Consider the following 72089-nt stretch of genomic DNA (forward strand, 5'->3'; position numbering starts at 1 on the left):
AATGGGTAGCAAAGTGGACTCGATCAATGCCTTTATATTTCAGCGTTTATGTTCTAGTAACTACAATTTCCTTTGCTTGTTTACCTGCCTCTTTTTGTTTTTTTCTTTTATTCTGCATCTTGTAGTGTGCCAGGATCGACTGGGCATAGTATGCCTCGGGAAAGTCCGGTTTCCAGGTTGCGGTAACTCTTTTGTGAAAGGTCAGTAACGATGAGTTCTGGCCGAGTTCTCCTCCTCACTAACAGATGCATCTATTGCAGCTTCAAATAAGCTGCCCAACGTTCACCCCTTAAGGCAAAAGTCGTATTATCAAATATTGCTGTCGGTCGAATTTTAAGCTTAAATTAAGACAGTCCCCGTGTGGTATTATCGGTCACCACACAAGTGAAGGGGAAACATAGGCCGCGAAAAAAAACCTTCTTGGGCCATATGTTACAACAATACGTTTATTTTGGTTTTTAAGACCACGAAATTAACACAAGGTGCTGTTAGTTCGCTGATCCAGAACTGAAAATCACTCTTGATTATGATTTTTCCCGTAAAAAAAGTTTGGTTGGGTTTTATTGTATCACATTGCGATTCTGAAATAGTCTGAAATAAGAGGCCAGTGTGCATAAAAAAAATCACACGAACCCCAAGTTATCGTAAGGTTATGCCACACAAAATTTCAGATTATGAGGGTGTTTGAGGTTTCATAGAGTAACCTACCTGTTCTAATATACTCAAGTCCACAAACAGATAAAACTACGCGAGGTTCTTGAACAGTTCTGGTTATTGGGAGTCAAGAATTCCTCATTTGAAAGCCCACTAGGAGAGATGAGAAAAATTAGAACTAATATTGATACGTCATAAGTAAGCGGCCAATCTGTTAGGCAATTTTTGATTTTATCGAATCTTCCGTACACTTAAAAACATTTTCCGTTTGATTTAGTTACACTTTGGTGTTTTAAAACTCCAAAGATGTCTTGATATCTAATTTACTTTTTCACCGCTGAAATCAAAATTTTTTTATTTTTAGAGCATAGTTTTCCTTTAATCGCGTGTCGAGTGTCACAGTTCTTTTAACTCCTTGAACCAAGCGATTTCATGTTGTTAAATATGCCCTGGAATCTGTTTTGTTGGGAGGAAACCTTTAGATCACTTACTATATCTGTAATATTAATACCAGTCCCATAACATTCTCTTGACTGGTCTCTTTTCTTCCTTCAGGAATGTGCCAAAAAAGCTGTGGACTTTGCAGCGGAGGTAAATATTGGTCTCATACCATTACGACTCCCTCGTGATATATGGAACAAAAATCCCCTTTTAATTTGTGGCTGTCACAGCAAATAAAACCAAGGGGACATTTCCGAAATGACAAACTTTTGTCGAAATTCATTCCTTCTTCTCCCTTCGATAAATAAATCTGGTTTGTGGAACTGTAAAACTTTCCCAGAGTATTAAATTATCGAGAGATCCTTTTTTGCACCAGTGTTACTTATGACTGAAATCAAAGCACCTCTTTGTCAAATCGACAGATTGGTGGGACAGTGTCAGAGAGAGATGGACATCATGTTCCATCCAACGGTTTGTAATCGCAAAATACACAAAGAACATTTCCTGTAAACTGTAATCCTAAAAAATGTCACCATTGCTTTGCAACCCTTTCTCTTCTGTGTACAAGAGCATGTGATTAATTCTTTTAAATCCCGCGTTCGACCTTTGCAAAAGCAAAGTTGGTTTTATGAAAAAAAATATTAAGCTAACCAAAATATGATTATCATCGGGCGGTATGCCAATTGCTTTCGCGACATTTATTTGCGGTAGCAAAAAAATTACAGATGTGTAAAAGTAGCAGTCATCCATCGAACATACAAGAAAATGGCTAATTCAGGAAGTATTCATTATCATTTTGGGCATTACTACTTTTTTAATTCAGTTTAATCTACTACTCTTTTATCTTAGGCGGTGGCGGTGGTGGCGGCGGTCATGGTGGCGGTGGCGGCTATGGAGGCGGTGGTCATGGTGGCGGTGGCGGCTATGGAGGCGGCGGTCATGGTGGCGGTGGTCACGGCGGCGGGCATGGAGGCGGCGGTTTTGGCTTCGGAGGCGGTCGTCCTGGCGGATTCGGAGGCGGTCGTCCTGGCGGATTCGGAGGCGGTCGTCCTGGCGGATACGGTGGCGGCCGCCGTCCTGGTGGATTCGGCTTTGGACGTTGATGAAAAAAAACTGACCGTGGACTATAGTGATTACATCGTAATGTATAATCCATATTACTTAAATAAAATAGTTCAGTATCGACCGTGTGCATTCGAGCCTAAAAAGCTGTATCTGATAAACAAAGTGAAGGTTTAACTTTTCCTTGGTTCAATGTAAGTTTTTCGGGAAAGAGAAAGAAACCTCCGACTTTTAAACCGCGCGACAAGAATTCCTGGTGGAAAAAGAATTGAAAGTTGAATAATTATTTATACAACTCATAAAACTCTCTTCCAAATTTAAACCCAATTTTCTGTCACGTACTCCAATTTTTTACTGCTTAGTGTTTTAATGAGATTCGTGAAGGTGTAGTTGAGAATTCCTCTGGGATAGAGCGCCAAGCTGCCGTCATCTTAAATTTTCCAACGGAATTTTGAGTTCAATGTTCAATGCGTTTGCGTTTCGGAAAGCTGTCTGGTGACTCACTCAGCCAAAGCGAAACCCCGCATTATTCTAGCCGCAAACGTTTTCTCACTCGCACAAATTTGGTAATTGCATATGTATCACAAAAATAAATCGAATTTGAATGTCGTCTGCACGTCTGCACGCTATTGTCGTGTGATCACGTTTGTGTCTAACAATTTTTTCGTGAGTGGGTGCAAGTAATTTGGCATACATCACTTACACGTCAACTTTTGATGTACACGTCAGAGGTTTTTCATGCCGACTGCAAAAGAGTCAGAATGTAAACCCCCTTAATTAGAGTTTATGATAAAATACCGACTTAGTACATGTTTCATGGTCGCAAAACTACTTTTTATGAGGCACTCAGATCATTTGTTTTCGACCTTGGCAGTTTGTTGACGATTCAGCCTTTCCTTTTTGTTAGTTACCAATAACTGATAATTCTCTTTTTCCATATTTGAATTTCAGATTTCAGGTTATCCGATCATGAAAATATCAGTCAACAAGAGGAATTCAATGGAAATGGGAAATATAATCTATAATCTATATTATAAAGTATATAGTAAATACTACATAGAGCTATATGAGCTAGTGATTGGGAGAAATAAATCTTGAAGTTGCAAGTGAAAAAGGCTCTGAAATTCACTTTTTTGCAGAGGTTTAAACGACTTATTACTGAGTTCGAAATGCATAGATTCGCTGGCTAAGTACAAAAAACAAAGGAACCGGCGGTCTTTGCTGAGGACGATCTTGTTTGTATAGGTAATCACGTGACTTCGAGTTCAATTTGGAATAACTAAGCACGAGTAAATTTTTTCAGACTAACAAAATTTGTGGTCTTTGAAAAAGTTAAAAGTGCTTATTTATTCCAAATTATACGAGAAAAATCATATGATTACGTATTAATAATATACATGACAAAAATACAAGATAGCTTATCATAATTATGCAGAGGCAAACGCGCGCACCAAGTGCAAAAATAATTTATTCAAATCCCGTAAGTGACATTGTGTGCTCGATCAAAATAACCGCGTACGATCAAAACAATAATATACAATGATATTTTCACATCTTTACGGCGCAAAAAAATTCAAAGTTCAGCTAAACAGTTAGAGGAATTTTTCAGTGTGGTTTGTTACTTCTTTGCATTGAATTAACTATCTTCTGCATTGAATTACCTGAAAACTGTATTTATCTTAAACAATCAGAAGCTTGTGATTCAATTCAAGTCCCTTTTCAGTCCATTTTTTTTTAATTCACCTTTTTTTAAGGTCTTGATGGACCGCCACGTTGTCCAAACGAAAGCAAATTGTTATCTGAGACATACCAAGGCTGGGGTATTCTTGAATTAGTATGGGCAGTTTTCTTCTTAATTTCAGATCTAGATACCGCACACAAAATAACAAAATGGAAATTGTCCAATGTTTCTTGAAGATTCGCTTTCCAAGATCCCGTATCTATTTGTACGTAGGCTTATTCTAACGGCTCTCAGTTTTACGTTTAGGGTTAAAACAATCAGCTGAAGGCAGTTTAAAAGAGGTTTTAAAGAAATCACTTTTTTGATCATCATTTAATTATTCAGGTCTTGGACATTCAGTTTTATGAAATTTTTTCCGTGCATGTTGATGTAAAAAAGACAATGGAGTTTTGATGTTATGGCACACTTTTCACTCGCTTTTCAGCAGTTGTGTCAAGTCTGCCGTCACCTTTTGTTATCTGGCATTGCTTATATAGTATTGTAGTCAAAATGTTAGGTTTTTATGTCCCAGAGTTGTTCAACGTTTCAACTCTTCCTTGTGATTCCAAGGTCATGAGAATAGATTGTTTTATCTGTTGTTAGCTGCTAACTTTACGTAACAAAAAATCCTCCTGTGTAATTTATAAGGAAATGCACAGCATTTGGAGGGGGGTGCTACCAATTGGATCCTGGGAGTTTAAAACTTACCTTCTTTTTAAGATAAAATTACGATTCTTTACTTAGAGGCGTTGAAATTGACGTAGTTACGAAATTCATAAGTTTCTACTCATAATCCTCAATATCGACGAAATATCTTTTGATCGAGACGAACGAGACACAGAGATTGTTCCTAGTTTCTAATCGCCTTATCGCCTACGCAAATGTTACAAGTTCAAACAATTACAAATAAGCGGCGTTTTCGCACAATATGGGAGGCCGACTTTTTAAATCAATATTTCAACAATGTGAAACAAAGAAATTCAACTACTGAGAATTTATCTCCAAGTGTTGCAAATTAGTTCTAGGAATCAATGTACCGTTAAAAAGATAAAAAGTTACTGAATATCTTTTTGTGGAATTTTACTTTCCACAATGTTGTTATTAGTTCTTACGGAAAAATAAATCATTTTGTCAGTCTGTCAACAATGAAGGGTGGAGTTTCTAGGTTTCTGCGCTACGTCGGGTTGCAGTTGTTTGGAATGTGGGAGTAATTTGTAGTTTTATTTCCATTTAAAAGTTGTATACACTTCTAAAGCCTTCATTATTTATCCGGCTGCGCTGGAAGAATCAGCAAGGTAAGATTTTATCGCTTCCTTCGAAGAAGTTATGTCCGATGTTGTACTTTGAGTAAATTTTATTTAGCAAGATTCAATGTACAAAGAGTGACTTTGTAATCGGGAGAAGCTTAAAGGGTGACATGTCAGATTAAGGTCTGGATGGTATTTTTCATTATGAAGCAAGAATATTGCCAAAGCAAGATATAAAAGAAAAATCATTGGATAAGCCAACACAATTTAAATAATATAATTTGACTTAAATTTCGTCGCTTATCGTCTAAAAACACTTGAGTCGCAGTTTTATATTAAAGTTTTACCCCTCAGGTTTTAAAAGAAATGCACTGATGTGGTCTACACAAAAGAGAAAAGCTCAAAAGTACAAAGTCTGAATACAAAGAAAAATTCCATGAAATGGAACTTAGCAGTATGAAAACCAAAACGAGTAAAATAATCTGTACCGTGAAATTTATAATTTAAAGATTCAGCAAAAGATCAATCGACAGATCACCGTCTTGTTTGGAATCAAACGAGTTACGTGGCATTGGTGACGTGTTGGCCAGTTCGAAGCCTGTCGAGATGGGGGGCAAGTAGACCGGAAAAATGCACATAATAGGAGGTTTCTTTTTTATCTAAGTTAAATTTAAGAATAGTGCATGAACATGCACGGGCCTTGTATTGGTATCTGATGAACTAAGCAGAATCCCTTCACTGCTCGTTCAGGAGTAGCAATTTGGTTTCATTCTTTCCCTTTGTGACTTTAAAAAAATAATATACTTTGTTTTACTCTCTAAGGATCAAGGATTGATAATACATGTATGTTACGTTTAAAAATGATATCAACAGAAAGCAGTTTTGTAGTACAGTGATTTGATGATTTCCTTTCATTTTCCAACAGATGCCAACCGCAGGCAAGGACATTATTGGCTTGTGGCTTATCGTGTTGGCTGCAATGAATCTTTCTCAAGGTAATAAGGTTATAATCCATTCCACTATGATAATAGGTTCCTCTCACCTTTGATGATAAAAAATACGTTATTATCTATAGTCAGAATTCTAAAAGTTCACATAAATTCCCAAAACTGGTTTCTTAGCTCAGTAATCAGAAGCGCTCAACTAACCGGCATATGTAGGCACTGGCTCTACACTCGTCGAAGCCTTCTTCTGCAATGACGTTCGATTCACTTCAGTTAACGATCTGTAAAGAACGATTTTTCACATCTTATATATTCTATGAGAGAGATACTAGGCTTCCATGTATTCCGGGTTTATAGCCCTGAATTGAAAGAAATCTTTGGTAAAGTATGCTCGGCAAAGAGATTGATTTCTTACAGGTCACTACTTCATTGAAAGGTTCACCAAAGATGAGTTTTTAATGCATTTTTCTCTTTACTTAGCCGCCTCATCCGATTGTGAGAATCCTCCATTAGATATATCTATCGTGATCGATCAAACAAAGAGCGTAGGAGCGGACAACTATGACGCCATGTTGGACTCGGTCATGGCACTCATTTCGCAGTATGATATCGGTGAAGACAAGACACACTTCTCCATCGTAACTTATGCAAAAGGCGCAAAAGTTCGTGTCAGCTTTGACAACCTAAAACATCAAAATCAAGCGGCCCTTCGTGCACTGATTGAAAAAATGAAGAAGAAGGACAAGTTGGGGAACCCGACGAGGACTGACAACGCCTTGAAAGTGGTCGGCGAGGACGTTTTCAACGAAAAGAATGGAGATCGACCGGAATCACCGAACGTCATGATCATCTTCACTGATGGAGGAACACATAAGAGTTCTAAGCCTTACAGTACCGTGCTACCAACTCTTGAGGTGAGACCGTAAAACTGACAGTCTAAATCTCGTCAGTTCGACTCACATACAAATGGTGACGAACGGCGTTGGAGAGCGGCCCATTGCATTTTCTTGTATACAATACCCCAAATCAACTGGAAAGAATTATAAATATTCATTTACTTTTTATTGTGTTACTTCCTCTAATGATTGTTCATCGCTTGCCTTTTGCAAGCGCCATGGCAAGGTCAAAACATCACGTCGTAGCTTCCCATCAGCTAAAAGGTAGTAATTAGTCGACTGTGGATTGTTTACATCTCTCCGATGAGATAGCTTGGGATTTTCTTTGTTAATGGTTTTTATCAACTTGTACAAATGATAAAGTGACTTGTAGATGAAGAAACAGTTGAAAATTTCTTCTTCACAGACTAACAGCAATTTACTCATGTAACTGGTCTGAAAAAGAAAAAATAAAACCTCAGCGAGTATTAAGGCCTCGCATTCCAAGTACTGAGTCGGTGCTTGGGTGCAAGGCAAATTTAGTTGGATTCTTGTTCCCCATGAAAAAGGAAACCTGGTCGCGTTATTGTAGACGCCGTTCGATGAACAGGCTTTAATAGCAGTTTATCATTTAAGATCAATTCATTGCTGGTCAGAATTTTTCACTTTGCAGATGCTATGGCAAGCTCTATCTATTTCTGTCCCACGTCAGTTCGTCACCTTATAATCACACATATAACGGCTAAAAAGCAACTGATAGAAAGAGGGACGAAAAATAAGGCTCATAAGAGCAATCTCTCCACGCAGGAAAAAGGAGTACATCGCGTGGCTGTGGGAATAGGTAAAAAAATTAAGCAGGCAGAGCTTATAACTATTGCTGGAGACGAGAATCGAGTGGTTAATGCCAAAAATGTTGAAGACTTGAACAACCAGTTGGACGATATTCGCAAGGCTACTTGTAGTAAGTATCATTTTAATTCAATTAAATAAAGATGAATGGACTTAAATTATTTTTTTTCCGTCTGCTCTTACTGCTACATCCTATAACATTGACTAAAAGACAAATTCTGATGTTGAGGATGTAGTTTTGGGAGACACCACGCCACCGAGAAAAAGACACTATTCCGGCTTCATCCTAACTTTCCACGGGAAAGTGGCGGCAACTAAATGGTATTTGCTAGATTATTTGCTAAAGGACTATCTTATGACAGCTTATTAAAAGTGAAGTTTGTCTTCAAGCCCGATGGCCCAGCATGGCCAGCCAGAGCTTATCACGGTTTCCTTAGCATGAAACCACTAAGAGTGACCAAATCCCTCCTAGGATGGGATTCTAGTTCAGCGTAAGGTTACCCCCAGCATTTCATCAGGCATCTCAGACAATTCGCTGGTAGTCATTTATACTCCTGGCTGGAGAGGGACACTGTCAGGGTAAAGAGTTTTACCGGCGAGGTCTCGAACCCAGACCTCTCGACCTCCGGCTGGGGTTCAGCGCACTAGTCACTGGGCCACCGCGTTTCCTGCAGCTCTTTATATAAAAAACAAAATGATTCCTTGAGCAGGAGATGACCGGGAAATTCGCAAATGATCTTAATATTTGACTGCTGCTGTATTTTTAGACATTGATGGAGGATATACCGAGTGGTCTGAGTGGAGTGAATGCACAGCAACTTGTGGTGGAGGAAGTCGTTCTCATTCAAGAACCTGCACCAACCCGTCACCGAAAAACAAAGGAAAAACTTGTATTGAACAGGATTTGGGTCCTGATATGGAATCCGAACAATGTAACACCCGAGACTGTCGTAAGCATGACGTATTAACTTTTATACACGCAGATACACCAAAATTTTTCTTGTTCTTAAATATTATATCCAAACTGTGCGCAGTGAGTATGCTATTAATATTTGCATTCAACACTTCGGTTACGTAACAGGAAAATTAAATTGTTACAAAAGAAGATTCTATTTTTATATTGGAAGTTGAAGTAGCATGAATGCGAGCTGCGTTTACGTTAGGTAATGTTTAACATCTGTGTAATGAACAGACACATGTCCGCTTTTAGATGGAAATCCAATGAAGGAAGGACCAACATGAATTTCTAGATAGAATTATTCCACCCACTTATGAGAGCTGTAGGTGCCTGATCAATAAGGTCTTGACTAGCATTACGCGTTTGAACAAATTACTTTTCTCAGCCATACCTGGTGGTTACACTGGTTGGTCCGAATGGGGAGAATGTAGCGTGACATGTGGTGGAGGAGTTCAGACACGAAAACGGACTTGTACCAATCCCCCGCCGTCTGGTGGTGGGCCAACATGTATTGAGCAAAATCTGGGACCAGCAGAGGAACAAAAGGAATGCAACTCACAAGATTGCGGTGAGTCAGTTTGAGACGTAGTAGAGTTATGGTTACACCCGCGGGGCTTTATTCCAAAAAGAATTCTCAAGCATAGCCTTTAACGATTTAAATTCCTTTGGTGTAAAACATTTTCGATAATCCTTCGAAAATCAAAAACGTGTTATGGCAAAGACTTTGACCCATCTAAGGAAACTTTAGAAAGAATGGATTCATAAGAAGTTCAAGATTGTGAACGAGTGAGGTATTCGAAGATGTACATTCCAGGACCTTTTCTTTACCATCAACAATTTCGTTTTATTCGATGGGTGTTGAACAAAAAATTTGGATCAACACTAATGACAAAGAAATGCGACACAGAGCGTTGTGATGTAAAAGGATTTGTGAATTTCTCAGTCATATCCTGCTTAAGGAATCATTTTAGTAATTACATATTCCATATAATTACATAATCCAGCTCTTTATATAAAAAACAAAATGATTCCTTGAGCAGGAGATGACCGGGAAATTCGCAAATGATCTTAATATTTGACTGCTGCTGTATTTTTAGACATTGATGGAGGATATACCGAGTGGTCTGAGTGGAGTGAATGTACAGCAACTTGTGGTGGGGGAAGTCGTTCTCATTCAAGAACCTGCACCAACCCGTCACCAAAAAATAAAGGAAAAACTTGCATTGAACAGGATCTGGGTCCTAATATGGAATCTGAAGAATGTAACACCCAAGACTGTCGTAAGTATAATGTATTCACTTCTCTACATTTACTTCTCTTGTTCTTAAATATCATAACCAAACTATGCACAGTGAATATGCTATTAATACTTGCATGCAACACTTTGGTAAAAGGAAAATTTAATTGTTACAAAAGAAGTTTCTCTATTTTTATATCGGAAGTTGAAGTAGCAATTATGCGAACTATGTTTACGTCAGGTAACGTTTAATGAACAGAAACATGTCCACTTTTAGATGGAAATCCAATAAAGGCGGGGCCAACATATATTTCTAGATAGAATTATTCCACCCACTTTTGAGAGCTGTAGGTGCCTGATCAATAAGGTCTTGACTAGCATTACGCGTTTGAACAAATTACTTTTCTCAGCCATACCTGGTGGTTACACTGATTGGTCCGAATGGGGAGAATGTAGCGTGACGTGTGGTGGAGGAGTTCAGACACGAAAACGGACTTGTACCAATCCCCCGCCGTCTGGTGGTGGGCCAACATGTATTGAGCAAAATCTGGGACCAGCAGAGGAACAAAAGGAATGCAACTCACAAGATTGCGGTGAGTCAGTTTGAGACGTAGTAGAGTTATGGTTACACCCGCGGGGCTTTATTCTAAAAAGAATTCTCAAGATAACCTTTAACGATTTAAATTCCTTTGGTGTAAAACATTTTCGATAATCCTTCGAAAATCAAAAACGTGTTATGACAAAGAAATGCGACACAGAGCGTTGTGATGTGAGTTGTTCGGTGGGAAGGGTGAGTAAAATTATTAGCTTTGTCATAACTTTCATTGTTTCACTGTGTGACAAATGAATATAAAAACAAAAGGGAAGGTAATACTCTATCTGAATGATTTTTCTGGTATATTATGAAAGACTCAGGAGAATAGGTTTTCCTTGGATGGGAGATTGTGGCACCCTCAACACCACCAGACTGTATGTTACGATACGTATTATTGTTATTATCATCTCCATCATCTTGGTTTGTGCACGCATAACCATTTAATGTCTAATTTTGTACAGGTGAAGATGGCAACTGGTCTCCCTGGGGTGCCCCTGGTCCTTGTGATAAGACCTGTGGGGGAGGTACTCGAGTGAGAAAAAGAACATGCACCGACCCACCTCCATCTGGGGACGGTAAAGATTGTGCAGGAAGCAGTACAAAAGATGAGCCGTGCAACACACAAGCATGTATGTTCTTGTTCAAAAGCATTTGTACATCTTCGTCATATCGAAGTGCAGATTAATGTTTATCGCAAGAAGAGCGAAAATTCAAATATAGGATAATTCTTAAAGGAATTGCTCTGTTAGGCCTCGAATGGCGCCACTGCAAGCGGTAACATGTCACTTCCCATGAATACGTCGTATGTCGACTACGAAATGTGTAACCCACGATAGCATTCACTCCGAATGCTTCGTTCTTCAGTCCGTCACTTTTGGGCGTGGACTTGAAACTTACTCAATCCTCCATAAAAACTAAACTCCATAAGATTTTGGTTCGAATCAAATCTAAAGAATATTTAAACCTTAATTAATCTTAGCAGTTCAGCGTCAACCCTACTGACAATGTCAATCTTGAAGTTAGGAGACACCCCGCAAGGAGATGCAAATGATCGGCTTCTTGATGCCCTGGACTTCGGATAGAGCCTTGTCCAGGTCATTATGCTGTGTAAAGAAAGACAATTTATTCCCACAAATCAACTCACCAGCTCGAAGGGTATCATTAAACTGCCGCATAAACATGAGGGGGAGGGGCGGCAGTGGGGAGCGTTACAATGGACTGAGATCCCTTCCTCTTTAAAACTGACACAGGGATAAACTCCTACGTGATGGCCCCCCTGGTTCCAAAGCTGTTTTTTTTTTTTCTTTTATCCTTATCTTAATGGCACGCCTGCTTCCAGAGCTGACGTTTTCTTCATCTTTAACATTTTATCATCAAGGCCCAACTTCACCTCCACCTCCACCTCCACCCAAACCTTGCAAGGAACATCTCGACGTTGGTGTCATAGTCGATTCCTCCAACAGCATCAGTTCTGTTGATTACAATAGAGCACGTGATTACTTAGTTCGACTGGCTCAAAGACTAGAGGTTTCCGAAGCCGGAACACATATGGCGATCCTTCTCTACAGTTGGGAAGCACATCTCTGGCACAGGTCTGTACATTCATGTCATACATAGGGAACGTCTGAGTTTGGAGATGAGGCTAAACTTTCCAATTTTTTTTGTGAGGGGAGGAAGGAAGGTGGGAGGGGGGTGAGGGGGGTGAGGTTAAATGGGACGTAAGCCTGTGAAATGTTCTTGACATTTAAAGTCGGTAGAGGTTAAAATTAAATCAATGCATTTTTAAATATAAACTAATAAATTATTTATAGCTTTCTATCCTAAAGATTTCAGTAATTTCGTAGTTACAGACAACAATTTGAGTTTTTTTTCATTGCATTATGAATATCTTATACTCTTACACTTGATCCCAAAGACTTGCACAACTCTCTTCCTTCAATTATTTTCTCCCATCAATGCTTTTCAGATTTACCAATCCGCAAAATATTAATGCACTTACAGCCAAAGCCAGAAGCTTGCCGCATATTCGAGGCGGAACAAGAACAGACAGAGCTCTAGAACTAGCTGCGGAGGAGTTTTTTGGTTGGGACAATAGTGGAGACAGACCCGATAAACCAAATGTGCTACTTGTGCTGACTGATGGTGACACAAACGAAGGGAGTAAGCCATTCAGTCAAGTTACTCCACCTCTAAATGTGAGTTGTCTTTCAAATAGCAGATCGAAACACTTAGATAGACCCGAGAAACTAGCCATGTAAGCTCTAAAAATTACTTAATCTCCGACTAAAAATTCTTCTTAGGTTGAGACTGATATAGCCAATTAATCTCTTTCTGTACAGAGAGTCCTCGGATTTCACACCCCAGCACTATCTTCCTATCTAATTTTGCAGGATGCAAGCGTAAGGAGAATTGCTGTCGGAATTGGAAGTGGAATAGATATCTCGGAGCTTCAACAAATTGCTAGCGCCAATCATGATGTAATACAGGTTAATGGGTACCAGCAGTTAATCCCCAGACTAGAGTCCATAATGACCAAGGCTTGTGAAGATCAGTATCCAGGTAGGTTGACATGAATATAGCATTAATAGAAACTGTCAATACTGGGTTAAAATTTGGCCCTTTGTGATACTCTACTACTGTGCAGTCTGTTCGATTCTAAAATGACTGTTCAACCCATCAAGAGTTCAGGCTTAAATCAGGTTCTTCCAGGTTGTTCTGTCATTTTCTCGCTGCTTCCAGTTACCTTCTGCACGTAGTGTTCTTCCGAGTCAGGTTTCTTTTCATTATGTCTTTCAATTATAGCCTTGCCTCTGTGATAACTTCTATAAAATAAAATTTTCTGAGCAAAAAATGCAATTTAGGTGTGTACGCTTATTTCAGGTGTGTACGACGACAATTAGTACAAGGCTTCTAGAACAATGACTACGATGATCTGATCGTAAATAATCGTTGTGTCATAGGTACATGCATGATGTATATAAGTAGGACACACGCGTTGAGTTTCCCATTAAATCAGCATTTCCATTATTTCTTTTAGACCCCTTTTTCATTTTACTTTTCCTTGATTGTCATTAGGTGATTGTGGTGAGTGGGGATCTTACGGAGGCTGCAGTAGGAATTGTGGTGGCGGAGCGCAGGTTCGTACCAGAAGTTGTCCTCCTAAAAGTCTACATTTAACGAAACAAAGGAAGCATTGCAACACAAACCTTTGTCCAGGACAAGGTAAATACTTATTATTAGTTTAATCGATCGTTATCATATTTGCTACTGTTCAACGAGGATCGTTATCTTGCACGATCAGCGGATGGTTAACGACAATTTACCGAAGTGGAGGTGGTTAGTGGTGAATATTTACCGAGCGGCGAAGCGGCGAAGCGGCGAAGCAGCGAGGTAAACATCCACTGCGAGCTACCCGAGGTGAATCGTGTGTATACTAAAACAGTGAGTTAATACAGCTCGAAAAGATTCTCTTGAATCATCTATTCTTGTAACGATTACAATATTTTCGGGTACAAATCCCACGCGCGTTGCTCGGAGGTGAATCACAAGAGATTTTCGTAGTTTTAGTAGCCAATCAGAACGCGCTTTCAACGCTATCCACTGTTTTAGTTTATAGTAACTAATGATAAGGGATTTATTTCACAATCAAATTTGCAGTTTTTAAAACTGACTACTTCAAATGGACGCTTCACTGAATAGAACACAGTACAAAAGTTCTGCCAAAAACTGTTGTTACATTTGTTCCGCTGAGGTCCAAACTCGGATTGATGTTAGCCTCTTTCAAACGACTTGGCTGTAGTATTGTGATAGTAGTGGTAATAATATTAGTAGTAATAGCGGAAGGTAAAACTTTAGTGACAATACTTTATTAATTCATTACTCTTTAGAGCCCTGTGAAGACCGTGCAGGCAATTGTGCAGTCAGAGCTGCTAAAGGAGACTGCTGGAGGACCGCTAATGTACCTGCCAGTCAACACTTGCTCTACGTTGGCAGGACGTTTCCTTTGTGGAAAACTTGTCCAAAAAGCTGCAGACGATGCAATGGTATAAGTACAAAGGCGAAGATTGGCCTTTCTCAGTCAACAGTTATTTTCTTTATAGTCTTCTTTTTTCATATTATAATTTTCATTCTTCATATTTATCCTTCTCTTTGTCTTCCTTCCCCTTGATATTTTATGAGTATTTTACTTTCCATCTTCTTCTTCCTTTTGTTTTTCTTGTTCGCCTCCTTGCCATTCTTTTGTTTTTATTCTTAAACTTCTTCCTTTTTTCTCTCTTTTTACGGATTGCCTTTCATGATATTCTACACGTATTTTACTTCCTTTTAGTTGATACCTCTTGTCAAGATGACGATCCCTATGTTTGTCCTTGGTGGTCAGTAGCTGATCGCAATAGCGGGAAATGCAGCTTTACATGGCGACAACGCTGGACTCTGTACTCTCTAGCAAGTGAGCAGTGAAGTCGTTGATATAGAAAATGCTCCCGGAAGATGTACATCTTCAGGAAGCTGAGAAATGTTCCGACTGCTTGAGATCAAGGCATTAATTTTCATTTTAAAATAGAAATATCGGAAGGGATTGGTTTGTTTTGCTTTACTTCGTTTTATGATTGGTCCATAAAACTCGCGCCACTCACATACGCTTGAAGTGGTTGAGTGTTTTTTACGTTTAGTTCTTTTAACCTTTTGACTGCTCATGATATTTCCGTTTCATCTGATTTGCCGTTTTTAACGCTGGTTATCGAAAAAAAACTTCGCAAATATAGATAAGCATTGAAAGAAAGGACTTTTTTTCAATTCTTGAGAAACAACGACGTGGCGAAGTGAATACGTGCAGTGAAGACAACATCTTTCCAAGTCATTAGGTGCTCACCAGAAACTTGAACAACTGATATAGTAATAATGATTAATGACGAGTTCACATTCTGGCGAACCCGATTTCAAATTCTAGTCAATAATGATCGGGTTTATTATCTATTATCTAAGAGAACCCCTTAAAACAGTTGGCCAATAATTTAAACAGACAACGGGAAGTAACTTCTCTATTAGAGCAATAAGGTACGTCTTCTATCTTTTTTTAATTAAAAATTGCCCACTCGGAACCTGAACCTCCTGAGAAGCTCATAACGAAAGAATAGTTTTTGTCTGTCTCACTTGATTTTGAAAAATACCCCATGAAGTGAAGTGTGTGTTATCACTATAATTTCGTTTCCCTTCATCCTTCAGACTATTGCAAGAAAAGTTGTGGCAAATGCAGCGGAGGAGGAGGAGGTAGCCATTTCATATCAGCCGGTCGTTCAACAGCATAACCTAACTATCCGCTCGACACCCTTTTTTCATAAATTCGGAAAACGTTGTTTTCATTCTGCTCCTATGTCCCAATAGAGCTCTGATACTGGCCAGTGTCACTTCATTTGATATTGCAACCTCTTCAAAGAAATTTAGAAATAGATCTCATGCATAATTGATGGTACGGGGCTAACATGCATTTCTAGATGAAATAATTTAATCGACCCATAAAATCTGTTGAAAACGAAGTAATAATCCCTTTCTTGGGCTGGCTTGATTAACAAGGCTTCTAATTAAATGACACACTAGGTGGTTATACTGATTGGACTGAACAAATCATGACACGCAGGGGGAGGGGTTCAGACACGAAAACGGACATGTACCAATCCCCACCCTCTGGCGATGGGCCAACACGTCTTGAGCAAAAATTTAGACCCGCTAAGAATCGAAAGAGTTGATGTGAGACGTAGTAGAGTTATGGTCAGCCCTTCTTCTTAACGTTTGGGCTTCTTTCAATTGCAATCTTTTAGCATGTCAGGATTTCAACTTCTATTACTGTCGGAGTAAGGTTAAATGGCCAGGCTGCGGCAATTATTATGTGAGAGGTAAGCAGTGTGACTTTTATTCGAGTCATCCATCTTATTAAGGATGAATTGCTTATTGCAGTTAATAAGTAGCCTGGCCAAGAAAAGGCATATAGCTTCTTGACGAAAAAATCCATATCGAACATCACTGTCATCGAATTTAAAGCTATAAAGCTCTTCGTGCGTTTCAGGTGCGAGAGAAAAGGCTGGGTGCGGTTGCTTAAACCACTGCAATTTTTTAAGGCGTTTATACTTCACCATGTTTAAGATAAAGCCTGCTCCAGTGTTATAACCTTAGGTCAAGTGCCAACAGCGAAAGGTTTCAGTCGCATTCATTTCCTGCTGAAATCTCACTGACTTACATAAAGTCAAATATTATTAAGGCGTTTACACTTCACCATGTTTAAGATAAAGCCTGCTCCAGTGTTATAACCTTACGTCAAGTGCCAACAGCGAAAGGCTTCAGTCGCATTCATTTCCTGCTGAAACCTCACTGACTTACATAAAAGTCAAATCTTATTTCTTGCATATTACCAGAAAAGCACTCGCCTCGGACATGGGATCTGAACCCGGCTGGTAAAAAAAGACTAACGTTAAGTCGTCAGAGATGTTGGAAATTGTAAATTACGCTGGGACAGTTATTACTTAACAGACGAGTGTAACAAGACGAAGTATACCTGCTCCCAAAAGAAATTCGTCGGGTGTTTAATGCTTTCCATACTTCGAACGGCCACACTGATGGAGATATTTCAATCAAGTTTACCTCGTTTTGTCTTATCTAGCATCACTTCACTCGTCTTATTTGATGATGAACATGATCATTTTGTCTTATTTCAAAGATTGATCAGTTACTCAACCATTTATTTTTTCAGGCAAATGCAAGAAGAGTTGTGGCCTTTGCAGCGGAGGTTAATATTCTTTCCTCTCTTTTATAATCCTTGAGTTTTATGATATGCACTAAAGAGTAGAGATCGCCTTGCAATAACTGTTCTTTCAATCTCAGACAATTTATTGATATTCAAGTGTGGGAGGAGAATTTCTTTGCCTATCTTGTCGTCAATGTTCAACTCTCTTACTCTTCCTTAAATGCCTCCTAGGGTTTAAAATCCCTGGGAATGACTGCCAACTAATTTCTCCTCAGAGTACCACCTCTGAATCAAGATTGAAGTCGTTAGAATAAATGAGATGATCGATAACTGAAGAGGTTCTTGAACGTTTTACAGATCAAATTCTCCTTGTTCAAACCATAAAAATAGAGTTGAGAAAAATGTGGAGAATATACCTCCCGATGTTAGCGTGTTAAGGGTTAAACTATCACGAAAACGAAGAGGGATGTGAGCAGCTACACACTTAACTATGTTTCAGTGCGTTATTCTTTTCAATTGGATACCGTGCTCAGATTGGGTAAAATTTCTCATACACGCAAAAAAAACCATTGTGTTATTCTTCCTTTCATTCAGGGAGTGGAGGTGGCGGTGGCTGGGGACGTCGATAAAAACGTGGCACTAAGCTGAGGTGATTTTACAGTTTTTATTTAATCATACTTACCTTTAGCCAGTGAGGGGTTCTGCCCTCAGATCCCATCACATTCACTTTACAGAGGTGCAAATAGTAAAATCTACGATTGCCATTGATTCTCCGCATCTGGGGCTGGTCGCAGAATACAACTGTCAAACGATCAAGGAAGGTGTCTAATGACAGTTTTCTTTTTCTCCTTTTTACTGTTAATATACATCTGCTAAAAATGTTGAACAAAATTTACTGACTCCGTGTTTCCAATGTTTTTAATTTGCTTTTAACTTTTAGGTTTCTGGTTTTCCAATAATTATTACGCCAGCTGAAGAATGGAGAACGAATGTAATAGGAGATACGTCATGGCTCAGTATTGTAGGCAGGGATAGAAAATAAACACTGAAATTAAGAGTGTGCTGTCTGTAATCTCTGGATGCTCACCATTTAAGCTCTGGGCCTGATTCTCCCCAATATAAACTTATAGATAAAAATTAATCGGGCATTCCAAACTTATTCGGCTTATTTTTTATTAACGTCAACAACCACTAAGTAGTCGAAGTTTCAACTTCATGCCTCAACGCGCATTTATCGTCACCTGATCAGTAATTTGTTCATTAATTAATATAAGACATGTTTTTAAAAAGGGCTTATCCTTAAAAACCAAAACTTCTTAAAAGTATCACTTTCCTTAATTAAAAGTATCGTTCTTAACAATCACTAGACTTAATATTTCAAAATTCCTTGAAATTGCCAACCCACCTAAGCTCTCCCTAAGATTTCCATTTTCAAGTTTCCCCCTTTGAGACTCTTTGAAATGGAACGGAGCAAACTTAGCCGGTTTAAATGAATGTAACTTACCTTTCAAGCTATAAAATAACAACCACAGGACAAGGTACCAACGTTGCTTAGGGGCCCCGGTCACAGGGGGAGAAATTTTCCAGAGGGCGCCCGTGGCGCTTCAGTTTTGGAAGGTTTTTTTTTTTTAGACACACAGACTTTGCGATTCAGGTAGAGTGCTATTTCGACTATTGCCAATCCATGGACGTCACCAGACTACTTAGAAAGTTTACCTCCTCCATTAAACCTCTCTCCGATTTTCAAACATTTGTTCAACGGGAATTTTGATTAAGAAGTGTTTTAAAATGATCATCAAATTTCGTTCACACATTGTAAGAGAAGCTAGAAATCCTCGAGATTGATTGAGTATTGTAAAACCAAGATACTCCATAGTAGTCACTATAATAGCGAAAGAGTTATCATTTCAACTTAAAATCTTTATAAAAGATAAATAAAAGTCAAGATAACTAAGTTAGATAAATACAAACAAAAATTGAATACGAACAAAGCGAAACCGAAAATTAATCATATTGATGACGTCTTATATCCAACTGCAAAAGCGAATAACTTTGAAGTTGAAGAAAAAATTAATGACGGAGAAGTATGCCAAGCGTAACTTTAGGTAAACTGACTTGAAAAAGGTAATTAGAAACTGGCTTTATGAATAGGAAGACTGCGTACTTAGCTGCGGTATGAGAATTATGCAAAAAAAAGGTGCAATTGACAAAATAAATGAGAACAGACCTACAAAAAAAACAAACAAACAAACGAAGAGGTATGAGAAATGAAAGACGAAATAGATAAACACAAAATTACAAAAAAAAAAAAATGGCAAGCGCTTTAGATCTAACAGCTACCATGGTCAGTGCATGAATAACTATGAATATGTAGACGACTTCAACCGCTTATAAGACACAAGAGACAAAGTCAGAAGCTCGTTGAATAACACTCATTTTTGCATAAAAACTGCTGCATGCTTCACACTTGAGATAAGTGAATGACAGAATGCCAAAGATTCAATTGCTTTAGAAGTCGATTATTCATTTTAAAATGTAAACGTTGCTTTTATGAAACTTTTCTTTGAGTCGCACAGGAAAGTGAAAAGTACACGATTGCATTGTAACTTCTCCCCTTCACCCAGTGGAGAACAACAACCAAAATGTATAACGTTTGTCGGGGATTATGTGGTGTTGTTTGTTCTTAAATTACTGACCGACGTCGCGGCTTGAAAATGCTGTACCTATATAAATAAAATTAAAACTCACGAAACTTCACGAAAGGGTTACTATGCCTATGGACAGAGATAGGAAAATCCGGGCCACGCTAAAAACAAGTCAGATTTAGAACTCGTCTTCGTGTGATATTTTCATCTACTATAGTAGACAATTTATTTTTCCTGAAAACATTTCCATGACGCTCTGGTAATAAATCTGATGATGTGAATTACATGTAGGGAACAAAACACGACGCTTAAGTTTAGAAAACATATTTCGACAGAAGCGTCAAGTATCTAGAAAACGCATCGTGAAAACTCAGAGGAAATTTATTTCTTTGGAAAGAGGGCATTTTACCGTTTGAATCAGCAACATATGCCCAAAATAGCCACTTATCGATAGCAAAAATTCAAATAGGGTTAAGAAACTTCGATTCCCAAGGAATGTATTTATGTTTTACTTATGGTTGTTTTAAAGCCTGAGTGGTAATGTATTGGTTATTGTTAAGAATAATGAGTGAAAAAAGGTGTAAAAATTTCATTGCAGGCATCTTTCTATCACTGACAATGTTTTTTTTTGGGGGGTGAGTCAAATAGAAAGTAAAGGTACCTTAACACTCCACATTAAAAATACACGGTCTTCAGAGTTTGCATATATTACCCAACAGAAGAAACCGTGTCTCTATCTTTAACCCTTTGCTAGTTTCAGGACTTACATCCACTCATTTCTTGATCAATGTTTTTGGTCTGTTAAATTCTTAGATGGTCAAGGTGTTGTAAATGGTTGAGTGATTATTTGGAAAATGCTAAATAATTTACATTTATGTTTAATATTCTTCAACATATTAAGCACGTACTGCTTCATAATCACGTCGTTCTTCTGTTAGTAGTCAATTTAATGATACTTGTTTCTTGTAATAACATTAATGACCTGGTCAACAATTTCCGCAGAGTTAAAATAGATGTCCCAGATGTGCCGTCGCTTAGGAAAATTTTCTCGCCGACGGCAGTGGATTTCTTAGCTTTGCAAAATATTTCTTAAAAAGGGCTTATTTTCTCTCTCTACGTGCTTTTCAATCCTAAAATTTACATCAATGCGTTACACAAGCGTGGAAAAGGAGCGTTGTTTCTGGGTACAGAATGTGAATGAACATACATGATGATTTTCCGATCAGAAATGGCCTATGAAACATTATTTGATAACTAATTAATGGAAGAATATGTTCGCCTGACACGATTTGACCTTTTTAGGGAGTTCATCAAGTTGTAAGGATCAAACTAGGATCTTCCACTTGACATATCTCTTATAGTCGACCGAACCGCGAGCGTTGGAGAGGACAATTATGATGCCGTGTTAGACTCAGTCAAGGCACTCATTTAAAAATATGACGTTGGAACCGACAAAACTCGTTTCTCTATCCTGACGTCTGCTGGAAAACCAACGATTCGCGTGAGTTTCGACAACGCAAAGTATCAAAATAAAGAGGCTCTTGATATATTTATTGACGAAATGAAAGCGAATGATCACCCGAGAGCACCAACTCGGACTGACCAAGCACTGGAAATGGTCGCTGAAGAAGTTTTCAAAACTGCAAATGGAGATCGACCAGAATCTCCAAATATCATGATTATCTTCACTGATGGGGGAACGCACAGAACTTCCAAACCTTATGATCTGATTCTGCCGAAACCTGAGGTGAGCAGTGAGAAACATGTAAAGACTGTTATGGTACAATGATGCTAATATTGAATGGTCTAGTTTAGAGATAAAATCATGGTACACTCAAAGCAGTATTCCTGTTACATTACCATTTTTTATCTTGCCTCATAGGCTGATATCAAACATAAAGAACTTGCGTTATTGCTGGAGACGAGGATCGTGTGGTTAATGCCGATGATTTTGAAGACTTAAACAACCGATTGGACAAAATTCGTAACGCCACTTGCAATTAGTATTTTGCCTTACACATTATTGGCTAGCACTCTCAAACTTAAGAGCATTATGATCAAGCAAATATATTTTGGGGTTCATTCGAAGCTTTATCAAAGTTTTTTCATGACAAGAAACTTTTAATGATAATCCCAGGAGGAAAGGATGGTAGATGAAGTGTTATTTCTGTGGTCGTGAAGTATTTTTTATGATTTTTGTTTAGTCTAACTTAGTTATTGATGGAGGATATAACGAGTGGACTGACTGGTCTGAGTGGAGTGAATGTACAGCAACTTGTGGTGGGGAAGTCGTCATCATTCAAGAACCTGCACCAACCCGTCACCGAAAAATAAAGGAAAAACTTACATTGAACAGGGCTTGGGTCCTGCTGAGGAATTTGAAGAATGCAACACCCAAGACTGTCGTAAGCATGACCAAAGTTCTTTTTATTCTTATTTGTGTTGTTGAAATGTGCAGTATCAGCTTCTCTTCCTTTCACATCAATTCGGTGTCCAGATTGAAACAGGTCAAATAGTCTTTACCCATTTCAATCTTCATTATAGAAGTATCATAGTATCATGTAGTAATTTCACTTGAGCCGGACTGAATGTTAAAACACAATAGTCTGAATAAGTAGATATCAACCTAAAACTTGCGTTCAAACCTTGACCTAAGGCTTTGAATAAATGGCGAACCTGTGAAGGCAAATTACAGCCCTTAACCATCTTTGAGTCAATTAAGGCTTAACGTGGGCGAAAAGCTTTGACACCACAACTTTTAATCTGCTCCCTCGTCGACAAATACACATGACTCAATATATCAACTCCATTTTATAAATTGAATACCTTGTACTTACAGGTATCTTGTTTAACTCTTACCCGACGGTAAAGCAGCCTTCTTTACATATAACGTTTTGTTCTTGTCCCACTAAGTCAACGCCTTAAATACCAACTGACCTTGAAATGACCAGCTGTTTTATTCCAACAAAATGGAGAAGGCTTCTATATAAACTAATAAAAAAGCATTCTAGAAGCAACCATAATACTATATTTAGTCAGGAATAATAACCATAGTTTTACGAGTTCTATAAAGGATCAACTAGTCTATCGTCTGGCTACAAAATAGGAATTTGGCGAAGAGGCGACGTTTGAACCTCACAAGAGTCGATCTACTGTCGATCTACTGTTCCAGCTCACCTGGTTAAGCATTTGATAGAAATACTTAATATTTTGATTGATTGAATCCTTACAAGAGTCGACCCACTATCTTTTTCAGCTCAGTTAGAAAATCATTTGGGAGCAAATTTCGTTAACATAAAGTTTGAATCCTCACAAGAGACAAACTACCAACTCTTTCTGCTTAGTTCAGGTATGTTACGTATATGGTTTTCATGACTGTATTTAGAGAATAAGAGGAATTTTTGTCCATTAGCAAAAATGTGGATCTCAGTTGATAACTGTCTTGCCGAAACATGGCGTCAGTGGGATCTTTTTAAAATCTTAAAGCGAGCTGTAATGCACGCGATTGACTAGTTAGGTTTCCAGTCCGTTCAAGCAGTTCTGGGAGCAAAGCGGAGCCAAACCACTGAAGCAAACGTTACGTAGGGCGATTTCCTTCCTCGACCACATGCGTGGAAAGCGAAATGATGTTCGATACTGAAGAAGCCCCTCCGCCGCCAGCTCCACAAGCTGTTTCCGCCGGTCCACACGCTCCCCCACCGCCTCAGATATACAATTTCCCTACAAATTTCCCTGTACCAGCAGCAATGGTTTGTCGTGGGGTATTCCGAGTAATTGGGAATTTTTCTAATTACTAAGTAGCGACTGGTTTAGATCAAAAGAAACACACGGTAAGGTTAACAACCTTCCGTTCCGTTATGGGAAAAGAGTGCCTGCAGATTTTTCGGAATCTTAATTTTGGTTCTGGTGAAGTTACCTTTGTCAACCACCCGACGAAACGGTTGACTGTTTTGTCAATCGATTAAAGAAATTGGCATCATCCTTTCAGTATGGAGCTCTTACGGAAGAAATAATGCGAGATAGACTAGTCATTGTCATTCAAGAAAAAAATACAAAGGCTAGATTTAGTGGACTGTTGACAAAGGTAAATAGTGAAAGGTTTGACGGACGAAGTTTCAATCCTGAAAAGAGCTGTTTTCATTAATTGATCACTATCAAAATAATTTTCCCTTGACTGAGTCCTAGATGTCACCGTTACCCTACGTCAGTCACCGGTAATGCATGATCCTTTTCTGGAACTAAACCTTACAAAAACACTTTCATTCCACGAAATTAATTCTATTCCTTATGCGTGTCTATAGTTTGTTCCATCAGGTTCGTATTAAGCAATATAAAATTTGTTCTTGCTTTACAGATTTACTGGAAGAGTCTGCGGCTATTCCTTCTAAGCCGAATATCTGGTCGGAAGAGCCGCTTACAAAAGTAACGTGGTGCCACAACCGGATACGCACGAGTTAACCATCGCTAAAAACATGACTGTTCGGTTTACTCCTTTGGTGGATCCACCTCAACCAGATGAATACATTTTCACAGTAATGCCAAATGGGAATTTACTACTTCGATTTTGAGCTCACCAGCACTGTTCCTTTCGCCTTGTTCTTTGAATCAAACCCTGGCTTCTAGTGAAATGTCATTGCATCAGCCAATGGATTATTGGGGACGACAAGTGTTTACCTGCCGAGTGATGCACTCTGCTGAGTTGCCTTTCTCCTCCGTAGACTTCATGAACCACGTCGGTGATGTTGTTGATACCGGGCACCTTCGCGGACATGTCCTTCCTTCTTTCCGACAAAGGAGCAAGTCAGCAAGTTCTCTTTTTGTTGTACTTTAAATGAGTCTGGAGGGGAAAGAGCAATGCTTATAAGAGGGTGCAAAAAATGGGGCCTCTGCATTGGCAAATGGGATGGAGTTTTCGACGGCGTGTTTCTAGCGTGCCTGGATCACGAGCATCATGATACTAATAATTCCTCTGCCCCAGCTAGCAAATTCGAGGTTCGGCGAACAACAACTTCCTTTTGCAAAATAGATGAGCCTTGACAAAGGCTGACTCGTGCCATTACTGGCTTGAATGGCTAAGTAGACGATGACAAACCTTGATATTGAGTGCTTAACGCTTGACAGAAGATAATCAAGTCAAAGTTGACTTTGGAAAGGCTGGAAGCTATCTCAAAAAACTAAGGCTCAGGGAAAGAGATCCACACAGGTAACTGGTAAGCTATATGTCTTACTATTTCCTCGCTTAGCGTTTTTCCCTTTCATACTTCCCGGAAAGTTGAACCAGTTATATCGGATAATCGTTTGATATGGATAATAGCTTATCTTAGCTAGGTACTTGCTCAGCACAGTACGTCTCGTACAGTTTTTCATTCCGGAATGTCCGTTTTGCCTGCATCACCTCGCATTTTTTTCATTTTTGTGCAGTAATTTTCAGTAGTTAGTTTCAACGTCACAGGTCTTAATATTTGAGCCTCTTGCCTTTTGGGTAAATACTTATTAATATGTAGTTCTCACCACAGAATAGATTTATCGAAAGTAAATAATCCTAATTCTCAAATGTTTCAACGTGTTTGCATATCAGACATCCATTTTAGACAAGGCGCTCTATTCCAATCGATTCGCAATCAAAAACAGTTTCCAGTTTCTCATTCAATATTGTTCTAAAACATGTGAAATTTATAAATAAAATGAGACATTCAAAGTCAATGCGGAGACATTAGAAAAACAAATTAGAGAAAGAATTAATGTTCTTTATCTGTGTTCAGCAAGTTGTTCACCACAGTAAGAGAATTATATATCACCTGTAAACAGCCGTTTTTTCAAGTTTTTTGGTCGTTAATTTGAAGAAATTGAGCAAAAAAGGTTCTTGAAAGCTTTGGGAATTCGAAAATCGAACAAAACAAGAGTTCATTTTCTCATTCAGTTTACGTATCCCCTAAAGCGGAGTCATGCATTAGTGGCTTGAGTGGGTGGAAAAAAAAGCGGTCTTTTGGTCAAACCACATCTGTCATCTCAGTAAAAGACTCTCGTATATCAGAAACTACAAAAGACTGTGTGTTTAACTTAATTCACGACTGACTAGTTTTTCATGTACCTTGAGTCTCTCGTCTCAGGAGAGATCTCCTTATAGTTATACTATATTTTGGCCTTTCAATTGATTCATTCTGCAAGTCATCGAGTTCCCCCTTTGTTGTCCATTGGATGAGTCTGGAGGAGGAATAGTAATGCTTATAAGAGGGTGCAAAGAGGGCGGAAAACAAAGGGGTCTTTGGTCAAGCCGCATCTGTCATCTCAATAAAACACTCCCGTATATCAGAAACTACAAAAGACTTTGTGTTTGATTTAATTCACGACTGACTAGTTTTTCATGTACTTTGAGTTTCTCGTCTCAGGAGAGATCTCCTTATAGTTATACTATATTTTGGCCTTCCAACTGATTCATTCTGCAAGTCAACAAGTTCCCTTTTTGTTGTGCTACGGATGAGTCTGGAGAAGGAAAAGCAATGCTTATAAGAGGGTGCAAAGATTGGGGCCTCGGCAAGGGTAATAATAATCCCAGACTGTGCGTTTGATTTAATTCACGACTGACTAGTTTTTCCTGTACTTTGAGTTTCTCGTCTCAGGAGAGATCTCCTTATAGTTATACTATATTTTGGTCTTCCAATTGATCCATTGTGCAAATGGAAAGGAGATTCACAGTTTTAACCCTTTAAGAGAGGTCGTCAATAATTTTCAAGAATCCGGCGACAGAAGCAAAAATTCAACTTTTTTTTTTATTTGCTCCAAAAGACCCTTATATAGAACTGTTTTCAAAAATAATATTCCAAAGTTACAGCGAGTTTTTATTTTGGCAAAAATACGAAAGTTCGAAATCGGCCAAAACGTACCAAATTTGCATAATTTCTATCTGGCTTTCAGTGCATTTTCACAACACTAAGTTGTAATTATAAGTTAACTAAGTTATAAGTTGTGTTTCATCCCTTGGAGTAGCTTTGCAACTATATTTCATCTCCAACTGAACTTTTTTTCGTTTGTAACCACCCGCGTAAAGTACACTATATTTTCTACTCCGTTTGTACGCTGAATTTTGCCATATTTCAAACGACCATCGGGGGTATACGAATGTACATAAAATGAAAGAGCTTCTTTCAACGAACAACTCTTCGTGTTTATCGTGTGAAAATATTATCCTTGGCCCGAGAAAAGCGAGCGCGCCAGACCAAAATATACAGCGTGCATTTTCACGGAGTTCGGCCATTTTCTTGCTATACTGCAAATCATACGCTATTCGGGCAGAACACGACGTGTTTGGTCTCTACTTCTGTTTTGATTCATTTAAATATATCGATTTTAACTTTAAACTTACCCTACCTTTATTGTTAAGTGAACAAACCTCCGTTTTAGGTAAAGTATTTACGTTTATTTTCCTCGAGTGCTAAATAAACAAATCGCTGTTTACAAAGATACCAGCTCTGTCGACGTGTTTCTAGCTGAAATTGGCCTGTCGCTTATATTGCTCTTTAATTTACAATGTATCCCACTGGCATAACTTTGGAGTAAATTATATGTAACTATAAATGTTGTTGTAAATACGTGAGCAGGAGCTAAATAAAATCTTCGCACACATAAAATATTCGAAACATGTAGTTGTTGCAAGAAAATACTCCTTTAAAGGTCTTAATGGACCGCCACGTTGTCCAAACGAAACCAAGTTTTTATCTGAGACATACCAAGGCTGGGGTACTCTTGAATTTGGGAGTTTTCTTCTTAGTTTCAGTGCTAGATACCACACGCAAAATAACAAAATGGAAAGATAAATAAAAGGAAAAATTTTTAAAGGAATATGAGGAGAAGAAGGAAAATTTGTTACTTACCAATGTTTCTTGAAGATTCGCTTTCCAAGATCCCGTATCTGTTTGTACGCAGGCTTATTCTAACAGCTCTCAGTTTTACATTTACGGTTAAAACAATCGACTGAAGGAAGTTTAAAAGGGGTTTTAAAGAAATTACTTTTTTGAGCATCATTTAATTATCCAGGTCCCTGACATTCAGTTTCATTAAATTTTTCCATGCATGTTGATGTACAAAAGACAATGGAGTTTTGATGTTATGGCACATTTTTCATTCGCTTTCCAGCAATTGTGTCAAGTCTGCCGTCATCTATTGTTATTTAGCATTGCTACTATAGTATTGTAGTCAAAATGTTAGCTTTTTATGTCTCAGTGTTGATCAACGTTTCAACTCTTCCATGTGATTCCAATCTTGTACATAGGTCATGAGAATAGATTGTTTTATCTGTCGTTGGCTGCTAACTTCACCTAGCACAAAATCCTCCTGTGTAATTTGCAGTAAGAGGGGGGTGCTACTGAATGGATCTTGGGAGTTAAAGACTTACCTTCTTTTTAACATAAAATTACGATTGTTTACTTAGAGGCGTTGAAATTGACATAGTTACGAAATTCATAAATTTCTACTCATAGTCCATAACATCGACGAAATATCTTTTGATCGAGACGAACGAGACACAGAGACTGTTCCTAGTTTCTAATCGCACTGTCGCCTATGGAATTGTTACAAGTTCAAACAAATACAAATAAGCGGCGTTTTCACACAATATGGGAGGCCGACTTTTTAAAGCAATATTTGAACAATGTGAAACAAAGAAATTCAACTAATGAGAATTTATCTCCAAGTGTTGTAAATTAGTTCTAAGAATTTATGTACTGTTAAAAAGATAGAAAGTAACTGAATATCTTTTTATGGAATTTTACTTTCCACAATGTTGTTATTAGTTCTTACGGAAATATATATTATTTTGCTAGTCTGTCAACAATGAAGGGTGGAGTTGCTAGGTTTCTGCGCTACGTGGGGTTGCTGTTGTTTGGAATGTACAACTAATTGGTAGTTTTATTTCCAATTAAAAGTTGAATACACTGCTAAAGTCTTCATTATTCATCCGACTGCGCTGGAAGAATCAGAAAGGTAAGATGTCATCGCTTCCTTTGAAGTAGCTATGTCCGATGTTGTATGTTAGGTAAATTTTGTTCGGCAAGATTCAATATGCAAAGGGTGACTTTGTAACCGAGAGAAGCTAAAAGGGTTACATGTCAAATTAAGGTCTGGATGGCATTTTTCATTTCGAAGCAAGAATATTGGAAGTACTCTCGCCAAAGCAAGATGTAAGAGAAAATCGTTGGATAGGTCGACACATTCTTGATAATATAATTTAATTTAAATTTCGTTGCTAATCGTCCAAAAACATTTGAGTCATAGTTTCATATTAAAGTTTTACCCCTCAATTTTTAAAGAAATGAACAGATGTGGTCTATTCAAGAGACAAAAGCTCAAAGTAAAAAGTCTGAATATAAAAAAAATTCCATAAAATGGAACCTAGCAGTATGAAAACCAACACGAATAAAAAATCTGAACCATGAAATTCATAATTTAGAGATACAGTAAAAGATCAATCGACGGGTCACTCTTGTGTGAAATTAGACGAGTTACGTGGCATTGGTGATGTGTTGACCAGTTCGAAGCCTCACAGCTGGAGGGCGAGTGAAAAGTGCACAGAATAGGAATTTTTTCTTTTTTTTATTTAAGTTAAATTTAAGAATAGTTCGTGAACATGAACGGGCCTTGCATTGGTATCTGATGAACTAAGAAGAATCACCCTTCACTGCTCGTTCAGGGGCAGCAATTTGGTTTCATTCTTTTCCTTTGTGACTTAATATAAAAACAATATTTTGTTTTACTCTCCATCCGCAGGATCAAAAATTGATTCCACAAGGATATTAAGTTTAAAAATGATATCAACAGAAAGCAGTTTCGTAGTACAGTGATTTGATGATTTCCTTTCATTTTCCCACAGATGCCAACCGTAGGCAAGGACATTTTTGGCTTGTGGCTTATCGTATTGGCTGCAGTGAATCTTTCTCAAGGTAAATAACGTTATAATCCATTCCTCTATCAAAATGAATTCCTCTCATTTTGCTGATAAAAAATACGGTATTATCAATTGTCAGAATTCTATACGTGGTTTCTAAACTGGTTTCTTGGCTCAGTTGTCAGAGGCGCTCAACCAACCGGCATATGTAGGCACTGGTTCTATACTCATCGAAGCCTTCTTCTGCAATGACGTTCGATTCACTTCAGTTAACCAGCTGTAAAGAACACATCTTTCCTTTCCATGTGAGAGATACTAGGCTTCCATGTATTCCGGGTTTATAGCCCTGAATTGAAAGAAATTTTTGGTAAAGTATGCTCGGCAAAGAGATTGATTTCTTACAGGTCACTAGATTCAAAGGCTCACCAAAGATGAGTTTTTAATGCATTTTTCTCTTTGTTTAGCCGCTTCATCCGATTGTGAGAATCCTCCATTAGACATATCTATCGTGATCGATCAAACAAAGAGCGTAGGAGCGGACAACTATGACGCCATGTTGGATTCGGTCATGGCACTCATTTCGCAGTATGATGTCGGTGAAGACAAGACACACTTCTCCATTGTAACTTATGCCAAAGATGCACAAGTTCGTGTCAGCTTTGACGACCCAAAATATCAAAATAAAGCGGCCCTTCGTGCACTCATTGAAGAGATGAAGGAGAAAGACAAGTTGGGGAACCCGACGAGGACTGACAACGCTTTGAAAGTGGTCGGCGAGGACGTGTTCGACGAAAAGAATGGAGATCGACCGGAATCACCAAACGTCATGATCATCTTCACTGACGGAGGAACGCATAAGAGTTCCGAACCCTACAGTACCGTGCTACCAACTCTTGAGGTGAGACCATAAAACAGACAGTCTAAATCTCATCAGTTCGGGGAAATAAAAGAAACACTACATCGACTCAAATGCAAATAATGACGAACGGCGTTGGAGAGCGGCCCACTGAATTTTTTTTGTTTACAGTGCCCCAAATCAATTTAAAATTATTTTTAAAGAAAGAGTTATCGAATATTCATTTAATTTTTATTGTGTTACTTTTTCTAATGATTGTTCATTTCTTGCTTTTTGCAAGCGCTATGGCAAGGTCAAAATATCATGTCGTAGCTTCTCAATAGCTAAAAGGTAGTGATTTATCAACTGCCGATTGTTTACGTCTCTCCGATAAGATAGCTTGGGACTTTCTTTGTTAATCGTTTTCATCAACATTAACAAACGGTAAAGTGACTTTTAGGTGAGAAAACAGCTGAAAAATTGTTCTTTTCGGGCTAAAAGCAATTTACACGTGTAACTGGTCTAAAAAAGAAAAAATAAAACCTCAGCGAGCACTAAAGCCTTGCATTCCAAGTACTGGGTGGGTGCTTTCATCAACTAAGCAACGAGGCCACATCATACTGGATGTAAGGCAAATTTAGTTGGATTCTTGTTCCCCATGAAAAAAGAAACCTGGTCACGTTATTGTAGACGCCGTTCGATGGAAAGGCTTAAGTTGCAGTTTATCATTTAAGATCAACTCATTGCTGGTCAGAATTTTTCACTTTGCAGATACTATGGCAAGCTCTATCATGCTTCTTATTTCTGTCCCACGTCAATTTGTCACCTTGTAATCACACATATGACGGCTAAAAAGCAACTAATATAAAGAGAGGCGAAAAATAAGGCTCATAATTGCAATCTCACTACGCAGGAAAAAGGAGTACAGCGAGTGGCTGCTAAGCCTTACAGTACCGTGCTAACCAACTCTTTGGTGAGACCGTAAACCTGACAGTCTAAATGCTCGTCCGTTCGACTCACGTACAAATGGTGACGAACGGCGTTTGAGAGCGGCCCATTGCATTTTCTTGTATACCATACCCCAATCAACTGGAAAGAATTATCAATATTCATTTCCCTTTTTTTGTGTTACTCCTCTAATGATTGTTCATCGCTTGCCTTTTGCAAGCGCCATGGCAAGGTCAAAACATCACGGCGTAGCTTCCCATCATCTAAAAGGTCGTAAGTAGTCTGACTGTGGCTTGTTTACATCTCGCCGATGAGATAGCTTGGGATTTTTCTTTTGTTAATGGTTTTTATCAACTTGGACCATGCTAAAGTTGACTTGTAGATGAGAAACAGTTGAAAATTTCTTCTTCACACGCTCCACAGCACTTTACTCATGTAACGGGTCTGAAAAAGAAAAAATACAAAACTCAGCGAGTATTAAGGCCTCGCATTCCAATTACTGAGTCGGTGCTTGGGTTCAAGGCAAATTTAGTTGGATTCTTGTTCCCCATTAAAAAGGAAACCTGGTCGCAGTTATTGTAGACGCTTCGATGACAGGCTTTAACCGCAGTTTTATCCTTTAAGATCAATTCATTGCTGGTCAGAATTTTTCTCTTTGCCGATGCTATGGCAATCTCGATCGATTTCTGGTCCCCCCTTCAGTTCGTCACCGTATCCTTCCACATATAACGGCTAAAACGCAACTGATAGAAAGAGGGACGAAAAATAAGGCTCATAAGGAGCCATCTCTTCCACGCAGGAAAAAGGAGTACATCGCGTGGCTGTGGGAATAGGTAAAAACACTAAGCATGGCAGAGCTTATACCTATTTCTGGAGACGAGAATCGAGTGGTTAATGCCAAAAATTTATTGAAGACCTTGAACAACCAGTTTGGAACGATCTCTTCCGCAATGCTACTTGTAGTACTTATCATTTTACTTTCAATTAAACAAAGATGAATGGACTTAATTTATTTTTTTTCCGTCTGCTCTTACTGCTACATCCTATAACATTGACTAAAAGACAAATTCTGATGTTGATGATGTAGTTTTGGGGGAACAACCAAGCCAGCCACCGAGAAAAGACCACTATTCCATGCTTCCTCCTAACTTGCCACGGGAAAGTGGCGGCAACTAAATGGTATTTGCTAGATTAGTTGCGAAAGGACTATCTTATGACAGCTTATTAAAAGTTAAGTTTGTCTTCAAGCCCGATGGCCCAGCCTGGCCACCAGAGCTTATCACGGTTTCCTTAGCATGAAACCACTAAGAGTGACCAAATCCCTCCTAGGATGGGATTCTAGTTGCGCGTAAAGGTCTACCCCCAGCATTTCATCAGGCATCTCAGACCATTCCGCTTGTAGGCATTTATACTCCTTGCTGAGAGAGGGACACTGTCATGGTAAAGAGTTTTACCGGCGAGTTCTCGAACCCAGACCTCTCGACCACCGTCCGTCTGGGTTCAGCGCACTTAGCCCCTGGGCCACCGCGTTCCCTGCAGCTCTTTATATAAAAACCAAATGATTCCCTTGAGCAGGAGATTACACGGGAAATTCGCAAAATCTGATCTTAATATTTGACTGCTGCTTGTATTTTTAGACAGTGATGGAGTATACCGAGTGGTCTGAGTGGAGTGAATGCACAAGCAACTTGTGGTGGAGTGAAGTCTTTCTCCATTCAAGAACCTGCACCAACCCGTCACCGAAAAACAAAGGAAAAACTTGTATTGAAGCAGGATTTGGGTCCTGATAGGACTCCCGAACAATGTAACACCCGAGACTGTCGAAAGCATTACGTAATTACTTTTATACCACTCAGATACAACCAAAATTTTTCTTGTTCTTAAATATTCTATCCAAACTGTGCTCAGTGCGTATGCTATTAATATTTTCATTCAACACTTCGGTTACGTAACAGGAAAATTAAATGGTTACAAAAGAAGATCTTATTTTTATATTGGAAGTTGAAGTAGCATGAATGCGAGCTGCGTTTACGTTAGGTAATGTTTAACATCTGTGTACTGAACAGACACACCATGTTTCCGCTTTTAGATGGAAATCCCATGAAGGAATGACCAACCTGAATTTCTAGATAGATTATTCCACCCACTTATGAGAGCTGTAGGTGCCTGAATCAATAAGGTCATTGACTAGCCTACGCGTTTTGAACAAATTACTTTTCCCTCAGCCATACCTGGTGGTTACACTGTTTGGGGGGGAGGGGGGGGGGGGGGGGGGTCCGAATGGGATACTGTAGCGTGACATGTGGTGGAGGATTTCAGACACGAAAACGGACTTGTAAACCATCCCCCCTCCATCTGGTGGTTGGCCAACATGGTTTGAGCAAAATCTGGTACCAAGCATATGAACAAAAGAATGCCCCTCACACGATTGCGGTGAGTCAGTTTTTGATACCTTAGTAGAGTTTATGTTTACACCCGCGGGGCTTTATTCCACAAACGATTCTCAAGCCTAGCCTTTAACGATTTCAAATTCCTTTGGTGTAAAACATTTTCGATAATCCTTCGAAAATTCAAAACGGTGTTATGGCAACGACTTTGACTCCATCTAAGGAAACTTTATAAAGAATGGATTCATAAGAAGTTCAAGATTGTGAACGAGTGAGGTATTCGAAGATGTACATTCCATGACCCTTTTCTTTACCATCACCACTTTCTTTTTAATTTTTCGATGGTTGTTTACAAAAAAGTTGGATCACACAATGACAAAGACATGCGACACAGAGCGTTGTGATGTAACAGGATTTGTGAATTTCTCAAGTCATAATCCTGCGTAAGGAATCATTTTAGTAATTACATATTCTCATATATTACCATAATCCAGCTCTTTATATAAAAAACAAATGATTCCTTGCGCAGGAGATGACCGGGAAATTCGCAAATTATCGTAATAATTTGACTGCTGCTGTATTTTTAGACAGGGGGGAGGATCTACCGAAGTGGTCTGAGTGGAGTAACAAACCAAAAAAAGAATGTACAGCAACTTGTGGTGGGGGAAGTCGTTCTCATTCAAGAACCTGCACCAACCCGTCACCAAAAAATAAAGGAAAAACCTTGCAATTGCACAGGATCTGGGTCCTAATATGGAATCTGAAGAATGTAATACCCAAGACGGCCTTACGTATAATGTAATCACTTCTCTACATTTACTTCTCTTGTTCTTAAATATCATAACCAACTCTGCACATTTAATATGCTATTAACTTGCATGCAACACTTTGGTAAAAGGAAAATTATAATTGTTACCAAAAGAAGTTTCCTCTATTTTTATAATCGGAATTTGAAGTAGCAATTATGCGAACTTTGTTTACGTCCCGTAACGTTTAATGAACAAAAACATGTCCACTTTTAGATGGAAATCCAATAATGGCGGGGCCAACATATATTCTAGATAGAATTATTCCATCACCCCACTTTATGAGAGCTGTAGGTGCCTGATCAATCAGGTCTTTGACTAGCATTACGCGTTTGAACAAATTACTTTTCTCAGCCATACCTGGTGGGTTTACACTGCTGGTCCGAATGGGGAGAATGTAGCGTGACGTGTGGTGGAGGAGTTCAGACACGAAAACGGACTTGAACCAATCCCCCGCCGTCTGGTTGTGGGCCAACATGTATTGAGCAAAATCTGGGACCAGCAGAGGAACAAAAGGAATGCAACGCACAAAGATTGCGGTGAGTCAGTTAGAGGACGTATTTATATTTATGGTTACACCCGCGGGGCTTTATTTCGAAAAAGAATTCTCAAGATAACCTTTAACGATTTAAATTCCTTTGGTGTAAAACATTTTCGATAATCCTTCGAAAATCAAAAACTTGTTATGACAAAGAACTGCGACCCAGAGCGTTGTGATGTGAGTTGTTCGGTGGGAAGGGTGCGTACAATTATGTAGCTTTGTCATAACCCCCTTTTCATTGTTTCACTGATGTGACAAATGAATATAAAAACACAAGGGAAGGTAATACTCTATCTTAATGCTTTGTCTCCTGGTAATATTATGGAAAGACCTCATAGAATAGGTTTTCCTTTGATTGGAGATTGTGGCACCCTCAACACCACCAGACTGTATGGTACGATACGTATTATTGTTATTAATCCATCCCTCCATCATCTGGTTTGTGCACGCATAACCATTTTAAATGTCTAATTTTGTACAGGTGAAGATGGCAACTGGTCTCCCTTGGTGCCCCTTGTCCTTGTGATAAGACCTGTGGGGGGAGTTACTCGATTGAGAAAAAGAACATGCACCGACCCCCCTCCATCTGGGTACGGTAAAGATTGTGCAGGAAGCAGTACAAAAGATGAGCTCGTGCAACACACAAGGCATGTATGTTCTTGTTCAAAAGCATTTGTACATCTTCGTCCATATCGAAGTGCAGATTAATGTTTATCGCAAGAAGAGCGAAATTCCAATATCGGATAATTCTTAAAGGAATTCCTCTGTTAGGCCTCGACTGGCGCCACTGAAGCAAGCGGTAACATGTCACTTCCCATGAATACGTCGTATGTCGACTACGCATGTGTAACCCACGATAGCATTCACTCCGAATGCTTCGTTCTTCAGTCCGTCACTTTTGGGCGTGGACTTGAAACTTACCTCAATCCTCCATAAAAACTAAACTCCATAAGATTTTTGGTTTCGAATCAAATCTTAAAGAAGATTTACAACCTTAATTATACTTAGCAGTTCAGCCGTCAACCCTACTGACAAATGTCAATCTTGAAGTTAGGCGACACCCCGCAAGGAATTGCAAATGAGCGGCTTCGTGATGCCCTGGACTTCGGATAGAGCCTTGTCCAGGTCATTATGCTGTGTAAAGAAAGACCATTTATTCCCACAAATCAACTCACCAGCTTCAAGGGTATCATTAAACTGCCGCATAAACATGAGGGGGAGGTGCTGCAGTGGGGAGCGTTACAATGGACTGAGCTCCCTTCCTCTTTAAACTGACACAGGGATAAACTCCTACGTGATGGCCCCCCTGGTTCCAAAGCTTTTTTTTTTTTTTCTTTCTAATCCTTATCTTTAATGGCACGCCTGCTTCCAGAGCTGACGTTTTTTCTTCATCTTTAACATTTATCATCAAGGCCCAACTTCACCTCCACCTCCACCTCCACCCAAACCTTGCCAAGGAACATCTCAGACTTTGGTGTCATAGTCTATTCCTCCAACAGCATCAGTTTCTGTTGATTACAATATAGCACGTTGCATTACTTATTTCGTACTGGCTTCAAAGACTAGAAGGTTTCCGGGGGGGAAGCCGGAACACATATTCGATCCTTCTCTACAGTTGGGAAGCACACTCTTCTCTGGCACAGTGTCTGTACATTCATGTCATACATAGGGAAACGTCTGAGTTTGTGAGATGAGGCTAAACGTTTCCAATTTTTTTTGTGAGGGGAGGAAGGAAGGTGGGAGGGGGGTGAGGGGGGTGAGGTTAAATGGGACGTAAGCCTGTGAAATGTTCTTGACATTTAAAGTCGGTAGAGGTTAAAATTAAATCAATGCATTTTTAAATATAAACTAATAAATTATTTATAGCTTTCTATCCTAAAGATTTCAGTAATTTCGTAGTAACAGACAACAATTTGAGTTTTTTTCATTGCATTATGAATATCTTATACTCTTACACTTGATCCCAAAGACTTGCACAACTCTCTTCCTTCAATTATTTTCTCCCATCAATGCTTTTCAGATTTACCAATCCGCAAAATATTAATGCACTTACAGCCAAAGCCAGAAGCTTGCCGCATATTCGAGGCGGAACAAGAACAGACAGAGCTCTAGAACTAGCTGCGGAGGAGTTTTTTGGTTGGGACAATAGTGGATACAGACCCGATAAACCAAATGTGCTACTTGTGCTGACTGATGGTGCCAACAAACGAAGGGAGTAAGCCATTCAGTCAGTTACTCCACCTCTAAAATGTGAGTTGTCTTTCAAATAGCAGATCGAAACACTTAGATAGACCCGAGAAACTAGCCATGTAAGCTCTAAAAATTACTTAATCTCCGACTAAAAATTCTTCTTAGGTTGAGACTGATATAGCCAATTAATCTCTTTCTGTACAGAGAGTCCTCGGATTTCACACCCCAGCACTATCTTCCTATCTAATTTTGCAGGATGCAAGCGTAAGGAGAATTGCTGTCGGAATTGGAAGTGGAATAGATATCTCGGAGCTTCAACAAATTGCTAGCGCCAATCATGAGGTAATACAGGGTAATGGGTACCAGCAGTTAATCCCCAGACTAGAGTCCATAATGACCAAGGCTTGTGAAGATCAGTATCCAGGTAGGTTGACATGCATATAGCATTAATAGAAACTGTCAATACTGGGTTAAAATTTGGCCCTTTGTGATACTCTACTACTGTGGCAGTCTGTTCGATTCTAAAATGACTGTTCAACCCATCAAGAGTTCAGGCTTAAATCAGGTTCTTCCAGGTTGTTCTGTCATTTTCTCGCTGCTTCCAGTTACCTTCTGCACGTAGTGTTCTTCCGAGTCAGGTTTCTTTTCATTATGTCTTTCAATTATAGCCTTGCCTCTGTGATAACTTCTATAAAATAAAATTTCTGAGCAAAAATGCAATTTAGGTGTGTACGCTTATTTCAGGGTGTGTACGACGACAATTAGTACAAGGCTTCTAGAACAATGACTACGATGATCTGATCGTAAATAATCGTTGTGTCATAGGTACATGCATGATGTATATAAGTAGGACACACGCGTTGAGTTTCCCATTACATCAGCATTTCCATTATTTCTTTTAGACCCCTTTTTCATTTTACTTTTCCTTGATTGTCATTAGGTGATTGTGGTGAGTGGGGATCTTACGGAGGCTGCAGTAGGAATTGTGGTGGCGGAGCGCAGGTTCGTACCAGAAGTTGTCCTCCGAAAAGTCTACATTTAACGAAACAAAGGAAGCATTGCAACACAAACCTTTGTCCAGGACACGGTAAATACTTATTATTAGTTAATCGATCGGTATCATATTTGCTACTGTTCAACGAGGATCGTTATCTTGCACGATCAGCGGATGGTTAACGACAATTTACCGACAGTGGAGGTGGTTAGTGGTGAATATTTACCGAGCGGGCGAAGCGGCGAAGCGGCGAAGCAGCGAAGGTAAACATCCACTGCGAGCTACCCGAGGTGAATCGTGTGTATACTAAAACAGTGAGTTAATACAGCTCGAAAAGATTCTCTTGAATCATCTATTCTTGTAACGATTACAATATTTTCGGGTACAAATCCCACGCGCGTTGCTCGGAGGTGAATCACAAGAGATTTTCGTAGTTTTAGTAGCCAATCAGAACGCGCTTTCAACGCTATCCACTGTTTTAGTTTATAGTAACTAATGATAAGGGATTTATTTCACACATCAAATTTGCAGTTTTTAAAACTGACTACTTCAAATGGACGCTTCACTGAATAGAACACAGTACAAAAGTTCTGCCAAAAACTGTTGTTACATTTGTTCCGCTGAGGTCCAAACTCGGATTGATGTTAGCCTCTTTCAAACGACTTGGCTGTAGTATTGTGATAGTAGTGGTAATAATATTAGTAGTAATAGCGGAAGGTAAAACTTTAGTGACAATACTTTATTAATTCATTACTCTTTAGAGCCCTGTGAAGACCGTGCAGGCAATTGTGCAGTCAGAAGCTGCTAAAGGAGACTGCTGGAGGACCGCTAATGTACCTGCCAGTCAACACTTGCTCTACGTTGGCAGGACGTTTCCTTTGTGGAAAACTTGTCCAAAAGCTGCAGACGATGCAATGGTATAAGTACAAAGGCGAAGATTGGCCTTTCTCAGTCAACAGTTATTTCTTTATAGTCTTCTTTTTTCATATTATAATTTTCATTCTTCATATTTATCCTTCTCTTTGGCTTCCTTCCCCTTGATATTTTATGAGTATTTTACTTTCCATCTTCTTCTTCCTTTTGTTTTTCTTGTTCGCCTCCTTGCCATTCTTTTGCTTTTATTCTTCAACTTCTTCCTTTTCTAGCTCTTTTAACGGCACGCCTTTCATGATATTCTACACGTATTTTACTTCCTTTTAGTTGATACCTCTTGTCAAGATGACGATCCCTATGTTTGTCCTTGGTGGTCAGTAGCTGATCGCAATAGCGGGAAATGCAGCTTTACATGGCGACAACGCTGGACTCTGTACTCTCTAGCAAGTGAGCAGTGAAGTCGTTGATATAGAAAATGCTCCCGGAAGATGTACATCTTCAGGAAGCTGAGAAATGTTCCGACTGCTTGAGATCAAGGCATTAATTTTCATTTTAAAATAGAAATATCGGAAGGGATTGGTTTGTTTTGCTTTACTTCGTTTTATGATTGGTCCATAAAACTCGCGCCACTCACATACGATTGAAGTGGTTGAGTGTTTTTTACGTTTAGTTCTTTTACCTTTTGACTGCTCATGATATTTCCGTTTCATCTGATTTGCCGTTTTTAACGCTGGTTATCGAAAAAAAAACTTCGCAAATATAGATAAGCATTGAAAGAAAGGACTTTTTTTCAATTCTTGAGAAACAACGACGTGGCGAAGTGAATACGTGCAGTGAAGACAACATCTTTCCAAGTCATTAGGTGCTCACCAGAAACTTGAACAACTGATATAGTAATAATGATTAATGACGAGTTCACATTCTGGCGAACCCGATTTAAAATTCTAGTCAATAATGATCGGGTTTATTATCTATTATCTAAGAGAACCCCTTAAAACAGTTGGCCACTAATTTAAACAGACAACGGGAAGTAACTTCTCTATTAGAGCAATAAGGTACGTCTTCTATCTTTTTTTAATTAAAAATTGCCCATCGGAACCTGAACCTCCTGAGAAGCTCATAACGAAAGAATAGTTTTTGTCTGTCTCACTTGATTTTGAAAAATACCCCATGAAGTGAAGTGTGTGTTATCACTATAATTTCGTTTCCCTTCATCCTTCAGACTATTGCAAGAAAAGTTGTGGCAAATGCAGCGGAGGAGGAGGAGGAGGTAGCCATTTCATATCAGCCGGTCGTTCAACAGCATAACCTAACTATCCGCTCGACACCCTTTTTTCATAAATTCGGAAAACGTTGTTTTCATTCTGCTCCTATGTCCCAATAGAGCTCTGATACTGGCCAGTGTCACTTCATTTGATATTGCAACCTCTTCAAAGAAATTTAGAAATAGATCTCATGCATAATTGATGGTACGGGCTAACATGCATTTCTAGATGAAATAATTTAATCGACCCATAAAATCTGTTGAAAACGAAGTAATAATCCCTTTCTTGGGCTGGCTTGATTAACAAGGCTTCTAATTAAATGACACACTAGGTGGTTATACTGATTGGACTGAACAAATCATGACACGCAGGGGGAGGGGTTCAGACACGAAAACGGACATGTACCAATCCCACCCTCTGGCGATGGGCCAACACGTCTTGAGCAAAAATTTAGACCCGCTAAGAATCGAAAGAGTTGATGTGAGACGTAGTAGAGTTATGGTCAGCCCTTCTTCTTAACGTTTGGGCTTCTTTCAATTGCAATCTTTTAGCATGTCAGGATTTCAACTTCTATTACTGTCGGAGTAAGGTTAAATGGCCAGGCTGCGGCAATTATTATGTGAGAGGTAAGCAGTGTGACTTTTATTCGAGTCATCCATCTTATTAAGGATGAATTGCTTATTGCAGTTATAAGTAGCCTGGCCAAGAAAAGGCATATAGCTTCTTGACGAAAAAATCCATATCGAACATCACTGTCATCGAATTTAAAGCTATAAAGCTCTTCGTGCGTTTCAGGTGCGAGAGAAAAGGCTGGGTGCGGTTGCTTAAACCACTGCAATTTTTTAAGGCGTTTATACTTCACCATGTTTAAGATAAAGCCTGCTCCAGTGTTATAACCTTAGGTCAAGTGCCAACAGCGAAAGGTTCAGTCGCATTCATTTCCTGCTGAAATCTCACTGACTTACAAGTCAAATATTATTAAGGCGTTTACACTTCACCATGTTTAAGATAAAGCCTGCTCAGTGTTATAACCTTACGTCAAGTGCCAACAGCGAAAGGCTTCAGTCGCATTCATTTCCTGCTGAAACCTCACTGACTTACATAAAAGTCAAATCTTATTTCTTGCATATTACCAGAAAAGCACTCGCCTCGGACATGGGATCTGAACCCGGCTGGTAAAAAAAGACTAACGTTAAGTCGTCAGAGATGTTGGAAATTGTAAATTACGCTGGGACAGTTATTACTTAACAGACGAGTGTAACAAGACGAAGTAGACCTGCTCCCAAAAGAAATTCGTCGGGTGTTTAATGCTTTCCATACTTCGAACGGCCACACTGATGGAGATATTTCAATCAAGTTTACCTCGTTTTGTCTTATCTAGCATCACTTCACTCGTCTTATTTGATGATGAACATGATCATTTTGTCTTATTTCAAAGATTGATCAGTACTCAACCATTTATTTTTCAGGCAAATGCAAGAAGAGTTGTGGCCTTTGCAGCGGAGGTTAATATTCTTTCCTCTCTTTTATAATCCTTGAGTTTTATGATATGCACTAAAGAGTAGAGATCGCCTTGCAATAACTGTTCTTTCAATCTCAGACAATTTATTGATATTCAAGTGTGGGAGGAGAATTCTTTGCCTATCTTGTCGTCAATGTTCAACTCTCTACTCTTCCTTAAATGCCTCCTAGGGTTTAAAATCCCTGGGAATGACTGCCAACTAATTTCTCCTCAGAGTACCACCTCTGAATCAAGATTGAAGTCGTTAGAATAAATGAGATGATCGATAACTGAAGAGGTTCTTGAACGTTTTACAGATCAAATTCTCCTTGTTCAACCATAAAATAGAGTTGAGAAAAATGTGGAGAATATACCTCCCGATGTTAGCGTGTTAAGGGTTAAACTATCACGAAAACGAAGAGGGATGTGAGCAGCTACACACTTAACTATGTTTCAGTGCGTTATTCTTTTCATTGGATACCGTGCTCAGATTGGGTAAAATTTCTCATACACGCAAAAAAAAACCATTGTGTTATTCTTCCTTTCATTCAGGGAGTGGAGGTGGCGGTGGCTGGGGACGTCGATAAAAACGTGGCACTAAGCTGAGGTGATTTTACAGTTTTTATTTAATCATACTTACCTTTAGCCAGTGAGGGGTTCTGCCCTCAGATCCCATCACATTCACTTTACAGAGGTGCAAATAGTAAAATCTACGATTGCCATTGATTCTCCGCATCTGGGGCTGGTCGCAGAATACAACTGTCAAACGATCAAGGAAGGTGTCTAATGACAGTTTTCTTTTTCTCCTTTTTACTGTTAATATACATCTGCTAAAAATGTTGAACAAAATTTACTGACTCCGTGTTTCCAATGTTTTTAATTTGCTTTTAACTTTTAGGTTTCTGGTTTTCCAATAATTATTACGCCAGCTGAAGAATGGAGAACGAATGTAATAGGAGATACGTCATGGCTCAGTATTGTAGGCAGGGATAGAAAATAAACACTGAAATTAAGAGTGTGCTGTCTGTAATCTCTGGATGCTCACCATTTAAGCTCTGGGCCTGATTCTCCCCAATATAAACTTATAGATAAAAATTAATCGGGCATTCCAAACTTATTCGGCTTATTTTTTATTAACGTCAACAACCACTAAGTAGTCGAAGTTTCAACTTCATGCCTCAACGCGCATTTATCGTCACCTGATCAGTAATTTGTTCATTAATTAATATAAGACATGTTTTTAAAAAGGGCTTATCCTTAAAAACCAAAACTTCTTAAAAGTATCACTTTCCTTAATTAAAAGTATCGTTCTTAACAATCACTAGACTTAATATTTCAAAATTCCTTGAAATTGCCAACCCACCTAAGCTCTCCCTAAGATTTCCATTTTCAAGTTTCCCCCTTTGAGACTCTTTGAAATGGAACGGAGCAAACTTAGCCGGTTTAAATGAATGTAACTTACCTTTCAAGCTATAAAATAACAACCACAGGACAAGGTACCAACGTTGCTTAGGGGCCCCGGTCACAGGGGGAGAAATTTTCCAGAGGGCGCCCGTGGCGCTTCAGTTTTGGAAGGTTTTTTTTTTTAGACACACAGACTTTGCGATTCAGGTAGAGTGCTATTTCGACTATTGCCAATCCATGGACGTCACCAGACTACTTAGAAAGTTTACCTCCTCCATTAAACCTCTCTCCGATTTTCAAACATTTGTTCAACGGGAATTTTGATTAAGAAGTGTTTTAAAATGATCATCAAATTTCGTTCACACATTGTAAGAGAAGCTAGAAATCCTCGAGATTGATTGAGTATTGTAAAACCAAGATACTCCATAGTAGTCACTATAATAGCGAAAGAGTTATCATTTCAACTTAAAATCTTTATAAAAGATAAATAAAAGTCAAGATAACTAAGTTAGATAAATACAAACAAAAATTGAATACGAACAAAGCGAAACCGAAAATTAATCATATTGATGACGTCTTATATCCAACTGCAAAAGCGAATAACTTTGAAGTTGAAGAAAAAATTAATGACGGAGAAGTATGCCAAGCGTAACTTTAGGTAAACTGACTTGAAAAAGGTAATTAGAAACTGGCTTTATGAATAGGAAGACTGCGTACTTAGCTGCGGTATGAGAATTATGCAAAAAAAAGGTGCAATTGACAAAATAAATGAGAACAGACCTACAAAAAAAACAAACAAACGAAGAGGTATGAGAAATGAAAGACGAAATAGATAAACACAAAATTACAAAAAAAAAAAAATGGCAAGCGCTTTAGATCTAACAGCTACCATGGTCAGTGCATGAATAACTATGAATATGTAGACGACTTCAACCGCTTATAAGACACAAGAGACAAAGTCAGAAGCTCGTTGAATAACACTCATTTTTGCATAAAAACTGCTGCATGCTTCACACTTGAGATAAGTGAATGACAGAATGCCAAAGATTCAATTGCTTTAGAAGTCGATTATTCATTTTAAAATGTAAACGTTGCTTTATGAAACTTTTCTTTGAGTCGCACAGGAAAGTGAAAAGTACACGATTGCATTGTAACTTCTCCCCTTCACCCAGTGGAGAACAACAACCAAAATGTATAACGTTTGTCGGGGATTATGTGGTGTTGTTTGTTCTTAAATTACTGACCGACGTCGCGGCTTGAAAATGCTGTACCTATATAAATAAAATTAAAACTCACGAAACTTCACGAAAGGGTTACTATGCCTATGGACAGAGATAGGAAAATCCGGGCCACGCTAAAAACAAGTCAGATTTAGAACTCGTCTTCGTGTGATATTTTCATCTACTATAGTAGACAATTTATTTTCCTGAAAACATTTCCATGACGCTCTGGTAATAAATCTGATGATGTGAATTACATGTAGGGAACAAAACACGACGCTTAAGTTTAGAAAACATATTTCGACAGAAGCGTCAAGTATCTAGAAAACGCATCGTGAAAACTCAGAGGAAATTTATTTCTTTGGAAAGAGGGCATTTTACCGTTTGAATCAGCAACATATGCCCAAAATAGCCACTTATCGATAGCAAAAATTCAAATAGGGTTAAGAAACTTCGATTCCCAAGGAATGTATTTATGTTTTACTTATGGTTGTTTTAAAGCCTGAGTGGTAATGTATTGGTTATTGTTAAGAATAATGAGTGAAAAAAGGTGTAAAAATTTCATTGCAGGCATCTTTCTATCACTGACAATGTTTTTTTTTGGGGGGGTGAGTCAAATAGAAAGTAAAGGTACCTTAACACTCCACATTAAAAATACACGGTCTTCAGAGTTTGCATATATTACCCAACAGAAGAAACCGTGTCTCTATCTTTAACCCTTTGCTAGTTTCAGGACTTACATCCACTCATTTCTTGATCAATGTTTTTGGTCTGTTAAATTCTTAGATGGTCAAGGTGTTGTAAATGGTTGAGTGATTATTTGGAAAATGCTAAATAATTTACATTTATGTTTAATATTCTTCAACATATTAAGCACGTACTGCTTCATAATCACGTCGTTCTTCTGTTAGTAGTCAATTTAATGATACTTGTTTCTTGTAATAACATTAATGACCTGGTCAACAATTTCCGCAGAGTTAAAATAGATGTCCCAGATGTGCCGTCGCTTAGGAAAATTTTCTCGCCGACGGCAGTGGATTTCTTAGCTTTGCAAAATATTTCTTAAAAAGGGCTTATTTTCTCTCTCTACGTGCTTTTCAATCCTAAAATTTACATCAATGCGTTACACAAGCGTGGAAAAGGAGCGTTGTTTCTGGGTACAGAATGTGAATGAACATACATGATGATTTTCCGATCAGAAATGGCCTATGAAACATTATTTGATAACTAATTAATGGAAGAATATGTTCGCCTGACACGATTTGACCTTTTTAGGGAGTTCATCAAGTTGTAAGGATCAAACTAGGATCTTCCACTTGACATATCTCTTATAGTCGACCGAACCGCGAGCGTTGGAGAGGACAATTATGATGCCGTGTTAGACTCAGTCAAGGCACTCATTTAAAAATATGACGTTGGAACCGACAAAACTCGTTTCTCTATCCTGACGTCTGCTGGAAAACCAACGATTCGCGTGAGTTTCGACAACGCAAAGTATCAAAATAAAGAGGCTCTTGATATATTTATTGACGAAATGAAAGCGAATGATCACCCGAGAGCACCAACTCGGACTGACCAAGCACTGGAAATGGTCGCTGAAGAAGTTTTCAAAACTGCAAATGGAGATCGACCAGAATCTCCAAATATCATGATTATCTTCACTGATGGGGGAACGCACAGAACTTCCAAACCTTATGATCTGATTCTGCCGAAACCTGAGGTGAGCAGTGAGAAACATGTAAAGACTGTTATGGTACAATGATGCTAATATTGAATGGTCTAGTTTAGAGATAAAATCATGGTACACTCAAAGCAGTATTCCTGTTACATTACCATTTTTATCTTGCCTCATAGGCTGATATCAAACATAAAGAACTTGCGTTATTGCTGGAGACGAGGATCGTGTGGTTAATGCCGATGATTTTGAAGACTTAAACAACCGATTGGACAAAATTCGTAACGCCACTTGCAATTAGTATTTTGCCTTACACATTATTGGCTAGCACTCTCAAACTTAAGAGCATTATGATCAAGCAAATATATTTTGGGGTTCATTCGAAGCTTTATCAAAGTTTTTTCATGACAAGAAACTTTTAATGATAATCCCAGGAGGAAAGGATGGTAGATGAAGTGTTATTTCTGTGGTCGTGAAGTATTTTTTATGATTTTTGTTTAGTCTAACTTAGTTATTGATGGAGGATATAACGAGTGGACTGACTGGTCTGAGTGGAGTGAATGTACAGCAACTTGTGGTGGGGAAGTCGTCATCATTCAAGAACCTGCACCAACCCGTCACCGAAAAATAAAGGAAAAACTTACATTGAACAGGGCTTGGGTCCTGCTGAGGAATTTGAAGAATGCAACACCCAAGACTGTCGTAAGCATGACCAAAGTTCTTTTTATTCTTATTTGTGTTGTTGAAATGTGCAGTATCAGCTTCTCTTCCTTTCACATCAATTCGGTGTCCAGATTGAAACAGGTCAAATAGTCTTTACCCATTTCAATCTTCATTATAGAAGTATCATAGTATCATGTAGTAATTTCACTTGAGCCGGACTGAATGTTAAAACACAATAGTCTGAATAAGTAGATATCAACCTAAAACTTGCGTTCAAACCTTGACCTAAGGCTTTGAATAAATGGCGAACCTGTGAAGGCAAATTACAGCCCTTAACCATCTTTGAGTCAATTAAGGCTTAACGTGGGCGAAAAGCTTTGACACCACAACTTTTAATCTGCTCCCTCGTCGACAAATACACATGACTCAATATATCAACTCCATTTTATAAATTGAATACCTTGTACTTACAGGTATCTTGTTTAACTCTTACCCGACGGTAAAGCAGCCTTCTTTACATATAACGTTTTGTTCTTGTCCCACTAAGTCAACGCCTTAAATACCAACTGACCTTGAAATGACCAGCTGTTTTATTCCAACAAAATGGAGAAGGCTTCTATATAAACTAATAAAAAAGCATTCTAGAAGCAACCATAATACTATATTTAGTCAGGAATAATAACCATAGTTTTACGAGTTCTATAAAGGATCAACTAGTCTATCGTCTGGCTACAAAATAGGAATTTGGCGAAGAGGCGACGTTTGAACCTCACAAGAGTCGATCTACTGTCGATCTACTGTTCCAGCTCACCTGGTTAAGCATTTGATAGAAATACTTAATATTTTGATTGATTGAATCCTTACAAGAGTCGACCCACTATCTTTTTCAGCTCAGTTAGAAAATCATTTGGGAGCAAATTTCGTTAACATAAAGTTTGAATCCTCACAAGAGACAAACTACCAACTCTTTCTGCTTAGTTCAGGTATGTTACGTATATGGTTTTCATGACTGTATTTAGAGAATAAGAGGAATTTTTGTCCATTAGCAAAAATGTGGATCTCAGTTGATAACTGTCTTGCCGAAACATGGCGTCAGTGGGATCTTTTTAAAATCTTAAAGCGAGCTGTAATGCACGCGATTGACTAGTTAGGTTTCCAGTCCGTTCAAGCAGTTCTGGGAGCAAAGCGGAGCCAAACCACTGAAGCAAACGTTACGTAGGGCGATTTCCTTCCTCGACCACATGCGTGGAAAGCGAAATGATGTTCGATACTGAAGAAGCCCCTCCGCCGCCAGCTCCACAAGCTGTTTCCGCCGGTCCACACGCTCCCCCACCGCCTCAGATATACAATTTCCCTACAAATTTCCCTGTACCAGCAGCAATGGTTTGTCGTGGGGGTATTCCGAGTAATTGGGAATTTTTCTAATTACTAAGTAGCGACTGGTTTAGATCAAAAGAAACACACGGTAAGGTTAACAACCTTCCGTTCCGTTATGGGAAAAGAGTGCCTGCAGATTTTTCGGAATCTTAATTTTGGTTCTGGTGAAGTTACCTTTGTCAACCACCCGACGAAACGGTTGACTGTTTTGTCAATCGATTAAAGAAATTGGCATCATCCTTTCAGTATGGAGCTCTTACGGAAGAAATAATGCGAGATAGACTAGTCATTGTCATTCAAGAAAAAAATACAAAGGCTAGATTTAGTGGACTGTTGACAAAGGTAAATAGTGAAAGGTTTGACGGACGAAGTTTCAATCCTGAAAAGAGCTGTTTTCATTAATTGATCACTATCAAAATAATTTTCCCTTGACTGAGTCCTAGATGTCACCGTTACCCTACGTCAGTCACCGGTAATGCATGATCCTTTTCTGGAACTAAACCTTACAAAAACACTTTCATTCCACGAAATTAATTCTATTCCTTATGCGTGTCTATAGTTTGTTCCATCAGGTTCGTATTAAGCAATATAAAATTTGTTCTTGCTTTACAGATTTACTGGAAGAGTCTGCGGCTATTCCTTCTAAGCCGAATATCTGGTCGGAAGAGCCGCTTACAAAAGTAACGTGGTGCCACAACCGGATACGCACGAGTTAACCATCGCTAAAAACATGACTGTTCGGTTTACTCCTTTGGTGGATCCACCTCAACCAGATGAATACATTTTCACAGTAATGCCAAATGGGAATTTACTACTTCGATTTTGAGCTCACCAGCACTGTTCCTTTCGCCTTGTTCTTTGAATCAAACCCTGGCTTCTAGTGAAATGTCATTGCATCAGCCAATGGATTATTGGGGACGACAAGTGTTTACCTGCCGAGTGATGCACTCTGCTGAGTTGCCTTTCTCCTCCGTAGACTTCATGAACCACGTCGGTGATGTTGTTGATACCGGGCACCTTCGCGGACATGTCCTTCCTTCTTTCCGACAAAGGAGCAAGTCAGCAAGTTCTCTTTTTGTTGTACTTTAAATGAGTCTGGAGGGGAAAGAGCAATGCTTATAAGAGGGTGCAAAAAATGGGGCCTCTGCATTGGCAAATGGGATGGAGTTTTCGACGGCGTGTTTCTAGCGTGCCTGGATCACGAGCATCATGATACTAATAATTCCTCTGCCCCAGCTAGCAAATTCGAGGTTCGGCGAACAACAACTTCCTTTTGCAAAATAGATGAGCCTTGACAAAGGCTGACTCGTGCCATTACTGGCTTGAATGGCTAAGTAGACGATGACAAACCTTGATATTGAGTGCTTAACGCTTGACAGAAGATAATCAAGTCAAAGTTGACTTTGGAAAGGCTGGAAGCTATCTCAAAAAACTAAGGCTCAGGGAAAGAGATCCACACAGGTAACTGGTAAGCTATATGTCTTACTATTTCCTCGCTTAGCGTTTTTCCCTTTCATACTTCCCGGAAAGTTGAACCAGTTATATCGGATAATCGTTTGATATGGATAATAGCTTATCTTAGCTAGGTACTTGCTCAGCACAGTACGTCTCGTACAGTTTTTCATTCCGGAATGTCCGTTTTGCCTGCATCACCTCGCATTTTTTTCATTTTTGTGCAGTAATTTTCAGTAGTTAGTTTCAACGTCACAGGTCTTAATATTTGAGCCTCTTGCCTTTTGGGTAAATACTTATTAATATGTAGTTCTCACCACAGAATAGATTTATCGAAAGTAAATAATCCTAATTCTCAAATGTTTCAACGTGTTTGCATATCAGACATCCATTTTAGACAAGGCGCTCTATTCCAATCGATTCGCAATCAAAAACAGTTTCCAGTTTCTCATTCAATATTGTTCTAAAACATGTGAAATTTATAAATAAAATGAGACATTCAAAGTCAATGCGGAGACATTAGAAAAACAAATTAGAGAAAGAATTAATGTTCTTTATCTGTGTTCAGCAAGTTGTTCACCACAGTAAGAGAATTATATATCACCTGTAAACAGCCGTTTTTTCAAGTTTTTTGGTCGTTAATTTGAAGAAATTGAGCAAAAAAGGTTCTTGAAAGCTTTGGGAATTCGAAAATCGAACAAAACAAGAGTTCATTTTCTCATTCAGTTTACGTATCCCCTAAAGCGGAGTCATGCATTAGTGGCTTGAGTGGGTGGAAAAAAAAGCGGTCTTTTGGTCAAACCACATCTGTCATCTCAGTAAAAGACTCTCGTATATCAGAAACTACAAAAGACTGTGTGTTTAACTTAATTCACGACTGACTAGTTTTTCATGTACCTTGAGTCTCTCGTCTCAGGAGAGATCTCCTTATAGTTATACTATATTTTGGCCTTTCAATTGATTCATTCTGCAAGTCATCGAGTTCCCCCTTTGTTGTCCATTGGATGAGTCTGGAGGAGGAATAGTAATGCTTATAAGAGGGTGCAAAGAGGGCGGAAAACAAAGGGGTCTTTGGTCAAGCCGCATCTGTCATCTCAATAAAACACTCCCGTATATCAGAAACTACAAAAGACTTTGTGTTTGATTTAATTCACGACTGACTAGTTTTTCATGTACTTTGAGTTTCTCGTCTCAGGAGAGATCTCCTTATAGTTATACTATATTTTGGCCTTCCAACTGATTCATTCTGCAAGTCAACAAGTTCCCTTTTGCTTGTGCTACGGATGAGTCTGGAGAAGGAAAAGCAATGCTTATAAGAGGGTGCAAAGATTGGGGCCTCGGCAAGGGTAATAATAATCCCAGACTGTGCGTTTGATTTAATTCACGACTGACTAGTTTTTCCTGTACTTTGAGTTTCTCGTCTCAGGAGAGATCTCCTTATAGTTATACTATATTTTGGTCTTCCAATTGATCCATTGTGCAAATGGAAAGGAGATTCACAGTTTTAACCCTTTAAGAGAGGTCGTCAATAATTTTCAAGAATCCGGCGACAGAAGCAAAAATTCAACTTTTTTTTTTATTTGCTCCAAAAGACCCTTATATAGAACTGTTTTCAAAAATAATATTCCAAAGTTACAGCGAGTTTTTATTTTGGCAAAAATACGAAAGTTCGAAATCGGCCAAAACGTACCAAATTTGCATAATTTCTATCTGGCTTTCAGTGCATTTTCACAACACTAAGTTGTAATTATAAGTTAACTAAGTTATAAGTTGTGTTTCATCCCTTGGAGTAGCTTTGCAACTATATTTCATCTCCAACTGAACTTTTTTTCGTTTGTAACCACCCGCGTAAAGTACACTATATTTTCTACTCCGTTTGTACGCTGAATTTTGCCATATTTCAAACGACCATCGGGGGTATACGAATGTACATAAAATGAAAGAGCTTCTTTCAACGAACAACTCTTCGTGTTTATCGTGTGAAAATATTATCCTTGGCCCGAGAAAAGCGAGCGCGCCAGACCAAAATATACAGCGTGCATTTTCACGGAGTTCGGCCATTTTCTTGCTATACTGCAAATCATACGCTATTCGGGCAGAACACGACGTGTTTGGTCTCTACTTCTGTTTTGATTCATTTAAATATATCGATTTTAACTTTAAACTTACCCTACCTTTATTGTTAAGTGAACAAACCTCCGTTTTAGGTAAAGTATTTACGTTTATTTTCCTCGAGTGCTAAATAAACAAATCGCTGTTTACAAAGATACCAGCTCTGTCGACGTGTTTCTAGCTGAAATTGGCCTGTCGCTTATATTGCTCTTTAATTTACAATGTATCCCACTGGCATAACTTTGGAGTAAATTATATGTAACTATAAATGTTGTTGTAAATACGTGAGCAGGAGCTAAATAAAATCTTCGCACACATAAAATATTCGAAACATGTAGTTGTTGCAAGAAAATACTCCTTTAAAGGTCTTAATGGACCGCCACGTTGTCCAAACGAAACCAAGTTTTTATCTGAGACATACCAAGGCTGGGGTACTCTTGAATTTGGGAGTTTTCTTCTTAGTTTCAGTGCTAGATACCACACGCAAAATAACAAAATGGAAAGATAAATAAAAGGAAAAATTTTTAAAGGAATATGAGGAGAAGAAGGAAAATTTGTTACTTACCAATGTTTCTTGAAGATTCGCTTTCCAAGATCCCGTATCTGTTTGTACGCAGGCTTATTCTAACAGCTCTCAGTTTTACATTTACGGTTAAAACAATCGACTGAAGGAAGTTTAAAAGGGGTTTTAAAGAAATTACTTTTTTGAGCATCATTTAATTATCCAGGTCCCTGACATTCAGTTTCATTAAATTTTTCCATGCATGTTGATGTACAAAAGACAATGGAGTTTTGATGTTATGGCACATTTTTCATTCGCTTTCCAGCAATTGTGTCAAGTCTGCCGTCATCTATTGTTATTTAGCATTGCTACTATAGTATTGTAGTCAAAATGTTAGCTTTTTATGTCTCAGTGTTGATCAACGTTTCAACTCTTCCATGTGATTCCAATCTTGTACATAGGTCATGAGAATAGATTGTTTTATCTGTCGTTGGCTGCTAACTTCACCTAGCACAAAATCCTCCTGTGTAATTTGCAGTAAGAGGGGGGTGCTACTGAATGGATCTTGGGAGTTAAAGACTTACCTTCTTTTTAACATAAAATTACGATTGTTTACTTAGAGGCGTTGAAATTGACATAGTTACGAAATTCATAAATTTCTACTCATAGTCCATAACATCGACGAAATATCTTTTGATCGAGACGAACGAGACACAGAGACTGTTCCTAGTTTCTAATCGCACTGTCGCCTATGGAATTGTTACAAGTTCAAACAAATACAAATAAGCGGCGTTTTCACACAATATGGGAGGCCGACTTTTTAAAGCAATATTTGAACAATGTGAAACAAAGAAATTCAACTAATGAGAATTTATCTCCAAGTGTTGTAAATTAGTTCTAAGAATTTATGTACTGTTAAAAAGATAGAAAGTAACTGAATATCTTTTTATGGAATTTTACTTTCCACAATGTTGTTATTAGTTCTTACGGAAATATATATTATTTTGCTAGTCTGTCAACAATGAAGGGTGGAGTTGCTAGGTTTCTGCGCTACGTGGGGTTGCTGTTGTTTGGAATGTACAACTAATTGGTAGTTTTATTTCCAATTAAAAGTTGAATACACTGCTAAAGTCTTCATTATTCATCCGACTGCGCTGGAAGAATCAGAAAGGTAAGATGTCATCGCTTCCTTTGAAGTAGCTATGTCCGATGTTGTATGTTAGGTAAATTTTGTTCGGCAAGATTCAATATGCAAAGGGTGACTTTGTAACCGAGAGAAGCTAAAAGGGTTACATGTCAAATTAAGGTCTGGATGGCATTTTTCATTTCGAAGCAAGAATATTGGAAGTACTCTCGCCAAAGCAAGATGTAAGAGAAAATCGTTGGATAGGTCGACACATTCTTGATAATATAATTTAATTTAAATTTCGTTGCTAATCGTCCAAAAACATTTGAGTCATAGTTTCATATTAAAGTTTTACCCCTCAATTTTTAAAGAAATGAACAGATGTGGTCTATTCAAGAGACAAAAGCTCAAAGTAAAAAGTCTGAATATAAAAAAAATTCCATAAAATGGAACCTAGCAGTATGAAAACCAACACGAATAAAAAAATCTGAACCATGAAATTCATAATTTAGAGATACAGTAAAAGATCAATCGACGGGTCACTCTTGTGTGAAATTAGACGAGTTACGTGGCATTGGTGATGTGTTGACCAGTTCGAAGCCTCACAGCTGGAGGGCGAGTGAAAAGTGCACAGAATAGGAATTTTTTCTTTTTTTTATTTAAGTTAAATTTAAGAATAGTTCGTGAACATGAACGGGCCTTGCATTGGTATCTGATGAACTAAGAAGAATCACCCTTCACTGCTCGTTCAGGGGCAGCAATTTGGTTTCATTCTTTTCCTTTGTGACTTAATATAAAAACAATATTTTGTTTTACTCTCCATCCGCAGGATCAAAAATTGATTCCACAAGGATATTAAGTTTAAAAATGATATCAACAGAAAGCAGTTTCGTAGTACAGTGATTTGATGATTTCCTTTCATTTTCCCACAGATGCCAACCGTAGGCAAGGACATTTTTGGCTTGTGGCTTATCGTATTGGCTGCAGTGAATCTTTCTCAAGGTAAATAACGTTATAATCCATTCCTCTATCAAAATGAATTCCTCTCATTTTTGCTGATAAAAAATACGGTATTATCAATTGTCAGAATTCTATACGTGGTTTCTAAACTGGTTTCTTGGCTCAGTTGTCAGAGGCGCTCAACCAACCGGCATATGTAGGCACTGGTTCTATACTCATCGAAGCCTTCTTCTGCAATGACGTTCGATTCACTTCAGTTAACCAGCTGTAAAGAACACATCTTTCCTTTCCATGTGAGAGATACTAGGCTTCCATGTATTCCGGGTTTATAGCCCTGAATTGAAAGAAATTTTTGGTAAAGTATGCTCGGCAAAGAGATTGATTTCTTACAGGTCACTAGATTCAAAGGCTCACCAAAGATGAGTTTTTAATGCATTTTTCTCTTTGTTTAGCCGCTTCATCCGATTGTGAGAATCCTCCATTAGACATATCTATCGTGATCGATCAAACAAAGAGCGTAGGAGCGGACAACTATGACGCCATGTTGGATTCGGTCATGGCACTCATTTCGCAGTATGATGTCGGTGAAGACAAGACACACTTCTCCATTGTAACTTATGCCAAAGATGCACAAGTTCGTGTCAGCTTTGACGACCCAAAATATCAAAATAAAGCGGCCCTTCGTGCACTCATTGAAGAGATGAAGGAGAAAGACAAGTTGGGGAACCCGACGAGGACTGACAACGCTTTGAAAGTGGTCGGCGAGGACGTGTTCGACGAAAAGAATGGAGATCGACCGGAATCACCAAACGTCATGATCATCTTCACTGACGGAGGAACGCATAAGAGTTCCGAACCCTACAGTACCGTGCTACCAACTCTTGAGGTGAGACCATAAAACAGACAGTCTAAATCTCATCAGTTCGGGGAAATAAAAGAAACACTACATCGACTCAAATGCAAATAATGACGAACGGCGTTGGAGAGCGGCCCACTGAATTTTTTTTGTTTACAGTGCCCCAAATCAATTTAAAATTATTTTTAAAGAAAGAGTTATCGAATATTCATTTAATTTTTATTGTGTTACTTTTTCTAATGATTGTTCATTTCTTGCTTTTTGCAAGCGCTATGGCAAGGTCAAAATATCATGTCGTAGCTTCTCAATAGCTAAAAGGTAGTGATTTATCAACTGCCGATTGTTTACGTCTCTCCGATAAGATAGCTTGGGACTTTCTTTGTTAATCGTTTTCATCAACATTAACAAACGGTAAAGTGACTTTTAGGTGAGAAAACAGCTGAAAAATTGTTCTTTTCGGGCTAAAAGCAATTTACACGTGTAACTGGTCTAAAAAAGAAAAAATAAAACCTCAGCGAGCACTAAAGCCTTGCATTCCAAGTACTGGGTGGGTGCTTTCATCAACTAAGCAACGAGGCCACATCATACTGGATGTAAGGCAAATTTAGTTGGATTCTTGTTCCCCATGAAAAAAGAAACCTGGTCACGTTATTGTAGACGCCGTTCGATGGAAAGGCTTAAGTTGCAGTTTATCATTTAAGATCAACTCATTGCTGGTCAGAATTTTTCACTTTGCAGATACTATGGCAAGCTCTATCATGCTTCTTATTTCTGTCCCACGTCAATTTGTCACCTTGTAATCACACATATGACGGCTAAAAAGCAACTAATATAAAGAGAGGCGAAAAATAAGGCTCATAATTGCAATCTCACTACGCAGGAAAAAGGAGTACAGCGAGTGGCTGTGGGGATTGGTAAAGAAATTAAGCAGGCAGAGCTTATAACTATTGCTGGAGATGAGAATCGAGTCGTTAATGCCAAAAATTTCGAAGACTTGAACAACCAGTTGGACGATATTCGCGAAGCTACTTGTAGTAAGTATCATCTTCCTTCAATTAAAGAAAGGAACATCCTATATATTGACGAAAAGACGAATTATGATGTTGAGGATGTAGTTTTTGGAGACATCACGCCACCGAGACACTATTCGGTTTCCTAGGGAAAGTGGCAACAACTTAATGGTATTTACTAGATTATTTGCCAAAGGACTATCTTATGATAGTTCAGTAAAGGTTAAGTTTGTCTTCGAGCCCAATGGCCCACAATGGCCAGCCGGAGCTTGTCCCGGTTTGCTCGGTATGACATCACTTGGAGTGACCCAATCCCTCCTTAGATGGCATTCTAGTTCATCTTAGGGTTACCTCCAGCATTTTATCAGGCATCCCTGACAATTCAGTGCTACTCATTTATACTCCTGCGTGGAGAAGGGCGCTGTCAGGGTAAAGAGTTTTACCGGCGAGGTCTCGAAGCCAGACCTCTCAACCTGCCGCTGGAATTCAGCGCACTAGTCACTAGGCCACCGCGTGTCCTGCGCTCTTTATGTAATTAATAAAATGATTCCTTAAGCAGGAGATGACTGAGAAATTCACAAATCATTTTAATATTTGATTGCTGCTGTATTTTTAGACATTGATGGAGGATATACCGAGTGGTCTGAGTGGAGTGAATGTACAGCAACTTGTGGTGGGGGAAGTCGTTCTCATTCAAGAACCTGCACCAACCCGTCACCAAAAAATAAAGGAAAAACTTGCATTGAACAGGATCTGGGTCCTAATATGGAATCTGAAGAATGTAACACCCAAGACTGTCGTAAGTATAATGTATTCACTTCTCTACATTTACTTCTCTTGTTCTTAAATATCATAACCAAACTATGCACAGTGAATATGCTATTAATACTTGCATGCAACACTTTGGTAAAAGGAAAATTTAATTGTTACAAAAGAAGTTTCTCTATTTTTATATCGGAAGTTGAAGTAGCAATTATGCGAACTATGTTTACGTCAGGTAACGTTTAATGAACAGAAACATGTCCACTTTTAGATGGAAATCCAATAAAGGCGGGGCCAACATATATTTCTAGATAGAATTATTCCACCCACTTTTGAGAGCTGTAGGTGCCTGATCAATAAGGTCTTGACTAGCATTACGCGTTTGAACAAATTACTTTTCTCAGCCATACCTGGTGGTTACACTGATTGGTCCGAATGGGGAGAATGTAGCGTGACGTGTGGTGGAGGAGTTCAGACACGAAAACGGACTTGTACCAATCCCCCGCCGTCTGGTGGTGGGCCAACATGTATTGAGCAAAATCTGGGACCAGCAGAGGAACAAAAGGAATGCAACTCACAAGATTGCGGTGAGTCAGTTTGAGACGTAGTAGAGTTATGGTTACACCCGCGGGGCTTTATTCTAAAAAGAATTCTCAAGCATAACCTTTAACGATTTAAATTCCTTTGGTGTAAAACATTTTCGATAATCCTTCGAAAATCAAAAACGTGTTATGACAAAGAAATGCGACACAGAGCGTTGTGATGTGAGTTGTTCGGTGGGAAGGGTGAGTAAAATTATTAGCTTTGTCATAACTTTCATTGTTTCACTGTGTGACAAATGAATATAAAAACAAAAGGGAAGGTAATACTCTATCTGAATGATTTTTCTGGTATATTATGAAGGACTCAGGAGAATAGATTTTCCTTGGATGGGAGATTGTGGCACCCTCAACACCACCAGACTGTATGTTACGATACGTATTATTGTTATTATCATCTCCATCATCTTGGTTTGTGCACACATAACCATTTAATGACTAATTTTGTACAGGTGAAGATGGCAACTGGTCTCCCTGGGGTGCCCCTGGTCCTTGTGATAAGACCTGTGGGGGAGGTACTCGAGTGAGAAAAAGAACATGCACCGACCCACCTCCATCTGGGGACGGTAAAGATTGTGCAGGAAGCAGTACAAAAGATGAGCCGTGCAACACACAAGCATGTATGTTCTTGTTCAAAAGCATTTGTACATCTTCGTCATGTCGAAGTGCAGATTAATGTTTATCGCAAGAGGAGCGAAAATTCAAATATAGGATAGTTCTTAAAGGCATTTCTCTGTTAGGCCTCGAATGGCGCCACTGCAAGTGGTAACATGTCACTTCCCATGAATACGTCGTATGTCGACTACGAAATGTGTAACCCACGATAGCATTCACTCCGAATGCTTCGTTCTTCAGTCCGTCACTTTTGGGCGCGGACTTGAAACTTACTCAATCCTCCATAAAAACTAAACTCCATAAAATTTTGGTTCGAATCAAATCTAAAGAATATTTAAACCTTAATTAATCTTAGCAGTTCAGCGTCAACCCTACTGACAATGTCAATCTTGAAGTTAGGAGACACCCCGCAAGGAGATGCAAATGATCGGCCTCTTGATGCCCTGGACTTCGGATAGAGCCTTGTCCAGGTCATTATGCTGTGTTAAGAAAGACAATTTATTCCCACAAATCAACTCACCAGCTCGAAGGGTATCACTAAACTGCCGCATAAACATGAGGGGGAGGGGCGGCAGTGGGGAGCGTTACAATGGACTGAGATCCCTTCCTCTTTAAAACTGACACAGGGATAAACTCCTACGTGATGGCCCCCCTGGTTCCAAAGCTGTTTTTTTTTTTCTTTTATCCTTATCTTAATGGCACGCCTGCTTCCAGAGCTGACTTTTTCTTCATCTTTAACATTTTATCATCAAGGCCCAACTTCACCTCCACCTCCACCTCCACCCAAACCTTGCAAGGAACATCTCGACGTTGGTGTCATAGTCGATTCCTCCAACAGCATCAGTTATGTTGATTACAATAGAGCACGTGATTACTTAGTTCGACTGGCTCAAAGACTAGAGGTTTCCGAAGCCGGAACACATATGGCGATCCTTCTCTACAGTTGGGAAGCACATCTCTGGTACAGGTCTGTACATTCATGTCATACATAGGGAACGTCTGAGTTTGGAGATGAGGCTAAACTTTCCAATTTTTTTTGTGAGGGGAGGAAGGAAGGTGGGAGGGGGGTGAGGGGGGTGAGGTTAAATGGGACGTAAGCCTGTGAAATGTTCTTGACATTTAAAGTCGGTAGAGGTTAAAATTAAATCAATGCATTTTTAAATATAAACTAATAAATTATTTATAGCTTTCTATCCTAAAGATTTCAGTAATTTCGTAGTTACAGACAACAATTTGAGTTTTTTTTCATTGCATTATGAATATCTTATACTCTTACACTTGATCCCAAAGACTTGCACAACTCTCTTCCTTCAATTATTTTCTCCCATCAATGCTTTTCAGATTTACCGATCTGCAAAATATTAATGCACTAACAGCCAAAGCCAGAAGCTTGCCGCATATTCGAGGTGGAACAAGAACAGACAGAGCTCTAGAACTAGCTGCGGAGGAGTTTTTTGGTTGGGACAATAGTGGAGACAGACCCGATAAACCAAATGTGCTACTTGTGCTGACTGATGGTGACACAAACGAAGGGAGTAAGCCATTCAGTCAAGTTATTCCTCCTTTGAATGTGAGTTATCTTTCAAATACCAGATCGAAACACTTAGATAGACTCGAGAAACTGACCATATAAGCTCTTAAAAATACTTAATCTCCGACTAAAATTCTTCTTAGGTTAAGACTGTTATAGCCAATTAATCTCTTTCTGTGCAGAGAGTCCTCGGATTTCACACCCCAGCACTATCTTCCTCTCTAATTTTGCAGGATGCAAGCGTAAGGAGAATTGCTGTCGGAATTGGAAGTGGAATAGATATCTCGGAGCTTCAACAAATTGCTAGCGCCAATCATGATGTACTACAGGTTTATGGATACCAGCAGTTAATCCCCAAACTAGAGTCCATAATGACCAAGGCTTGTGAAGATCAGTATCCAGGTAGGTTAACATGAATACAGCATTGATACAAACTGTCAACACTGGGTTAAAATTTGGCCCTTTGTGATGCTACCATTACTATGCAGTCTGTTCGATTCTACAATGACTGTTCAATCCATGAAGAGTTCAGGCTTAAATCAGGTTCTTCCAGATTGTTCTGTCATTTTCTCGCTGCTTCCAGTTACCTTCTGCATGCAGTGTTCTTCCGAGTCAGGTTTCTTTTCACTGTCTTTCAATCGTAGCCAAGGCCTTCCCTCTGTGATAACTTCTACAAAATAACATTTTCTGAGCAAAAAATGCAATTTAGGTGTGTACGCTTATTTCAGGTGTGTACGACAACATATAATACAAGGCTTCTAGAATAAAGGACTAGGATGATATGATCGTAAATAATCGTTGTGTCATAGGTACATGCATGATGTATATAAGTAGGACACACGCGTTAAGTTTCCCATTAAATCAGCATTTCCATCATTTCTTTCAGACCCCTTTTTCATTTTACTTTTCCTTGATTGTAATTAGGTGATTGTGGTGAGTGGGGATCTTACGGAGGCTGCAGTAGGAATTGTGGTGGCGGAGCGCAGGTTCGTACCAGAAGTTGTCCTCCTAAAAGTCTACATTTAACGAAACAAAGGAAGCATTGCAACACAAACCTTTGTCCAGGACAAGGTAAATACTTATTATTAGTTTAATCGATTGTTATCATATTTGCTACTGTTTAACGAGGATTGTTATCTTGCACAGTCATCGGATGGTTAACAACAATTTACCGAGGTGGAGGTGGCTAGTGGTGAATATTTACCGAGCGCAAAGCAGTGAAGCAGCGAGGTAAACATCCACTGTGAGCTACCGACACTGAGGTGAATAGTTGTTTAGTATATACTAAAACGGTGAGTTAATACAGCTCGAAAAGATGATTTTGAATCATCCATTCTTATAACGATTACAATATTTTCGGGTACAAATCTCACGCGCGTTGCTCGGAGGTGAATCGCAAAAGATATTCGAAGTTTTAGTAGCCAATCAGAACACGCCTTCGACGCTATTTACTGTTTTAGTTTATAGTAACTAATGATGAGGGATTTATTTCACAATCAAATTTGCAGTTTTTTAAAACTGACTTCGTCAAATAGGCGCTTCACTGAATAGAACACAGTTCAAAAGTTCTGCCAAAAACTGTTGTAACATTTGTCCCGCTGAGGTCCAAACTTGGTCGGGGTGGCAACATTTGCCATCAGATTGATGTTAGCCTCTTTCAAACGACTTTGCTGTAGTATTGTGATAGTAGTGCTAATAATAATAGTACTAATAGCGGAAGGTAAAACTCTAGTGACGATACTTTATTAATTGATTACTCTTCAGAGCCTTGTGAAGACCTTGCAGAGGATTGTGCAGTCAGAGCTGCTAAAGGAGACTGCTGGAGGACCGCTAATGTACCTTCCAGTCAACGCTTGCTTTACGTTGGCAGGACGTTTCCTTTGTGGAAGACTTGTCCAAAAAGCTGCAGACGATGCAATGGTATAAGTAAAAAGGCGAAGATTGGCCTTTTTCAGTCATCAATCATTTTCTTTATAGTCTTCTTTTCAAATTATAATTTTTATTCTTCATTTTTATCCTTTTCTTTGTCTTCCTTCCTCTTGATTTTCTATGAGAATTTTACTTTCCATCCTCTTCTTTGTCTTGTTTTTCTTCTTCGCCTCCTTGCCATTCTTTAATTTTTATTCTTAAACTTCTTCCTTTTTCTCTCTTTTTACGGATTGCCTTCCATGATATTCTACACGTATTTTACTTCCTTTCAGTCGATACCTCTTGTCAAGATGGCGATCCCTATGTTTGTCCTTGGTGGTCAGTAGCTGATCGCAATAGGTGGAAATGCAGCTATGCATGGCGACAAGGCTGGACTCGGTACTCTCTAGCAAGTGAGCAGTGAAGTCGTTGATATAGAAAATGCTCCCGGAAGATGTACATCTTCAGGAAGCTGAGAAATGTTCCGACTGCTTGAGATCAAAGCATTAATTTTTATTTTAAAATAGAAATATTGGAAGAGATTGGTTTGTTTTGCTTTACTTCGTTTTATGATTGGTCCACAAAACTCGCGCCACTCACATACGTTTGAAGTGGTTGAGTGTTTTTTACGTTTAGTTCTTTTTACCTTTTGACTGCTCGTGATATTACCGTTTCGTCTGATTTGCCGTTTTTTACGCTGGTTATCGAAAAAAACTTCGCAAATGTAGATAAGTATTGAAAGAAAGGATTTTTTTTCAATTCTTGAGAAACAGCGACGTGGCGAAGTGAATGCGTGCAGTGAAGACAACATCTTTCCAAGTCATTAGGTGCTCACCAGCAACTTGAACAACTGATATAGTAATAATGATTAATGACGAGTTCACAATCTGGCCAACCCGATTTAAAATTCTAGTCAATAATGATCGGGTTTATTATTTATTATCTACGTGAACCCCTTAAAACAGTTGGCCGATAATTTAAACAGACATACGGGAAGTAACTTCTCTATTAGAGCAATAAGGTACGTCTTCTATCGTTTTTCAATTAAAAATTGCCCACTCGGAACCTGAACCTCCTGAGAAGCTGATAACGAAAGAATAGTTTTTGTCTGTCTCACTTGATTTTGAAAAATACCCCATGAAGTGAAGTGTGTGTTATCACTATAATTTCGTTTCTCTTCATCCTTTAGACTATTGCAAGAAAAGTTGTGGCAAATGCAGCGGAGGAGGAGGAGGAGGAGGTAGCTATATCATTTCAGCCGGTCGTTCAACAGCATAACCTAACTGTCCGCTCCTATGTCCCAATAGAGCTCTGATACTGGCCAGTATCACCTCATTTGATATTGCAACCTCTTCAAAGAAATTTAGAAATAGATCTCATGCATAATTGATGGTACGGGGCTAACATGCATTTCTAGATGAAATAATTTAATCGACCCATAAAATCTGTTGAAAACGAAGTAATAATCCCTTTCTTGGGCTGGCTTGATTAACAAGGCTTCTAATTAAATGACACACTAGGTGGTTATACTGATTGGACTGAACAAATCATGACACGCAGGGGGAGGGGTTCAGACACGAAAACGGACATGTACCAATCCCCACCCTCTGGCGATGGGCCAACACGTCTTGAGCAAATTTATTGATATTTAAGTGTGGGAGGAGAATTTCTTTGCCTATCTTGTCGTCAATGTTCAACTCTCTTACTCTTCCTTAAATGCCTCCTAGGGTTTAAAATCCCTGGGAATGACTGCCAACTAATTTCTCCTCAGAGTACCACCTCTGAATCAAGATTGAAGTCGTTAGAATAAATGAGATGATCGATAACCAAAGAGGTTCTTGAACGTTTTACAGATCAAATTCTCCTTGTTCATAACAAAAAATAGAGTTGAGAAAAATGTGGAGAATATGCCTCCCGATGTTAGCGTGTTAAGGGTTAAACTATCACGAAAACGAAGAGGGATGTGAGCAGCTACACACCTAACTATGTTTCTGTGCGTTGTTCTTTTCAATTGGATACCGTGCTCAGATTGGGTAAAATTTCTCATACACGCAAAAAAAACCATTGTGTTATTCTTCCTTTCATTCAGGGAGTGGAGGTGGCGGTGGCTGGGGACGTCGATAAAAACCTGGCACTAAGCTGAGGTGATTTTACAGTTTTTATTCTAATCATACTTACCTTTAGCCAGTGAGGGGTTCTGCCCTCAGATTCCATCACATTCACTTTACAGAGGTGCAAATAGTAAAATCTACGATTGCCATTGATTCCCCGCATCTGGGGCTGGTCGCAAAATACAACTGTCAAACGATCAGGGAAGGTGTCTAATGACAGTTTTCTTTTTCTCCTTTTTGCTGTTAATATACTTCTGCTAAAAATGTTGAACAAAATTTACTGACTCCGTGTTTCCAATGTTTTTAATTTGCTTTTAACTTTTAGGTTTCTGGTTTTCCAATAATTATTACGCCAGCTGAAGAATGGAGAACGAATGTAATAGGAGATACGTCATGGCTCAGTATTGTAGGCAGGGATAGCAAATAAACACTGAAATTAAGAGTGTGCTGTCTGTAATCTCTGGATGCTCACCATTTAAGCTCTGGGCCTGATTTTCCCCTATATAAACTTATAGATTAAAAATTAATCGGGCATTCCAAACTTATTCGGCTTATTTTTTATTAACGTCAACAACCACTAAGTAGTCGAAGTTTCAACTTCATGCCTCAACGCGCATTTATCGTCACCTGATCAGTAATTTGTTCATTAATTAATATAAGACATGTTTTTAAAAAGGGCTTATCCTTAAAAACCAAAACTTCTTAAAAGTATCACTTTCCTTAATTAAAAGTATCGTTCTTAACAATCACTAGACTTAATAATTCAAAATTCCTTGAAATTGCCAACCCACCTAAGCTCTCCCTAAGATTTCCATTTTCAAGTTCCCCCCTTTGAGACTCTTTGAAATGGAACGGAGCAAACTTAGCCGGTTTAAATGAATGTAACTTACCTTTCAAGCTATAAAATAACAACCACAGGACAAAGTACCAACGTTGCTTAGGGGCCCCGGTCACGGGGGAGAAATTTTCCAGAGGGCGCCCGCGGCGCTTCAGTTTTGGAAGGTTTTTTTTTTTTAGTAAGTCAGAAACATGCATAGACACACAGACTTTGCGATTCAGGTAGAGTGCTATTTCGACTATTGCCAATCCATGGCCGTCACCAGACTACTTAGAAAGTTTACCTCCTCCATTAAACCTCTCTCCGATTTTCAAACATTTGTTCAACGGGAATTTTGATTTAGAAGTGTTTTAAAATGATCATCAAATTTCGTTCACACATTGTAAGAGAAGCTAGAAATCCTCGAGATTGATTGAGTATTGTAAAACCAAGATACTCCATAGTAGTCACTATGATAGCGAAAGAGTTATCATTTCAACTTAGAATCTTTATAAAAGATAAATAAAAGTTAAGATAACTAAGTTAGATAAATACAAACAAAAATTGAATACGAACAAAGCGAAACAGAAAATTAATCATATTGATGACGTCTTATATCTAACTGCAAAAGCGAGTAACTTTGAAGTTGAAGAAAAAATTAATGACGGAGAAGTATGCCAAGCGTAACTTTAGGTAAACTGACTTGAAAAAGGTAATTAGAAACTGGCTTTATGAATAGGAAGACTGCGTACTTAGCTGCGGTATGAAAATTATGCAAAAAAAAGGTGCAATTGACAAAATAAATGAGAACAGACCTACAAAAAAAAAACAAACAAACAAACGAAGAGGTACGAGAAATGAAAGACGAAATAGATAAACACAAAATTACAAAAAAAAAATTTTAGATCTAACAGCTACCATGGTCAGTGCATGAATAACTATGAATATGTAGACGACTTCAACCGCTTATAAGACACAAGAGACAAAGTCAGAAGCTCGTTGAATAACACTCATTTTTGCATAAAAACTGCTGCATGCTTCACACTTGAGATAAGTGAATGACAGAATGCCAAAGATTCAATTGCTTTAGAAGTCGATTATTCATTTTAAAATGTAAACGTTGCTTTTATGAAACTTTTCTTTGAGTCGCACAGGAAAGTGAAAAGTACACGATTGCATTGTAACTTCTCCCCTTCACCCAATGGAGAACAACAACCAAAATGTATAACGTTTGTCGGGGATTATGTGGTGTTGTTTGTTCTTAAATTACTGACCGACGTCGCGGCTTGAAAATGCTGTACCTATATAAATAAAATTAAAACTCACGAAACTTCACGAAAGGGTTACTGTGCCTATGGACAGGGATAGGAAAATCCGGGCCACGCTAAAAACAAGTCACATTCAGAACTCGTCTTCGTGTGATATTTTCATCTACTATAGTAGACAATTTATTTTTCCTGAAAACATTTCCATGACGCTCTGGTAATAAATCTAATGATGTGAATTACATGTAGGGAACAAAACACGACGCTTAAGTTTAGAAAACATATTTCGACAGAAGCGTCAAGTATCTAGAAAACGCATCGTGAAAACTCAGAGGAAATTTTTTTCTTTGGAAAGAGGGCATTTTACCGTTTGAATCAGCAACATATGCCCAAAATAGCCACTTATCGATAGCAAAAATTCAAATAGGGTTAAGAAACTTCGATTCCCAAGGAATGTATTTATGTTTTACTTATGGTTGTTTTAAAGCCTGAGTGGTAATGAATTGGGTATTGTTAAGAATAATGAGTGAAAAAAGGTATAAAAATTTCATTGCAGGCATCTTTCTATCACTGACAATGTTTTTTTAGGGGGGGGGGTGAGTCAAATAGAAAGTAAAGGTACCTTAACACTCCACATTAAAAATACACGGTCTTCAGAGTTTGCATATATTACCCAACAGAAGAAACCGTACGTGTCTCTATCTTTAACCCTTTGCTAGTTTCAGGACTTACATCCACTCATTTCTTGATCGATGTTTTTGGTCTGTTAAATTCTTAGATGGTCAAGGTGTTGTAAATGGTTGAGTGATTATTTGGAAGATGCTAAATAATTTACATTTATGTTTAATATTCTTCAACACATTAAGCACGTACTGCTTCATAATCACGTCGTTCTTCTGTTAGTAGTCAATTTAATGATACTTGTTTCTTGTAATAGCATTAATGGCCTGGTCAACAATTTCCGCAGAGTTAAAATAGATGTCCCAGATGTGCCGTCGCTTAGGAAAATTTTCTCGCCGACGGCAGTGGATTTCTTAGCTTTGCAAAATATTTCTTAAAAAGGGCTTATTTTCTCTCTCTACGTGCTTTTCAATCCTAAAATTTACATCAATGCGTTACACAAGCGTGGAAAGGGAGCGTTGTTTCTGGGTACAGAATATGAATGAACATACATGATGATTTTCCGATCAGAAATGGCCTATGAAACATTATTTGATAACTAATTAATGGAAGAATATGTTCGCCTGACACGATTTGACCTTTTTAGGGAGTTCATCAAGTTGTAAGGATCAAACTAGGATCTTCCACTTGACATATCTCTTATAGTCGACCGAACCGCGAGCGTTGGAGAGGACAATTATGATGCCGTGTTAGACTCAGTCAAGGCACTCATTTAAAAATATGACGTTGGAACCGACAAAACTCGTTTCTCTATCCTGACGTCTGCTGGAAAACCAACGAACCAAGTATCAAAATAAAGAGGCTCTTGAGATATTTATTGACGAAATGAAAGCGAATGATCACCCGAGAGCACCAACTCGGACTGACCAAGCACTGGAAATGGTCGCTGAAGAAGTTTTCAAAACTGCAAATGGAGATCGACCAGAATCTCCAAATATCATGATTATCTTCATTGATGGGGGAACGCACAGAACTTCCAAACCTTATGATCTGATTCTGCCGAAACCTGAGGTGAGCAGTGAGAATCATGTAAAGACTGTTATGGTACAATGATGCTAATATTGAATGGTCTAGTTTAGAGATAGAGTCATGGTACACTCAAAGCAGTATTCCTGTTACATTACCATTTTTTATCTTGCCTCATAGGCTGATATCAAACATAAAGAACTTGCGTTATTGCTGGAGACGAGGATCGTGTGGTTAATGCCGATGATTTTGAAGACTTAAACAACCGATTGGACAAAATTCGTAACGCCACTTGCAATAAGTATTTTGCCTTACACATTATTGGCTAGCACTCTCAAACTTAAGAGCATTATGATCAAGCAAATATATTTTGGGGTTCATTCGAAGCTTTATCAAAGTTTTTTCATCACAAGAAACTTTTAATGATAATCCCAGGAGGAAAGGATGGTAGATGAAGTGTTATTTCTGTGGTCGTGAAGTATTTTTTATGATTTTTTTTTAGTCTAACTTAGTTATTGATGGAGGATATGACGAGTGGACTGACTGGTCTGAGTGGAGTGAATGTACAGCAACTTGTGGTGGGGAAGTCGTCATCATTCAAGAACCTGCACCAACCCGTCACCGAAAAATAAATGAAAAACTTACATTGAACAGGGCTTGGGTCCTGCTGAGGAATTTGAAGAATGCAACACCCAAGACTGTCGTAAGCATGACCAAAGTTCTTTTTATTCTTATTTGTGTTGTTGAAATGTGCAGTATCAGCTTCTCTTCCTTTCACATCAATTCGGTGTCCAGATTGAAACAGGTCAAATAGTCTTTACCCATTTCAATCTTCATTATAGAAGTATCATAGTATCATGTAGTAATTTCACTTGAGCCGGACTGAATGTTAAAACACAATAGTCTGAATAAGTAGATATCAACCTAAAACTTGCGTTCAAACCTTGACCTAAGGCTTTGAATAAATGGCGAACCTGTGAAGGCAAATTACAGCCCTTAACCATCTTTGAGTCAATTAAGGCTTAACATGGGCGAAAAGCTTTGACACCACAACTTTTAATCTGCTCCCTCGTCGACAAACACACATGACCCAATATATCAACTCCATTTTATGAATTGAATACCTTGTACTTACAGGTATCTTGTTTAACTCTTACCCGACGGTTAAGCAGCCTTCTTTACATATAACGTTTTGTTCTTGTCCCACTAAGTCAACGCCTTAAATACCAACTGACCTTGAAATGACCAGCTGTTTTATTCCAACAAAATGGAGAAGGCTTCTATATAAACTAATAAAAAAGCATTCTAGAAGCTACCACAATACTATATTTAGTCAGGAATAATAACCATAGTTTTACGAGTTCTATAAAGGATCAACTAATCTATCGTCTGGCTACAAAATAGGAATTTGGCGAAGAGGCGACGTTTGAACCTCACAAGAGTCGAGCTACTTTCTGTTTCAGCTCACCTGGTTAAGCATTTGATAGAAATACTTAATATTTTGATTGATTTAATCCTTACAAGAGTCGACCCACTATCTTTTTCAGCTCAGTTAGAAAATCATTTGGGAGCAAATTTCGGTAACGTAAAGTTTGAATCCTCACAAGAGACAAACTACTAACTCTTTCTGCTTAGTTCAGGTATGTTACGTATATGGTTTTCATGACTGTATTTAGAGAATAAGAGGAATTTTTGTCCATTAGCAAAAATGTGGATCTCAGTTGATGAGTGTCTTGCCGAAACATGGCGTCAGTGGGATCTTTTTAAAATCTTAAAGCGAGCTGTAATGCACGCGATTGACTAGTTAGGTTTCCAGTCCGTTCAAGCAGTTCTGGGAGCAAAGCGGAGCCATACCACTACAGCAAACGTTACGTAGGGCGATTTCCTTCCTCGACCACATGCGTGGAAAGCGAAATGATGTTCGATACTGAAGAAGCCCCTCCGCCGCCAGCTCCACAAGCTGTTTCCGCCGGTCCACACGCTCCCCCACCGCCTCAGATATACAATTTCCCTACAAATTTCCCTGTACCAGCAGCAATGGTTTGTCGTGGGGATATTCCGAGTAATTGGGAATTTTTCTAATTACTAAGTAGCGACTGGTTTAGATCAAAAGAAACAAACGGTAAGGTTAACAACCTTCCGTTCCGTTATGGGAAAAGAGTGCCTGCAGATTTTTCGGAATATTAATTTTGGTTCTGGTGAAGTTACTATTTCTTTGTCAACCACCCGACGCCTTGTTCTTTGAATCAAATCCTGGCTTCTAGTGAAATGTCATTGCATCAGCCAATGGATTATTGGGGACGACAAGTGTTTACCTGCCGAGTGATGCACTCTGCTGAGTTGCCTTTCTCCTCCGTAGACTTCATGAACCACGTCGGTGATGTTGTTGATACCGGGCACCTTCGCGGACATGTCCTTCCTTCCTTCCGACAAAGGAGCAAGTTCTCTTTTTGTTGTACTTTAAATGAGTCTGGAGGGGAAAGAGCAATGCTTATAAGAGGGTGCAAAAATTGGGGCCTCTGCATTGGCAAATGGGATGGAGTTTTCGACGGCGTGTTTCTAGCGTGCCTGGATCACGAGCATCATGATACTAATAATTCCTCTGCCCCAGCTAGCAAATTCGAGGTTCGGCGAACAACAACTTCCTTTTGCAAAATAGATGAGCCTTGACAAAGGCTGACTCGTGCCATTACTGGCTTGAATGGCTAAGTAGACGATGACAAACCTTGATATTGAGTGCTTAACGCTTGACAGAAGATAATCAAGTCAAAGTTGACTTTGGAAAGGCTGGAAGCTATCTCAGAAAACTAAGGCTCAGGGAAAGAGATCCACACAGGTAACTGGTAAGCTATATGTCTTACTATTTCCTCGCTTAGCGTTTTTCCCTTTCATACTTCCCGGAAAGTTGAACCAGTTATATCGGATAATCGTTTGATATGGATAATAGCTTATCTTAGCTAGGTACTTGCTCAGCACAATACGTCTCGTACAGTTTTTCATTCCGGAATGTCCGTTTTGCCTGCATCACCTCGCATTTTTTTCACTTTTGTGCAGTAATTTTCAGTAGTTAGTTTCAACGTCACAGGTCTTAATATTTGAGCCTCTTGCCTTTTGGGTAAATACTTATTAATATGTAGTTCTCACCACAGAATAGATTTATTGAAAGTAAATAATCCGAATTCTCAAATGTTTCAACGTGTTTGCATATCAAACATCCATTTTAGACAAGGCGCTCTATTCCAATCGATTCGCAATCAAAAACAGTTTCCAGTTTCTCTTTCAATATTGTTCTAAAACATGCGAAATTTATAAATAAAGTGAGACATTCAAAGTCAATGCGGAGACATTACAAAAACAAATTAGAGAAAGAATTAATGTTCTTTGTCTGTGTTCAGCAAGTTGCTCACCACAGTAAGAGTGTTTTATATCACCTGTAAACACAGCCGTTTTTCAAGTTTTTTCGTCGTTAATTTGAAGAAATTGAGCATAACAGGAGCTTGAAGGCTTTGGGAATTCGAAAACCGAGCAAAACAAGAGTTCATTTTCTTATTCAGTTTACGTACCCGTTAAAGCGGAGTCATGCATTAGTGGCTTGAGTGGGTGGAAAGCAAAGGGGTCTTTGGTCAAGCCGCATCTGTCATCTCAGTAAAAGACTCTCGTATATCAGAAACTACAAAAGACTGTGTGTTTAACTTAATTCACGACTGACTAGTTTTTCATGTACTTTGAGTTTCTCGTCTCAGGAGAGATCTCCTTATAGTTATACTATATCTTGGCCTTTCAATTGATTCATTCTGCAAGTCATCGAGTTCCCCCTTTGTTGTTCTTTGAATGAGTCTGGAGGAGGAATAGCTATGCCCATAAGAGGGTGCAAAGAGGGTGGAAAACAAAGGGGTCTTTGGTCAAGCCGCATCTGTCATCTCAATAAAACACTCCCGTATATCAGAAACTACAAAACACTATGTGTTTGATTACATTCTCCACTGGCTAGTTTCTCATTTACTTTGATTTTCTCGTCTCAGGAAAGATCTCCTTATAGTTATACTATATTTTGACCTTCCAATTGATTCATTCTGCAAGTTAACAAGTTCCCTTTTTGTTGTACTATGGATAAGTCCGGGGGAGGAAAAGCAATGCTTATAAGAGGGTGCAAAGATTGGGGCCTCTGCATTGGTAAATAGGATGCAGCTGTCGAGGGCGTGTTCCTAACGTGCGTGGATTACCAGGGTCGCAAATTACTTCGCATTCTGAAACCCTCTTGGTTTGCAAAAATACAAATACAAACTAGTTAAGT

At 38.8% G+C, this 72089-nt stretch overlaps 3 protein-coding genes and 1 pseudogene across 3 annotated transcripts in view; all 4 read left to right on the forward strand.

The window, feature by feature from the left end:
• Positions 1–2198, forward strand: part of LOC131792819 (uncharacterized) — a 14560-nt gene extending 12362 nt beyond the window's left edge. Inside the window, exons 16-17 of the mRNA XM_066172521.1 lie at positions 126–200; positions 1945–2198. Of these exons, the coding sequence (XP_066028618.1) occupies positions 126–200; positions 1945–2198 (329 nt within the window). The remainder of the gene's footprint in view (positions 1–125; positions 201–1944) is intronic.
• A 2896-nt stretch (positions 2199–5094) lies between these two features.
• LOC131792820 (coadhesin) lies at positions 5095–18375 on the forward strand. Its single transcript, XM_066172601.1, has 20 exons — positions 5095–5172; positions 6050–6119; positions 6549–6982; positions 7751–7904; positions 8560–8742; positions 9136–9318; positions 9848–10030; positions 10398–10580; positions 11044–11211; positions 11961–12174; positions 12549–12777; positions 12973–13141; positions 13658–13804; positions 14470–14625; positions 14910–15029; positions 15806–15850; positions 16399–16473; positions 17325–17360; positions 17913–17967; positions 18259–18375. The coding sequence occupies exons 2-19, from the start codon at positions 6050–6052 to the stop codon at positions 17945–17947; spliced, it is 2784 nt and encodes a 927-aa protein (XP_066028698.1). The 5' UTR covers positions 5095–5172; the 3' UTR covers positions 17948–17967; positions 18259–18375.
• A 10435-nt stretch (positions 18376–28810) lies between these two features.
• LOC136283232 (uncharacterized) lies at positions 28811–43456 on the forward strand (annotated as a pseudogene).
• Positions 43457–53736: 10280 nt separating this feature from the next.
• On the forward strand, positions 53737–64506 carry LOC136283231 (uncharacterized). Its single transcript, XM_066171720.1, has 16 exons — positions 53737–53759; positions 54647–54716; positions 55127–55560; positions 56411–56564; positions 57157–57339; positions 57707–57889; positions 58354–58521; positions 59270–59483; positions 59858–60086; positions 60281–60449; positions 60972–61118; positions 61812–61967; positions 62249–62368; positions 63145–63195; positions 64045–64099; positions 64392–64506. Exons 2-15 carry the CDS (start codon positions 54647–54649, stop codon positions 64077–64079), a joined length of 2313 nt encoding a protein of 770 aa, XP_066027817.1. The 5' UTR covers positions 53737–53759; the 3' UTR covers positions 64080–64099; positions 64392–64506.
• Positions 64507–72089: the final 7583 nt, after the last annotated feature.

Source organism: Pocillopora verrucosa, chromosome 9, assembly GCF_036669915.1.
Source record: "Pocillopora verrucosa isolate sample1 chromosome 9, ASM3666991v2, whole genome shotgun sequence".
Classification (NCBI taxonomy): Eukaryota; Metazoa; Cnidaria; class Anthozoa; order Scleractinia; family Pocilloporidae; genus Pocillopora; species Pocillopora verrucosa.

Excerpts from the sequence above, each read along its gene's own strand:
- LOC136283231 (XM_066171720.1), top strand. The coding sequence starts at position 54,647 with ATGCCAACCGTAGGCAAGGACATTTTTGGCTTGTGGCTTATCGTATTG. Across the intron at positions 58,522-59,269 it reads GCCGTGCAACACACAAGCAT|GCCCAACTTCACCTCCACCT; the intron begins GTATGTTCTTGT and ends TTTATCATCAAG. Across the intron at positions 61,968-62,248 it reads AAGCTGCAGACGATGCAATG|TCGATACCTCTTGTCAAGAT; the intron begins GTATAAGTAAAA and ends ACTTCCTTTCAG.
- LOC131792820 (XM_066172601.1), top strand. The coding sequence starts at position 6,050 with ATGCCAACCGCAGGCAAGGACATTATTGGCTTGTGGCTTATCGTGTTG. Across the intron at positions 9,319-9,847 it reads ATGCAACTCACAAGATTGCG|ACATTGATGGAGGATATACC; the intron begins GTGAGTCAGTTT and ends CTGTATTTTTAG. Across the intron at positions 17,361-17,912 it reads TTGTGGCCTTTGCAGCGGAG|GGAGTGGAGGTGGCGGTGGC; the intron begins GTTAATATTCTT and ends CCTTTCATTCAG.